Here is a 70,365-nt window from a genome sequence, read left to right as displayed (position 1 = left end):
ACAGTATTATTAGAATCCCCGCGGCATGTCGAAAAAAGAGAAAGGGATTCCCAGTCACCTAGCTTAACAATTTTCAAACTGGGGTCCTAGGAACCCCCCAGGTCCTGGGGAGGGGATGTGTGGTGAAGGAAGGGGCCAAAGAGAACAGAATGGCTTCTCAGCCTCGCTTCTTTACCAGAGCAGTTCTCTCTCATCTGTTTGACAAACGGGCTTCTAATCGGGGATTTATTTGAAGAAAGGGGTTCTGGTCCCAACAACTGAAGTGGGATCACCTCTCATTTTTCTTTGGTGAGGCAAGGGAGCATCATGGTTAAGAGTCCAAGGCCTGGGGTCAGGCCACTGGGGTTGGGTCTTGGCTCTGTAACTTGTGACTTCTGGAACTCTCTGGCTTTCAGTTTCTTCTTCTGTAAAATGGGGCAGGAGCAACTCCTCCTTCAGTAAGGCTTTTGTGAGGACCAAAGAGCAGTTATCTGTAGTCAAGCTCTCAGCAGGCACGCACTCTTATCTTAAATTTCTAAATTCAAAAAAATGGCAAACGCTACCCATGTGCCTAAAAAGATTCAAAGAAATGCTACAAAGGAATCCAAGAACTATCTAAAAGATTGCCAGCCTTATTCCCTAGAGGAACTAGAGTTAAAACAGGTTCATATATATTCCTCCAGATCGTGTTCTGTGCATTTGCTAACTTATAATATTTATGTTTAGAAGTACTTTTTACAAACATGGAATGGCATTCTCTATCCTCCTTTGCAATTGGCTTTTTCCACTTGCTTGTATGTCGTGGTTGAGTTTCATCCACCAGGACCCAGAGCCCGGCCACAATCTTCCTGATGGCAGTCTAGTGTCCCACCTTAGGAATGTTCTGCCATTTTTATTTTTTTATTTATTTTTAACTATTATTTTATTGAGAGAAAGAGAGAGTGTGAGAAAGCAAGGTGGTGGGAGGGACGGATGGAGAGGGAGAGAGAGAATCTTAAGAAGGCTCCGTGCCCAGTGCAGAGTCCGACGCGGGGCTCGATCTCACAACCCTGAGATCATGATCTGAGCCGAAATCAAGAGTTGGCCGCTCAACGGACTGAGCCACCTAGGAGCCCCTATTCTGCCATTTTCAACCAACCCCCCAACGGAAGGACATTTAGGTTGTATCACAAACAGGGCTGAATTTACATACTTGTACACATGTCTTTGCATTCTTGTGCAGATATTGCCGGCGTCATAAATCCATAGGAGTGGAACTGCTAGGTCAAAGGTTTTTCCCATTTAGCTTTTTTTCTTTCTTTCCCCCGTTTTTTTTGTTTTTTGGTTTTAATTATACTTTTTTTTTAATTTTTAATTTTTTATAAACATATATTTTTATCCCCAGGGGTACAGGTCTGTGAATCACCAGGTTTACACACTTCACAGCACTCACCTTTTTTTTTTTTTTTTTTTTTTTTTTTTTAAGTAAGCACCACACTCAGGTGGAGCTGGACCCGGAGCTCGAACTTGCAACCACCAGATCAAGACCGGACCTGAGATAAGGAATCAGATGCTTAACTGACTATGCCTCCCAGGTGCCCCGCCTTCCCCCCTCAGCATTTTTATAGATACTATGCAACGACCCTCCCCCAGAATGACACCAGTTTATATTTCCATCAGTAAAGCAGGACAGGGCCCTCCTCCACACACCTTGCCTAAACTGGGGAGAACGTTCCCTCTGAACACTGCCTTCTGACGGATGAGAAAGGTTTCAGTTTCTCTGATTGCGACGCTGGATGTCCATGTTTCCTGGCCACTGCCAGAAGTTTCTTCTGTAAGCTGCCTGGCTGTGTCTTTCGGGTTTGTTTTTTTTTTGTTTTTTTTTTTTTAAGATTTTGTTTACTTATTTGACACAGAGAGAGAGATCCCAAGTAGGCAGAGAGGCAGGCAGAGAGAGGGGGGAAGCAGGCTCCCCACGGAGCAGAGAGCCCGACATGGGGCTTGATCCCAGGACCCTGGGATCATGACCTGAGCTGAAGGCAGAGGCTTTAACCCACTGAGCCACCCAGGTGCCCCGTCTTTCGGTTTTAAATGATGGCAGCTGAAGCCCAGAGAGGCTGGCGGAGCCTCCATGTTTACAGACTCATGTTCGCGCCGCTATTCCTCCTGCCATCTGTCGCGTTGGTAGCTCAGTCTCTGATCACTTCTCTTCTGATAAAACAGCACCTGGACGCCCAAGACACAGAGACTGAGGCAAAGAATCAAAGGCTCCTCCTGGGAGAAACCTGGCCAGGGAGTGAAGGAAGGGAGGAAACCAAAGGTGAGACTTTGGGGGAGTCCCTGCCTCAGCCTGACCCTGTGGCAGCTCTCAGGTGCAAATCACACTCCCCTCCCCATTTGTCCTGCCCCAAAGCAAGGGAACTGGGCTTCCCCTCCCCTCACTGGTTGGTCACTGGCCACAGGCTGCCCTGGGAAGAGGAGCAGGGACAGCTCTCCCCTGGGAGGGAAAGTGCTCCAGGAGCCCCAGTGGGAGATCTAGAGCACACAGCAGCTGCGACCGTGGGTGGGGAGCACAGAGGGACCCTAACAGTATGCGGAGGGTGCTGGGAGGGCACCTATAGTGGCCTCTACAATACCCGCCCTCCTGCCTTCCTGCGGGGACCCATTACCCACCCCCCCACCAACCTCAGCCCAGCCATTCTGTTTGGATGCAGCCGCAGAAGGGAGTCCTGCCTGCCGTAAGCAATTAGCCGGCCCCCTCCATCAAAAGGATTGACTTCGGGTTGGGCCCAAGCACACCCAGGATCTGTTTGGGGAGAGAAGTCCAGGCTCATTTCCTTGCTGTCTCGGATTCCAGGTGTGACCATCCCTCCCGCCAATGAACACGTGTGGCGTTTCTAGTCTCAACTGTGGCAATCAGAGCTGCCAAGAACATCCTCAAGGGCGCTGCCCAAAGCACATGAACACCCAGGAGAGGAATCGCTGGGTTACCGGGAATGGCAACATTCCCCCTCCTGACAGCACAATGCTACGTTGTTCTCCAATGTGCCCCTAACAATTTACACCCACTGACTGTGGGTGAGCATTCCTATTGTCCCGAATCTTTGCCAAACCGTGGTAGATTTTTGTGTTCGCCAGTTTAGTGGGAGTAAGAAGTTAGCTTCCTCTGGTCTTCATTTGCATCTCCCCGATTAGTGTGTTTCTTCACCACTCGTGTTTTCCAAGCAGTTATTTTTCCCGATTTCTCTCCCACTGCCATTTCTTGAGCGGAAGTTAGCCACTTGCTCTGGTTTAAGCTCTTGCTTCTGTCTGGAGTGGCACCTGTGGAAATCTTCCTCACACCCTTCCAGACTACACCAGACTCCACCAGGATACCACCTCCTCCAGGAAGCTTTCCCTCATTTCCCCGGAAGAGACAATGCTGCGTCCTGGGCCACCCTTCACACTCTGGTCCTCCCAGGGAGCCTATTTCCCAGCATTGGCATTGCAAGATCACTGGGGGACCAAGTTCCAACCATCTTTATTCTCTGCTTTCCACCCTGCCTTGTGGACCGGGAACAGGCATCTCACAGAACAGGCTCAAAATGGATTCTTTTTTCCTGTCTCCCACTTGGGGTTTGTGTCAGGCCACTGGCAGAAGAAAGAGAACAATTATGGATTAAGCTCTCAGTTGGAATCCATGGCCCCTTGCCATCCTGACAGTGACCAGCCAGGAAAATCCTCAGCCGGAGCTTTTCAGCACTTCCAAGAGAAAGGCCAAAGAGGAATTTGGGCTGCTTGTAAGGAAGGATGGAAACACACATCCCATTGGTTTGTCCCAGAACGACCCCAATAGGAGGACTAGCTCAGAGCTCGTGCCTGCTTCTCTCTACCCCAACCCTGGCCCACCAAGGGCCGTAGGAGTGGGCGATCATTTAACTCTGACTCAGCGCTGGTGTTTTTCAGCCTGTGAAACACCAGGAATTAGGACAAGGCAGAGAAGGCTGTCCCTCTGCCAGTGAAAGCCAGTTGCACCATGAGGCACAGCAGTCCCTGGGGACCTGCAGGGTTACCCACTTCCATGCTCCAGAGGTTTCAATGGAACCCAGTGCCCTGGAATAATGCATCCCGATTTGCAAGTCTCAGACAGAATCAAGGGTTTCGCTTTTATTTCCCCCATGAGCCACAAAGCAAGACCGAGTTCTCGGTACGTCTCCCGAATGGACCAGCGTGACCCACGACATGGGGTGCTACCTCCAGGATTCCTGTGTCAGCACTCACCTCCCTTGGCCGTGACTGCGTCCCCATCATGGGACAGTGGAGGGCAGGGCAGTGCTCAGCTGCCTTGGCAGTAACAGAAGACAAAGATGAAGTCTCCTGATTTGTCACTTCGTCACTGGTCTACAAGTCCCCAGACCTCGAAGATGTTGGTGAAATGGTTATCTACAATGATACTGTGGAATGGTAGACACTCTCCTCCGTGTGGCACGGTTTTCTTCTGAGGATCAAAATGAGACAGGCTTGAAGCACTCTGTGGTAGGGGGTGACTCCCAGTTTGGGGGTTTCTGGGATCACAAAAATGAAGAAACAAAGCAAACATTTTGGGGACTGCCTAAGGCTGTCACTTTTTTTGCATCATTAATTAAGGTGGTTAAAAATCAGATTACTGCCTATCATGGCTATCAGTATAGGGCAGGAGAAGAAGCTATTTTTAAATAACCCAACTCCCGAAGAAACCCCAACTGTAGGATATAGTCTCAAACTATAAATACATAGGTAAACAGCCACGTACACCGCAGATCATGTGGCCCTTAATTGGGAGCGCCAGTGAGCCCTCATCAGGGACGGGTCTTTGGGAGCCCATGGGATTGGAAACCCAAGCAGGAAGAACTGGGACTGGAGTCCTAGCCCACTATGCCCCCGTCCATGAAAGGGATTCTCTGTTCCAAACGTGGGGGTTGCCTGTAAGAATCGAGTGGAGTTCTGGGCACATGCTCCATCCAGAGTGGGGGTCTGGGTCCTTCTCACTCCCAGCCAATAGAGAGGGAAGGGAAGCCCCAAGACAGTGGCCCCATTGCCTCCTTCCTGGGAAGAGCTTGGAATGTGTCCTCTTCTCCCATGGGCACGGGCCCCTCAACCTGCCACCATCTCCTTCCCTGACTGCCTTCCCTCCCTCCTCCTCTTTAAAAGGAACACCAGCCAGCTAGGGAGTACTCAGAGAGGGAACCAGACATGCCTCTGCCCATGTCTTTGTCTTTTTCTTAAGACTTATTTTCTTTTATTTGAGAAAGAGGGAAACAAAGGGGGGGAGGAGCAGTTGGAGTGGGAGAGAGAAACCCAAGTCGACTCCATCCTGAGAGCCGATCCTCATGCTGGGCTCGATCTCTCAACCCTGAGATCATGACTTAAGCCAAAACCACGAGATGGACGCCTAACCAACTGCGTCACCCAGGCGCCCCTAATGTCATTTTTTAAATGATGAGCTTAACCAGAGCAGGAACCACAATTCCATATGCCCAGAGGGTCCAGGTGGGAACTTATGGGCGCAGCTGGCTGCACGGAAGAGAAGAAGTACATGACTGTCTCTGTTGACCTTTTCTTCTGCTTTTATTAGAGACCTGGAAACCGAGAAATACTCTTCCATAAGAAAACGCATGTGTGAGAGCAATGATAAACGCCAACCCACAGCCTCGGTGAGGGGAGACAGCTGGAAGGACTTGGAAGCTGCACCCTATCCGGGGGGAGAGCCCTGACTCAGCTCCTGCTCTGACTCAAACTGGGGAAGGGGACGGTGAGCAGCTGTCAGGAGTGTGCGTCCCTTGAATGGATCAACAAAGTGTGATGTTCCTATCGCCGGACCCCCAAAACCGGGTTCTTGAGTCTCAATGCCATCAGAAAGAGCTCTGAACTTGAGAGAAAGCAAGCAGAGTTTATTGGAGAGATAACTTGTAGACAAGAGAATCGGCAAGAAAACGGAGCGTCGCTCTCCAGAGGGGTAACATGCAAGGCTTCTAAAGGCACTTTTCTAAGGAGTGAGGGGCTGGGAGTGGGGGAAGTGTCCCGCAGTCCCATGGTCATGACCATGTGGTCATTAATTTTTAGTGGACACAAGACAATCATAGGATGCCCTTCTTCCTGATCAACACTTTTAGGGCTGTGGAAAAATAGAAATGCTTATGCAAGCGTGCTTTCAATTATTCTGATTTTTCTCAGACAACCATAACTCCCCTACAACTGTTCTCTCTTACGTGTTTGCTTTCCCAGAAAGAGGTATTTGTCTCTAAGCTTCTGGAAATCTTCAACCCCTGCCTCCAACCAGTGGCTTTCTAGGACGTTAAGTCCCTCCTGCTTCTGCCTACACTTTCTCAGATCCATGAGGCTGAATATCATCCAACCGTTAAAAGAAATGAAGTTTTGGTGCATGCTACAACACCAACAAGCCTTGAATACAACATGCTCAGTGAAAGAAGTCCTACAGACCACATACTGTAGGACTCCATTTATATGAAATGTCCAGATAGATCCACAGTGGCTGGTGTGGGACTGGGGTGGGGGAATGAGGCATGACTGCTAGGGCATCTAGATTTCGTGTTGGGGTGATGAAAATGTTTTGTTGGGTGATGGAAAGTAAATGGTGGTGATGGGCTTGTAATTCTGTGACTATCCCACAGACCAGTGAATCATACACTATAAATGGATGAATTGTTTGGTGTGTTAATTACATCTTAGTGATGCCGTTATAAAAAAAGAGTATATATCCAGATTACCAGATATTTCAATTTTTCAAGAGAAGCACTGTCCCAGGATTAAGTTACTATCCAGAACGGAAGACCCACAAGTACAGTGGCTTACATAAGAAAGGTTCTATTTTGCTTGGCTTTTTGTTTCTATTCATGAAAAGAAGTCAGGAGGCAGGTGGTTTAGGGCTATTTTCCCAGCTTCTGAGAGCCACCAAGAAGCCTCAGGCCCTTTCTCTCTCCCTCCTGCACCATTCCAGCATGTGGTATCCAAGGTCAACTCATAGCTCAAGATGGCTGCTGGAGCCCCAGCCACTCATCCTTCTTCCAGACAGCAGGAAGAAAGGAGGGAAGTGCCAAAGGGGCCCACCACTCCCATCTTATTGGTTAGAACTGAGTCAAGCGTGGGTGGGTGGGTGGGCGGGGAACAGAGTTGCATGATCTTACTTTGCCACAAGGAAATCTGGAAAATGTAATCTTTGATCTGGGTACATTGTTGCCCTGAAAGCAGGGTTCATAACCGAAGAAGCAGGGTAAACAGATCCTGAGTGGGTAACCATTATTAATGTCTGCCACCATTTTTAAATGACATCTTAATTTCTCAATGGTGACTCATTAAAAAAAAAAAAAAAAAAAGCCCCCGACAGAATACACGGAACACGGAACATACTTGTGGGTTAGACCTAGGGCCAGTAGCCGCACCTTCATGGGGGATTCTCATGGGAAGTCTTGTCCAAGACAGCTTTTCAGGTTTGAAAACAGCATTAGCTGAAGTAAGGACAGTGCGGAGTCATGCGGAGGCAGGGAAGAGGGAAATCACACACATGCTTGTAAACCTGGGGCGTGCCAACAACACAGAGGGGGTGACTGCATGGTTCTGCCACCTCAGAGCCTTAGACAAAAGCTCTGGGTCCCATACACATCTGGCTGTGGGGCAGATACACAGGTCAAGCAGGCAAATGGAGTCGCAGAATACCTCCTACCGTGTTCCGTGCTTTCATTTTCTTTGAATATAAAGCAAATGAGCTCTAAACTGTGGGTACAATTTGGATACAAAGGAACAAGGACAAAAGCCAGTAATTAGTCACTGCGGTCATGACCGTCATGACCGTGTTGCCTTCTCACCTTTGCTTCGGCTCAGGAGGAGCTATGCACGCTACTAATGACATCTCCAGGGAAGGCTTGAATAATAAGCCTTGGGCAGAGAACTGCATTTTTCGGTAGGCATGCAACCCACAGAGTTTACTGCACTCTGCTCTGCAGACAGATCTGAGCTGGGTGAAGGAAACAGGCCATCGTGCAAGGTGGTGGTGGGTGTCCCTACGGCTGCACTCTGCAATGCTGGGTGTCAGATGCATGGACCAGAAACCCAGGTGCATGCCCAGAGGAGTGGGGAGCAGGGAGGGTGGGGGCGCTGGGCCCTGTGACAGGCTATCAAGGTCAGTGCCAGCACTGTCGTGGACGTTCTCATTTCTAAAAGAAGCGGCCGTGGCTTTAAAGCTTCCTTCAAAGAGCCATCGTCCTTCCCAACAGCTCAGAGCTCCAAGAGACGAAATGGACCCCAGAAACCGGCTCTTAGTCATGGCATTTATCTATGTTTTTATTTACTTATTATTGGTTCCCTCTGCCTAATCCTCAATTTAAATGGTAGATTGGAAACAGTGCAAAAGATTGACACCAAAAATTGCCCATAATTCTCCACCCTCCCTGTATCCACATCCTTGGACCGTGACTTTGCAATCCCTCCCATCAAAGGATGGAATCCACCCACCTTCAGACCCCATCTATCTTGTAGACACAGGGTATTAATTCCCAGCTTGTCCTCTAGAGGCCTCGCAGTGTCCCTTGGCTCTGGGATCCCTGAGGCATTCAGGAGGACATCTCCGGGCTAGGGGATGGGGGAGGACTCTCATGGAGGAGTCAGGGGCGACGCAATGTGTGTGAGCCCAGCACTCCCGGAAGCACCATTAGCCAACCCCAAAACTCTTAAACAATGGTAAATGGCTCTTTTGAAGCCTCAGGGTTCAGGATGGTTTGCTATGTCTGATTGGAGCAGCCTTCAGAGACTGGAATGCTGGCATTGGAATATTTCCACTTGGAGGAAGCACAGAGAAAGAGTTAAATCCCAAAGAAAGGGAGCTTCGGTGGAATTGGAAGCCTCGTGACAACCGAATAAGGAGATATTTTGGCGGCAAGGGGCTCCTCTCAGCCTCCTACCCCAAATGTCCCATTACCGTGCTGGCTCGTCTCTGCTCTGTTCCACAGACCCAAGGCTGTCTGGGTGCTGCCAGAGGTCTCCCATCCAGAAACACTTAATAACTGGTATGGCAAGAGGCTTGAGCGATTAGAATGGATTCCCACCAGGCCCTCCTTGAGCACCTACTGTATGCCAAGCCCTATTCCACATGCTGGGCATGTGCCAGTGAACAAAAGTCCAAATCCTTGCCACATTCTAGTGAGAACAAAAAGCAGCTAAGTAAATACAGTAGCTGCTATGGCTGATGGCGGTGAGAGCTAGGGAGGAAGGCAAAGCTGGGGAAGGGGACAGTGAGCACCAGGATGGATGGTGGTTGTACCTTGAGAAGTTCACAGAGAAGGTGATGTTTAAGCTAACAGACGGAGAGAGCAGAGCCACCAAATAGCTAGAGGAACAATGTTGTGAGCAGAAGGAACCGTAAGTGCAAAGGCCCTGAGATAGGCTTGTTCAAAAAAGCCCTTGTGCCAGGCTTGTTCAAAAAAGTAGCGAGGAGGCCAGTGTGGCTAAGGTGGAGCGAGGGAGAGGGACAGTGGGAGGAGGTGGAGAGGTGGCAGGAAACTGGTCCAGGCAGGTCTTTTGGAGACTTCAGGGACTTTGGCTTTGCTCCAGAGGACCCCAGATGTCAGGGCTCTGGGGGACGATCTGATCCCCCTGGCTGCCATGAGCAGTGTGGCCTGTGGAGGCAAAGGAGGAAGCAGGGAGACCAGTGATGGTCCAGGAAGCGATGGTAGTGCTTGCGCCAGGGTGGGGAATGTGAGACGTGCCCAGATTCTGGATCTGTGGCACAGACAGCACCAAGGATATTTGGGTGACGTGTTTGAAGTCCTGTGATTCTTCCCAACAGCCACACAGGAAGGCATATTTATCAGATGGGGAAACAGGCTCAGAGAGGTGACGTGGCTTGCCCCAGGCTTGCCAACGAGAGAGTGGCAGAGCAGAACCTGAGCCCAGCCCCCGGCACCCTGCTCGTCACAGTGGAGCCAAATAGCGTGTTCTAGTGAGTCCTCTGAGAAGGTGACGTTCACCCTGAGAGCTGAAGGACCCAGAGGCATGGGCCAGGCTGCTGGCTGTCCCTGACCCTCTAGAGATCACAATCTTTTAGAAATTCCCAGGCCCCACCTCTTTCCACACGGTTTGGCCTGCCATGGGGCCAAAGAATGACAAACATTTCCACAGCGAACACGGAAGCAGGTGTCTCAGCTCAAGGGCTGACGTGGGGGGTAGGGGTAGGGGACAGAGGAGGCGGAGGGATGAGGAGGGGTTTGTCTTTATCCTCACAGTCCCTGAAAGTAGAGTCAGCTGAGAGAGAAGTCTGGACCTTCCTCCCCTGTGGGTAAGGCTGGGAGGGCTCTGCAGGATGAATAGGAGCCTGCCCATCAGTGAGTTCTGTGTCCTAGACACACATTACCCCGCAGTCCATCCTGCCAGTTTTCCGAGGGGTTGTACCAATCCTGTGGGAGGGTTCTAATCAGATGTGCAGTTTGGCAAACACATCAGATGCTTTTGCTTTATTTTTCAGCCCCCGGCACCTGCCTTTTCTGCTCTGCCCCTGCTCTGCCCCCACCTGAAGGTCACCCCACCCAGACTGCAATCAGTCTTTAGTGGGTGGACTCCTCTGCACGTGGCTCGGGCCTCAAAAACATGGCCCTTCTCCTTTCGGTTCTGTTTCAGTCGGAAGCTGGTGTTGATGCCTCCTGATCTGCCCCTCCACCTGCAGCCCTCCCTTGGCCGCTCAGCCCATCACTGGCCCATGATGTGACCTCTGTCTTTAATGCCCTCGCGAAGACTTCCTCTTCTCTCTGCCCCACGGCCACTAGCTCAGGCCAGACCCAGAAGCCTCTTCCCCCAAATCTTAAAGTCGAGGTCAAGCGAGAGTTCTCCAGAGCACAGCCATAGGGGACCTTCAAAGTCCAGATCTGCCCGTGGTTCTCCTCTGCCAAGAACCCTGCTGTTGGCATCCTGGGGAAGTGCTGACCGGTATCAGCAACTGTGAAGAGACAGCCGCAAGCCCCACACCCCAGCTGGGACCTGAGGCTGTGCCCAGGAGCATCTTGGAAGTAATCTTGCAAAAGTAAAAGGTGGGAAGGAAAAAAAAAAAAAAAAGCACATCTGGATTTAGTCAGACTCTGGAGCTCCCAGTGTAGAGAGAACACAGGGACAGACAGGAGGACATGTGAAATGGTACTGTGGCCACCTGCTTGGCCAGACACAGGTCAAACCACGTGGCTTCTCCAGCATAATAAGACAGGCAGAGAGGAGAGACAATAGACAACCACAAAGGGCTTCCGTTGGGCTAAGTGAACACAACGGGTGAATCTGTTTGGATCCTGAATTGGCACGAATGGGAAAAAATCAGCTGGAAAACATTCATTTACGAGGCGATCACAGAAATTTAAATGCTGGTTGCAAGCGTGGCAATATTAAGGGATCGTTTTAGATGTGATGATGGCTTGGGGTACTAACCACTTGCAGGTAACTTTTGAAACTCAGTAAAAGCGACATGGAAGTTGTGCATGTAAAATTTTCCTTAATAAAAAGCGGTGGGGGGAAAGGGCATCCTGACCACACCCCCCATACTCTCCATCTCAGCATTGGGGTCTCTGAGGCACATCCCACATCATCCTGGCTTATGTTCACTGCCCCCCCCCAACTTCCTTCTTCCCAGTTTCACTGACCAACTTCAGGGCAGGTCCCCCGACTGCCTGTGCTTTCTCTCCCCCCACCTTTTTAAAAATGTTTTTCTGATTCTGATGGATGACATTCCCATGGTTCAAGAACACGGGGCCACACCGCAATGGCTTGCCCTCCCTTGCCTGGCCCCATGCACATAGGCAATCACAGTTTCAGTTTCCTATCTCTCCTTCCAGAACTTTTATGCATCTACAGTAAGCAGAAACAGACACTCATTCCCCATCTGCTTTTTTTACACAAAAAGTAGCAACAGTAATGTGCTGCCCTGTGCTTTGGTCTTTTCACTCACCCCATTCTGGAGAGGATTTCTGACCAGTGCACTGTAACATCATCAACACAGCCCCGTGACATCCTATTGTACGACCCAGCCTACTTCACCTGCCTGCTGTTAAGGGACTGGTGGATTACGGCCAATCTCTTGCTCTTGCGAATAGCGCCATGGTGAGGAAGCAAACGCATACATCAGTTCCAGAGCTTTCTCCTGTCCCCTCCCCCTTTCTCTTGCCCCACCTGCTGCCCCATGCCCACTCCGTCCCAAATAACATCTCCCACCGTGCCTCCTTTCCTGCAGACTTTTGCCTCTCCAACTCCTGCTCATCCTTCAACTCTGGGATTAGATACGACCTTATCTGAGCGATGTTCTCAGAAAAGAGATAAGTATGGGCGTATGAAGAGCAAAGGGTCCAGATTCAGACCAGTAGGGAGTTTGAATCTCCCCTCCTTCACTTACGAGGAGAGTTACTGAACTTGTCTGGAGCTGTTACCTCTCTGCAAAGTGCACACGGTAATAATCTCTCTCTCACCGGCTTGCTGGGAGGATTGCATGAGATGATACGAGTACAGCAGCCTTAGAACACCACCTGGAGCATTGTAGCTACTAAAGAAATGACGTCATTATTAGACAGCTTTTTCCTCTGGCATGCCCTTTCTCCTGGCTCCCGATACAGATCATATTGTGAAGGCTCAATTTACATGCCTTTCAACGTTTTTCCCTAATCCATTCAACTGGGAATTGATTTCTCTTTCTTCCCATACTCCTCAGGTATCCATATGTACCAGTCAGAAATGCCGGCAGCTGCCAAGACCAAGAAACCCTTCCAACAATAGCCTTATAAAATCCCTGGAGGTTGTTTTCCCCACACCTTGAGAAGCTGGGAGGTGGGCAGCTACTCCAAGGAGTCATTAGAGATCCAGGCAAATCTTTCCTTCTTTCTCATTCATCATCCCCATTGTGTTGTCTATCAGTCTTCAAGTTATCTCTTGGTTGTAAGAAAGCTGCTGTGGTGTTAGCCATCATGCCACCTTCAAAGCCGGGAGGCTATGATGACCACAGTAAGTCTTTCCCAAAAGCCCTCGGGCACATTTCCATCATGCAGAATCGGGCCACGTGTCCACCTCCAGACAAAGACCACCTTCTCTGAAATCTAGCAATCTCTGCTCCAACCCTGCATAAGATCAGGATTCTATCAGTAGGAAGGGAAGAATGCTGGGAAGGTAACCATAGACTCTGCCATACTTAGTAGGCACCGCTCTTCAGACAAGATCATTTTCCTCCTTTTGTTTGGTTTTGTCTCTCTTACTAGACCGTGGGCTTGCTGGAGAAAAATTCCTTGCCAAGCCCGTTCATATCCTGTGCACAGCACCTGTGTGCAGTAAGGGCTCAGCCATCGTCCACGGCTGGGGGATGGACGGACACCCTCGAAGTCACTGTCCGTTGAGAGCAGACAAAAATTCTGATGCGAGACCCTCCCTGACTCATGACATCCCACTTTCTTTTTTTTTTCTTTTTTTTTTTTAACAATTTTTTAAAAAAGATTTTATTTATTTATTTGACAGAGAGAGATCACAAGCAGGCAGAGAGGCAGGCAGAGAGAGAGGAGGAAGCAGGCTCCCGGCTGAGCAGAGAGCCCAAGATCATGACCTGAGCCGAAGGCAGCGGCTTAACCACTGAGCCACCCAGGCGCCCCCATCCCACTTTCTGAGGCTGTCCCCTCCCGCTCTGCTCAAGAACCCTAGGATTTTATCACTTGGCTCTTGCGTGGGTTTGGGTTAACCTAGGTCACGAAGAATGAGTCACCCTGTCTGACACACTTGGAGAAAAGGAAATTTTGCCTGCAAAGGGCTGAGAGTATAAGAATTCTGCCTGCGGAGGGGAGAGGCCAGGCTCTTTATTGCTTCTGGGAGGAATAGAGTCTCCAATCTGCGTGTGAATGAGTCACTTCTTACGGGTTGATCCAGCCTGATGATGAGCCCATCCCTGGTCCCCAAAAGTGTGCTGTGAGCTGGTGGCCAAGTTATGGCCTGAGCCTCTAAAGCCAAACTGGTTACCAAGTCTTTGCCACATCAAATAGCATTTCTCTGCTTTGAGCTGGGAAATGAGGCGGCCCGGGCTCTGTGACTGTGTCGGAGCTGCAAATGACACGGTCCGTAGAACCATGAAAGGAAGAGATGGATGGGTCCCACACTTGGCTGTGGCTCATTTCCTCTCCGGCTGCAGTTCTCTTAACCCCTTAGGTTCTGTCCCACATGCTACCCTCCTCTATTCACAAGAACCAGGAGGTGGGGGCATTTTGGTGAAGACACCCCTGGGGGAGGGAAGTATCCACTTACATGCCACGTAATAGGGTGACAAAATTAAAAAATTAAACATAAAATACAGTAAATACCGAAACCCAGTTGGAGGTGATGTTATTTTTTCTTGCTACTGCAGAGGGCACATCTTGGGTTTCTGAGGGATCCTGAGGCTCTTTGTGATGACTCCCCAGCAGCCAGGGAGGCACAAGGCTCCAGGAGCCCTGGTTTTTGGAGATCGGTGATCTGAAGTCCGGATAACCAGGAGTTAGGTTAAGTAGTCAGTCTCTCTTTTTAAAGTTAGCCAGGTATTTCTAAATACTATGCTGGTTTGATGTAGCTTTATGCAGAGCGTCCAATGTACATAAAACATGACAGGAAAAGAAAATATATCTTGCCAACATTCAATCACTCTTGAGGTAGAAGCCTTGCCGTTTTTGTTGGTCTTGTCCCAAGTGCCTCCAGCCTCCTGCTGGCCAGACGCCCTAATTGCAAGCAAAGTGCTAGCATTTCTTGTCAAGCCATAGGCAGCCCTGGGTGGGAATTTGGTGGTTGCGAAAGAATGCATAAGTCTCCCATGGCAGGTGCATGACCAAGGGCTGCCACTTGTCGGTCCCTGGGAAGTGAGGGGATTCTTTGCTTTGGCTCAGCTCAATCCTGCGCCCCACTCCCCTGAGAAAAGGACTAGCCCAGCTTCCTCTACTTCTACAAGGACCAGAAAAATCAGCTCCCCACACCGACTGAGAGCGATATATTCTCATTCTCTTTCTCTCTGTCTGCAGCAGCAAAATAAACAGAAGCTTGGAGAAAATAAACACGAAAAGCGGGAAGGACATGGAAGCTGACTTGAACACTGATTTGCTTCTCGGCAAGAGGCCCATTTGGAGACAAAATCGTCACCCTGCACTTTCCTCACCGACCCTGAAATCACAAACAGCCTTTGGCTGGGGTCCTAACGAGCTTCTGACGAGCACAGCCCGCCCTTTTGACACAGAAAGTACAATTAGACATGCACAAGTGGCCTCTGAAATACCAGGCCGGGCACTGGGCACTTGAGCTCTCCGAAAATTCCACCCCGGGCTTTCTCAGGAAAACATTGCTTGGGCTCGTTAGGGGTGATAATGGCTAATAACACAGAGAGAACATTGTGTTTTGGTTTCAAGTCCTTGGCTAGTGCCAGATCACCACAGCAGCAAGAGAAGAATGAGCCTGTGAGTGTGTGTATTGATGTGTTAAGGGGAAGAAACTGGAGTAAAACACACAAGTGTTAAGATCAATGTCCCACCACCCACAGCCTGTGATGCTGGGAAAGTTACCAATGCCTGGGACCTCAGTCTTGGCGACTGTAAAATGAGGATAATAATAGAAACTTCCCTCCCTCTGACGTGGTGATTAAATGAGATATTGCAGGTAAAGCACTTGGCCTGATGCCTAGAGCCTAGTTAGAACTCATTCAACATTGACTATTATTAAAAGAACACGTTTTATGTGTTTTAGTGCATTTAAGAAAACATTTTCAAGTGTTTGTTTGTAAATGCCCATGCAGGAGCTGGCTGTGAACCTGGAAAGCAGGTTTGCCCTCAAAAAGCTTGAGAACAGCTAGGATGCTGAGTGAACCATTCTGGGCCTGGTCAGTTTGATGCTGGAGTGTTTGGAACAAACCAGGTGGCAGGTGTGTTTCACTTGCAAGTTTTATGCTCCTTCTAATCTTTGCTCGCTTCTTTCCTTAGGTGGGGGAGGATGGCTGGCTGTTTCTGTGGACCAGAGACAGCAGGGAGTGGGTCATTGTTTCATTTAATGCTGTAATAAAGAACTGAGATCTGCTGCATTTGCTTTTCATCTCTTCAAAACCCACTATTTTTTAGTTGTGATGATGGAATTCCACGTTACATGAACTTCAGCAAATCTACTGGGTCATGTAATTGGAGAGGACAAAGAAGGGTCTCACTAGCTTCGGTCATAGCTGGATCCAGGTGCTTAAAAAAAAGTCCCCTCCCTCCTTTTCTACTTCCTTCTCTGGTAAGCCATTAGCTCATGACTCAGATTAAGAAAGCTTCTCTCTCTCCCAGCATCTGCATACTGAATTTGAGGGTGGGGTGGCGATTCTGGTGGACTTGCTTGGTGATTTGCTCTGCTGTTGGACCAATAACGCTGGGCAGAGAAATGGGGCACCACAGGTAGGCAGACCAAGACCCATACTCCCTCTTGCAGCTGGAGGATGGTGGTGTGGCCAGCAGCCCCACAGGATGCACATGGGAGAGAGAGGTAAGGATGTGTGGCAGACACAACTGCCTATATGGGCGACCTGCTTTACTGGTATGAAGTGTGAATAGACTCCAAGCGCTTGGGTTGAGCCTCTGATGTAGACTTTAAAATTGGCCTTTCACCCAGATGTGTTTAAAATAGTGGGTCTGGCATGCTTCTGAAGAGTCAGCCTTCTTTGCATTCCGAAGTTGAGAAGTTTCTAACTATTCTTAAATCAAACCAGGTGAGTGAAAACTAGGTATTCCTAAGTGGGGCCAAACATAGAACATGGTGGTAAGTTTTCCAAGACAGTGCCCACTGAGCCTTATCCCCGACTGCTTTTATATCCTGGTGGAGTCCCCTCCCTATCTACTAGAACTGACCTGGGAACCAACAAGATATTGCAGAAATGAGTCCAAGGCTAGATCATAAAAGGCATTGTGGCTGTGGCCGTGCTTCCCTTGGATCATTCTCTGTAGAAGTCAGCTGTATGGAGCACTCCACATGGCAAGAAACTGAGGACTGCCATCAACAGCCAGTACCAACTAGCCAGACATGCGGGTGAGACACCTTGGAAGTAGGTCCTCCAGCCCCACTCAAGCCTTCAGATGATGTAGCCTTGGCTGACACCCTGGTTGCAGCCTCGCGAGAGACCCCAAGCCAGGACCACCCAGATCAACCCCTCCTGAATTCCTGACCCACAGAAACTGTATGAGATGATAACTATTCTTTGTTGCTTTGAAAGACTAAGTTTTGGGGTGATTTGTTACACAGCAGAGGGTAACTGATACAGCCATGTCAAGATAGCCTCACTTCACAGGGACAGAGTCATTGAGACAGTTTCCTTGTGTCATTTTCTTTTTTGTTTTGTTTTGGTGTGGTTTTTTTTTTTTAAGATTTTATTTATTTACTTGACAGACAGAGCTCACAAGTAGGCAGAGAGGCAGGCAGAGAGAGAGAGAGGTGGAAGCAGGCTCCCTGCTGAGCAGAGAGCCCGATGCAGGGCTCAATCCCGGGACCCTGAGACCATGACCTGAGCTGAAAGCAGAGGCTTTAACCCACTGAGCCCCCCAGGCACCCCTCCTTGTGTCATTTTCAAAACACTTCTCAATGACCCTATTAGTAATTGCTACAAAATCGAAATGTCAGGACTGGAATTGTACTGATATTACAGGGCTTCTCTGTCTCAACACTGTGGGTTTGTGGATTTAAAAAATCAGATTTACACTGGTACTTCCCCCTCCTGTAACTAGATAGGGAAGGAGTCGAGATTTGAATGGAAAGGATGCCTTCAAGATTTGTCGGTTGCCTTCTGCGTTGTAAGAGCATTCATGGCATGTGCCCTGACAATCACAGAGCAATTGCACGATTCCACAAGAGTCCCTGGATTTGGAACCCCAACAGAGTCCTCCCAGTGGGCTTCTGGCTGCAGCATTGCCTGTCCTAGCAGGCAAACTAGAATTCATGGAAGCCTGATGGTGGGCCATTTGAATCAAGACAGTAGAATCAAGGGAGGGTGAATCAAAAGGTAGATCCTGAGCCGGTTCCTCAAATGCCCCACTCCACACTGACAACCTAAGGTAACCCCAGACCCCACGCCCGGTCCCTCAGTGTGACTCTCCAAGCCTGGTCACCTGCTCTGCTTTTCCAAATGAGCTTCCCCCACCGTTCTACAAACCCTCAATCGCTTGGGTTCCAACGCCCAGGAGCCTTGCATGGGGCTCATTTCAGATCCTGTCCAGTCCCTTGTGTGCCCATTTCCTTCCCCTATGATCCAGACATGACCATCCGTCATGGGTTCTGCTGGGAAACTTTCCAAAAGACTCCATTTCCCTCTCCCCCATTTCTGAACCCCAGTAATTGAGAGAAGTGCCACACAATTTAGTGTTTCACCAGAGTACAAAGCAGGACTCTACAAGTCAAAGGAACACCAACTCGCACAGCCTCTCGCGACCCCCTGGTTCTGGGCTCAAGACACTCCTTTGGCTCTGGTTTCCTCAGAGTGTCCCCCAGCAGCCCTGTGAGGCAGGGCTGTCCCCTAGGGCCGCATAGGTGATGAGAGGCACTTTCCTCTCATTGGGCTGAGGGCTGCTGGGAACTCATCTGAAAACCAGCAAGTCCACTTGTTCAGCACGCCTTTGGTACTCACCCCCATGTTGGGTCTCATTCTGCCTGTCCAGGGGGTGCTTAGGTGCCTCAAGGTCAGGCTCCATTTCTTATGCTTCTCATAGCAGAGAGTAATGGAAGAGGATCCCTTCTTCTTGTCTCTCCTTGCATACTTTCTGTGACAGGGAGCTTATCACTTCCAGAAGCAATTCCTTTTATGGGATTGGTTTCCTCTCTGTGACTGTCACCCACTGGGCCAGTGTGCCTAATATCAAAGAACCCTAACCACCCATCACCATGTTTCCTCCTCCCTCCCTTCCTTGCCTTTGCCCATAAGTCACCAACGGATGGACTGGATACAGGGGCACTGTCTGGGGGAGATGTTGTGTTCTGTCCTGCTCTCCTGGTGCAGAGCTTCCTCGCCCTGAAGCCGGCACAGCTGCCTTGGGGGGAAATCCTGTCATCTCATTTTCCCTTAGCCTAAAATAGCCACTTCCTTATTGGGAGATGCAGGGTGGTGGGGGAGCGGAGAAAGGGACGTGGTAAGCCATCCAGACATGCCTGGTTTGCACACATTCCTGGAAAGGTCAATGTCGACATCAACCAAACATAGCAGACAAGGCATTTCCGGCTGGCCCTTCACGCAGTGTAAACAGAATGGTGAGGAAAGCCAAAACAGGGGCCCTGGACCACACACACGTAGGTGTCCTGAACGGACATACCCTCTGTGGAGCAGGACCGCCTACCAAAGGAGTTTGTCACTGTTGGCAGATTCCACTTTTGAATTTCACATCAGGTTAAGGTGATGGTCAGCTGGTCACTGGCGGGGTCATATTAAGTGAGGCGCATGGCTCTTTTGAGGTAAGTCAGTCAGTCTCCCTCTTCCGGTGGCACCACAGTTTTCCACCCACCAGGAAGGAGAGCTCACGTTGACCACACTGTGGAGCGCTCTCTGCTCCCTTCCTCAGCTAACGAAATGGCATGACTTTCTGGGAGCTTCTTAAAATACCCAGTGATCTCTTCCCAGTCCTCCTGCTGCTCTTGCTGTCCCTGTGCTTGTCCCCAGACTACACCCCCAGCTTCCCGGAGGGAGAAAGGCCAGATGTGCTGTCCCCTGGGTGTCCCTTCTGTGTGGGTGAGGAGGCAGAGGGCGGGGCCACGGGCTTGTCTGAGCGCCCTTACTCACAGGGGAGAAAGGAGAGAGGTTGGAGGAGGGACGGGCTAGAGAGTGCACGTTTTTTCTGAAAGGTCACTGGCTCCGTTGGAATCCCTAACCAAGGCAGGAGACCCCCTCCAGGATTCCGAAGGCCTCTTGGGAACAGCAGAAGGGTGGCTGGGCTCTGTCTGGGCTAAACACGTACCATCGAGCACCACCCCAGGACCACTCAATTGCAATCTGCATTTTCAATGCCTTTAAATAACACTTCCCCCTTCCTTTTATTTTAACCTTCCAGAATCAGAGCACTGACCCTGGTCAGTGGAGGCCATCTCTAAGCATGGCCATTCAGAAGCAGATATTTTGCCCAGATCTGGAATCCAGATCTGGAATCCACTCTCGGAGTCAGAACCCTGATCCAATCTAGGTTCTACGTAGGAATGAACTTTGAACAAAGGTGGTATAGCACCCCTGACCCAACCCTGCCAAGATATGTCACAACCCAGACCTATGAAGGCGACCATATTTGGAAACAGGGTCTTTGCAGGTGTAATGAGGGATCTTGGGGCATCACAGATTATCCAAGTGAGCCCCAAATTCAATGGCGGTATCCTTATGAGAGAAGAGGGGAGGCACAGAGAAGCCACGAAGATAAAAGGCAGAGACTAGAGCGGTTCAGCCACGTGCCAGGCATGTCCCGAGCCACCTACAGCTGGAAGAGGCAAGGAAGGACCCTTTCCTGAAGCTTGCAGAGTGGGTGCAGTCCTGCCAACACCTTGGTTTCAGACTTCTGGCCTCCAGAACGGCAAGAGAATAATTTTGTGTCATTGTGAGCCAATGGGTTTATGTCATTGATTATGGCAGCCTTGGGAAACTAATACGGGTGGCATTTTCTGACTGTGGAAAGGAGAAAATGGCCAAAAATGGCTCAAGAATGTAGAAATGACCTGGCCAGTCCCCAGTTACAGCAATCTTAGCTTTGTTCCCAGAATTAGCTTACTTTCCTCCTCATTTCCTTATTTCTTTTTAACGCTCCATGAAACCCAAACATAGTCGAGACGCAGGGCACCTGGCCTTGCGCGGTTGGCTGATCACCCAACCATCAGAATCACCGGAACAGCACCTTCGTGCTCCCAAACACAGAGGTTCTATTTGTAGCTAACTCCGCCCCGTTTGGAAATGATCTGAAACAGTTATGACACAACAAAACAGGGTCATAGTTTAACTACCTAAACCCCACTTAGAAAACAGACTTCATCTAACAAGCCCTTCTGCAAATAATCTCCCAGGGCTGAGTTTGCTAAGTTTCCATGACCACATGTGAAGCAAATTTAAAGCAAGGTATACTGGTACATGATTTGAGTGGAAAGAAAATCTGAAGGTTCTGGGGCTATTAGATAATTTCATCATTTCCCTCTAAAAAGTTTTTTTTTTTTTTGTGGCGGGCACCTGGGTGGCTCAGTTGGTTAAGCGGCTGCCTTTGGCTCAGGTTATGATCCCAGAGTTCTGGGATCGAGCCCCGTATCAGGCTCCTTGCTCAGTGGGGAGCCTGCTTCTCTCACTGTCTCTGCCTGCTGCTCTGCCTATGTGTGATCTCTCTCTAATAAATAAATAAATGTCTGATAAATAAAATATTTTTTTAAAAAGTTTTTGGGGGCTCCTGGGTGGCTCGGTTGGTTAAGCTTAAGCATCCAACTTGATTTTGGCTCGGGTCATGATCGAGGCCCATGTGGGGCTCGGTGCTCAGTACAGAGTCTGCCTGTCCCTCTCCCTTCCTCTCTTCCCCTTCCTCCACTCGTGCTCTCTCTCTCTCTCCCTCTTTCAAATCAACAATTGAAATTTTTATAAAAAGAACAAACTTTTGAGAATTCAGGGTCGCCTGCGTGGCTCAGTCAGTGACTCTTGATTTGGGTCCAGGTCATGATCTCAGGGTTTGTGAGATCGAGCCCCATGGCCGGCTCCGTGCTCAGTGGGGAATCTGTTCAAAGTCCCCTTTCCCTCTTCCTCTCCCTCTGCTCCTCCCCCCCACCCCCACTCTCAAGCCCTTTCTCTCTCCTCTCTTAAAAAAAAAAAAAATGTTTTCGAGATTCAAAGATAAAGATTCAGGACAGTCATTCTCAACTCTGACTCACGCTGGAATCATTGGGGGAGCTTAAAAATAACAATGTTGTGTTTCAGCCTCCCCCCCAGATCCGTTAATCAGAATCTCGGGGGGGCATCTGGGGAATCACCCACCTTGTTGGCTAGAGCTCAGCTTCCGGGGCTCTGCAGAAGTCCCCTGTGCCAGGCCCTGCTCCTAGCCTCTCCGTGCAGCCTGGGGATGGACCTGGGGATGGGCTGGCCAAGCAGACACGTGACGCTGGCCTTGAGTTGGGGGTTGTGATGCCAAGGAGTGGGACCCCCCTGGTGGCTCCATTCGGCAGCGATTGGCCCAGCCTCCCGGGGCGCTGACCAGCGTTGACAGCGGTGACGGTGCAGACTGAAGATGTGGGCTCAGAGAGGTCCAGGGACTTATCCAGGGTCCCAGAACGAAGGACTAGCAGCCAGGATTTGAACCTGGCCAGCCTGGCCCCAGAAGTTCACACACCCTAAGTACTCAACTCGATGAATTCACACAAAGTGAACCCCCCCTGAGAACCAGAACCCAAATTAAGAAACAGAACATGGCCAGTGCCCTGGAGGATCCCCAGGACCCCTCCTCCCAAATGCAGTCACCGTGGGAATTCCAGAAACGCACAGGTTATGCTTTCTTCATGTCTGACTTCTTCCACTTGCCATCATGTTGGTGAGAGTCCTTCATGCTCTTGCATGTCGCTGGGGTTTCTTCCTCCTCCTCGCTCTGTGGCATGAGCGGACTGCAACGGGTTTGCCCATCCTACTGGGCGCGGGCCCTTGGTGTCTCTAGTTTGGGACCGTGACAAACAATGCTGCTATATTCCCGTGCCTGGCAGACATCACTCTCCTCTTAGGGATTACCATAAACAATGCTGCTATATTCCCGTGCCTGGCAGACATCACTCTCCTCTTAGGGATTACCATAAACAATGCTGCTATATTCCCGTGCCTGGCAGACATCACTCTCCTCTTAGGGATTACCATAAACAATGCTGCTATATTCCCGTGCCTGGCAGACATCACTCTCCTCTTAGGGATTACCATTCCTGCCTGTATTAGCAGAGCTGGTTTATGTTGCTTACGGCAAGCGCCTTGGCTGACGCAGTGTGCAGACGCTGTTATTATTATCCCCTTTTACAGAAGAGGACACTGAGGCTCAGTGAGGTCACATGACTAACTAGTCGGGATTTGGACCAGAGCCTGACCTCCAAGCCACAAGTACCGGGATGCGTGTGCATCTCCAGTCCTCTCGGTCTGTTTTCCTGCCAAGCAGCAATTTAATAGTTAATACGCACTCCTCTGATGAAGCTGGCGGAGCATGGAGGGAGTGGGCAGACAGCTGCAGAGTCCCACTGTCCCAGGCACGGTTGTGATATCAGCTGGTGTCCCGGCTTCCTTGGACAAGTGCGTGTGGGAGGACGGGGCTTGCCCTCAGACGAGAGGGTGGGCGCCTCCGCTGTGCAGAGCAGCGTTAGAGTGGCCTGGGGAGAGAGGGCATCCCAGCCTCGAGACTCACCCTCTACCTCTCGCGTGGCTCCTAAGTATGGGAATGACATCTCCGTGCCAGGTGCACATGTCTGGAGCCTGTCCCAGTCCTGCTCACCATCTGGCAGCTCTGGGCCAGGGAGCCGTCCCCACCTACTTGCCACTGCAAATAGCAGGACAACATATGGTGGCAGAAGAGAGGGCCCAGAAGGTAGTACTTGCTGCCCAGTGGCCCAAGGGATGAGCCACCCTATGACTCACTGGAGCGGGGGTCACTTCCTTACAGGTGGAGGAGTGTGCCAGAGGCCAGGCCCTCTCAGAGCTCCCTCCTAGGGACAGGGCACAGGCCTTCCAGGGCAGCCCTCTATAAATAGCATTTGAATCAGGTTCACCCCTCCAGGAATTGGGGGTCAGAGACCCAGAGACTCAAAAGCAGGCACAGAGGTGAGAAGTCACCGGTGGCATGTCTGACAAAATGCTAAGACCCTAGGATGTATACAGTCTAGACCTCCCTTGTGTCCCTTCCTGGGGGCGGGGGGAGTGCACAGCACAAGGTGGGGATGCACATAGGGGGTTGCAATTATCAAGTGTGGTGTCTGGCCAGCAGCAGCAGCATCTGAACATATGCTAGAAATGCAAAATTTTGAGTTCCTACTGAATCACAAGCTTTGCAAGTAAGGCACAGCACTGTTTCAATAACCTCCAGGTAATTTTGATGCACGCTCTAATTTGAAGGCCACTGACATGCAACTATATGAAATAGGGAGACTCAGAAGGTTTAAGCCAACTGTCCCAAGTTACACAGTTAGCAAGAGGGACTATGTTCATTAAGATTCCATCCAGCTGTCACAAGTAGGCAGAGAGGCCAAGGGAGAGAAAGGGGGAGGCGGGATCCCTGCTGAATGGGGGGGCCCGATGCGGGGCTTGGTCCCGGAACCCCAGGACCATGAACCGAGCTGAAGGCAGAGGCTTTAACCCACTGAGCCACCCAGGCGCCCCTTTCTTGAGTTTCTTAATTGTTATAGGAAAGAGAGAATTTGTATGGGGAAGGCGCTGATAAATCCATGCATGCATAAAGAATGACCAGACATATAAATTACAATGGAAAAAGAGAGTCAAGGTTTAGAAAAGATTTGGCAATTCTTTTGATGTTTCTATCAGTAGCCCTAGAGATTTATTTTCATTATCAGAAAGTGTTCATGAATGTTCATTGAATTTATGGTCTTATTAAAATTTGCTTCAACATGTAATGGGCCTTTGAATCATGTTTGTTTATTGTACATATTTTATGAGCTTGATTAAAAAACACACATACAAAAATAAAAAAATCAATCACACACACAAAAAAGATTTGATCCAGCTGTGAATAACAGAAATAAAATTCCTAAAGTACCAAGGCTAAGCAAAATAGTTTAATTTTCCTTCATGGTCCAAGATAGCTGCTGGAGCTCCAGCCATAGTATCCACCTTCCAGGCAGCATAAAGTAGGGAAGGGAGGAAGATCATGTCCTGTGCCTTTAAGGATACTTCCTAAAATTTTATACAGGACTTCTGCTGACATCATATTGGCCCCAACTTAGTCAATTGCTTCACCTAGCAGAAAGAGGGGCTGAGAGAATAAAATCACTGTCCTGAGTGACCACACAGGCAAGTGAAATGTGGGGCTCTACTGCTATGGAAAAACGTAGACACTGGGGCAAACTAGGTAGTGTCTACCCCAAAGGACAACTGGGAATCAAACCTAGAGCTGATAGTTTCACCACCTGAAGTTATACTACATTTTTGTTTCTGTGTTGTTTTTGTCTCCCCTTTTTAGAAGTCCCATAAAGACCAAGACTTCTTGAAAGTCTTCCTGCTCCCTGCTGCTCCCCACCCCCTTGCGCCTAGAACAGTGTGTGGCATTTAGTGGAGGAGATAAATATTTGTCATCTAATGTAAAGTTTAAATAGATTAAATTAGAAGCCATATGGAAATAAACCCATTAGCAATCTGGCACACAGTGTCCTCAGAATGTGGCTGCTGCCACTTCAGACCGGGCTCAGCTGGTTGGCATCAGGGTTTCTCTCTCACACTTTAATTACCCCTGCCATCCCCTGTCTGCTTGAAGCAAGTGCCACTTCCTGACCCGGGCCCATCCTTGGGCTTTCAAGGTCAGTGGGCTTTCAAGGTCATCGGTGCTGTTTGATAGGGTCTGGAGAGCTCTTTGGCCAGTCACACCCTGGGTGAGCAGTTGGATGGGTAAAGAAAGAAAATTCACATCACAATTCCGTGTCCAACCCTGAAACCCTGAGAACCAAGCCAGTTCCAAGTCCCAGTTGGTGGGATGTGTGTCCCCACCTGGGTCTCCAGCATGCTTCAGCCTCTCCTCTTTCTCCTTCAAGCTTTCTCTTTGTCAGTGCGGGTCCCAGGAACTCTGGCGACCCTGCTTTCCGCACACTGGGCACCTGTCCTCCGGTCCCATGTTCAGTTTTGCGATATCCTGATTTTGCCTAAGTGGGTCAGACCGGATGCAGAGCGGGAGGGCTGTGTGCGCAGGCTGCTTTCCCCTGCTAAGTGGCGCACACTAACGCAGCCTCAAAAATCCAATTTAACATACATCTTGACCTCTGCACCAAAGCAAATGGGCCTTATTCAGATGTGAACAGCCTGGTGCTGAGTTTTGCAGCAGACAATAGCCCCCGTTGTGTTGTTTGGATGTAACTGTCCTAATTACCAAAACCCCTAATTTCATGGAATATTTCAGAGTGAAGCAAATCTTTACAAAGAACTGGCCTCATTTTTTTTTCTTGCAAAGATAGGGAAGGCGAGGAGGGCTCATTTAATTTATTGATAATGCAAACCTCAATTCTTGAATCTCATTTGCCCGACCTACTTGCCTCCTGGAGCTATTGTGAGAAGCCAGTGGAGACGAGGTGTTTGTGGGAACCCTTTGTGAAAGGAAGAACAACCCGCCAGCACACCGAGTCCCTGTACATTCCATACTGTGCACCTTGCAGCCTTGCCCATGGGGGGCACCCCGAGAACCCACAGAGCTCCCCCTCTGCTCCCCCCGCAACTGCCCCCCAGCTCCCTGGCCCCTGTTGCCTTCTCAACATTCAGGTGGAAACTCCGACTTCACCTCCTTGGGGAAGAGGATCCAATGAATGGGTCCCAGTGCTGACCTCACCATTCTTCTTGGCTTCCACGCCTCGCTGAAAGCGTCCCATGCGTTTGTTTCCTTGTTGTTTCTCTTCCCCACAAGGAGAGTCAGCTCCGGGAGAGGATGGAACCTGTCTGTCCTGTACCTAGTGCATCCTTTGCGTCTAGAACAGTGGCAGAGACAAATATACGCCAGTTGAGTGACTGCTGGGGAGTTTGGTTCTGGAGCGAGGGGGTAGAAATCGATTGGTTAACAAGCTGGTTAGTGTCTCTGCACCTGGGGCAGGTGTTATGGAAGGACCAGGAGCATCCTAGTACCCGGAGGAGAGTTGTGTGTGTCTTTGGTGCTTAGGGACCCTATAGGTTCATGTGAGGAAGACTAACTTGGCAGCAAAATTACTGCCTCCAAGGGGTGGGGGGTGGAGACAGCAGTCCTTCTCCTTGGGGGCGAGGCACAGGGTGGACCGCCCCTGTTCAGCAGCCTCCTCAGTCACCTCCGGGTGCCTACAGCCCTGATCCATCATTCCAGGTCCAACAAGTCCACTCCCACACCGCTCAGGGCGCCTGCATGCCTAGCAACAGCTGTCAGACACAGCCTGGCGCCTGGCTCCTGAGCTCCTTGGCCCTGCCTCCAGCCTCCATCCCCAGCCAGCAGATGCAAGGCCAAGTGCTCAGCCAAGTGCTCGGCAAGGTCTGGCTGGGGTGGGAGCGCTCAGGGCACTCGCTCAGGAGGTGGCACTTGGCCTGTGTCTTCCTGTTAGGAGTTTTAAAGCCCTCTTGCTACTTGTTTCTTTGTGTTTTCTCATCTCCTTGTCATCAATAGAATCCTCATTGCAGCCCTCCAGGAGACTGGCTCCGGGGATGACAGTCTGGCTAATAAAACCTTGAGCATTCTGCCTTCAAGGGATGCCTTGACCCACACATTCAAAGAAAGCTCCGAGCAATACATGGGGAGGATCTGCGAGGTCATGCCCAATGAGGAGCTCATTAAAATGTATTTAGAGTTGAGACCTATTTTTTTTTTTTCAAACCTCCATTATTAGGGGGAAAAATGGATTTGGAGGATGAGGAAGACTTCTTGCACAGAGAAGGTGTCAAGTGCATTTAGTTTTATAATCATTCTGCCTGGAAAGGCTGCTTATACCCAGCAGGACACGATTGTACTCAGTCTGAGGAGGGGCTAAACACGAATCAGGATGCTTTGGGGTAGTTCTTTCCTTTTTTTTTCTTTTAAACTCCATCCAAAAGCAGACACTATGCTCTTCTCATAGAATCACCTTGGCTTAATCCCTGGGCACATCCATCTCTGAGGTTCCTGTGTGAGGAATAGACAAGAAAGGAAAAGAACTTTCTAAAAGACGGCAAATAGTAATCACCCCTTAATGAAATGAGGATGTCAGAGCATGAGGAAGGAGCCTCCTGAGAATCAGGGGTCAGAGACTCACGGGTTTGCCTCAGATTTTCACCCCAAAGATGATCTCCCGATCTCAGCCCTTGGCTACTCCATCAGCTGAACCCATACCCCTTTCCGCAAGGCTCTGCTGGTGGGAACCAGGCCAGGGTATCTGAAGCTAGAAGAACAGTTTCCGGGGGCCTTCCCTTCGCAGTGCCACCGTGATGTATGTGTCCATGAGTGTGGGAGGCTCAGCCTTGCTGTGCCTCTCTTCCGCCTTCAGGGACACGCAGTCATCAACATGGCCAGAAATAAAAAGTGAAGACAGAGCAGTGCTATTCCCATCCCTCTCCCACAACTGGGCTGGCCGAGGGCGGTGCTCCACCAACGTTAGCCATCATGGTGGGTCGTTGCCGCACAGGTAATAAAACCATCCCCAGATTTGCAGCATCACCATGAAATCACGGGGATAAACTTAGAGACTAGTACCGGTGTTAGCATGCAAGTGATTCCAGGGTTTGTTGGTGAGGAGCGAAGAAGGAGAAGTTCTGCCATGTGATGGCAAACTTGTAAAATCCGCTAACTCCAAGACAGACAGGGTTCAGGCCTTCTGGGACTCAACCTACTGATAAAGCAGGTGCACATAGGGAGGCAGCGTTTCCTCCACGAAGGTACAGGGAATATCTATTCTTTCTTCTAGAGAGACAGAAGGGTTCATGGGTCACGGTGTCCTAAATCCCTAGCCCAGGAGTGTACGTGGATATGCCAGATTATACAAAGCAACGCAGTTCATCCTCTGCAGGACTGCACATCATTGTAGAAATCAGGCCTGGGTTGCTTGTTCTATGGTCTAAGTGAGCCACAAAAGCTAAACTCGGGCTGAAGAGGGGACCCCAGTGCCCTGCTGACATGGGGTCTGGCTGCTAATACCTCTGGGTTGGTTCTATGGAGAATAAAATGTTCTGTAGAAGACCACCAGGAATGGGCCTTAGAGAGTGATTAGTCAACCCCCTCCCTCCAGCCAACAGGCCGACAGGTGTTACTAGTAATCATCACCATCACTGTGGCATGAGTGCCTGAGAAGACCCTGTTTGGGTTATAATGTAAGTGCCTGACACTAAGCTTTTGATGCCTGAGGCATCTCTTTCATATACACCCACATCAGAGCAACACATTGCCAGCTGCGTGGCGTGGTCACCAGCTACACAATGAGATAAAGAGCCAGGCTGCCCTACCCAGGAAGTTCCTCTTTTAGAAAGCCCTGGGTGACCTAGATCACCAACCACTTAAGTCATTCTGTTTTTCCCTTCTGGCAGCCTAATCCCTGCTCCCTTATTTTAAATCTGTCAATAAACAGTTATCTGAAAAATCCTAGGTTTCCCACCCTCGACCCCCTAAAAAAGCAGAGCTCTAGGTCTGCTCTCAGTCCTCTCTCTCTCTCTCTGACCTTGCTGTGTGGGCCTGGGTGTGGAGCGTACCTTACAGGACTTGTGAGAAATAAACCTTGTGTTTCCAAGTTCCCCAGATTATTATTGTTGAGGTGTGTCTTGCAATCATAAGAACCACAGGGCTACAATCATCAGAACCACCCACCATGTTGGCTATGGTGAGGAAAATATCTCATCACAAGTAATACAGGCCCAGGTGAACACCCCAGACTGTCCTAACTGGTAGCACCACCACTGATAGGCTGAGACCAACACAGAACAACCACTATTACTGTCATCATTATCAATCACCATCACCCTCATCAACACTAACACCATCACCACCATCATCAAAAACAGCATCTTCACCACCATCATCGCTAACACCATTATCACCATCACCACCATCATCATCACCATCATGATCATTACCACCACCACCATCACCATCAATGTGACCATCACCACTACCATCACCATTACTAACTCCATCATCACTAACTCCATCATCACATCATCATCACTTATCACTAACACTATCACCACCATCATTGCTACCATCACCATCATCACTAACTCCACCATCATCAACCCCATCATCACATCATCACCACTTATCACTAATACCACCACCACCATCATCATCACCATCACCACTAACACCATTATCACCATGATGATCATCAACACCATCATCACCATCAATGTCATTATCATCATCTCCACGATCATCACCAACATCCCCATCCCCAAAGGCCATCACTACCCTCATCATCCTCTTCATCACCATCACCACTGCTAACGCTTACTGAGCACTTGCTGTGCACCAGACACAGGGCTAAGCACTTTCCATGGCTTAATCCAGCTAATCTTCACAAGCCTAGACATGTTTATTATTATTCCAGATTTACTCATGAGGAAATGGAGGTTACATACATTCCAAGGGCGCATAGCTAGCAAGTGGTGCAGCTGGAATTTGAACACAGTTTGTCCAGCTTCAGGAACTGTGACCACTTGGCCAAGACCTTGCAGTAGAGGCAGCTGAAGGGTTGAAGGAAATATGTCTTGACTGAGTTTTCAGAATGAGTTTCTGAAAACTGCTGCCCTGCACTTGGTCTCACGTAGCATTGCTTCAAGAAGTCAGGGCAGGGAGGGAGGGAGGCTGCCATCTGGCAGCTGCTGGGTCGGGATGAAAGACTTTGGTAAATCAGACAGGAGCAGACTTTTTCATTCAGTTTGGTCCAGTTCTGCAACGGCTCCATGCACATGGCTTCTGTTCTGTCAAAGAGCAGCTTGCTTACGCCCCAGAAACATGATGGAAAAACAACCTGAGCTGGGCCACCACGGAAGGTCAGTCATGGATGCTTACCCCTCAGTAATCCTCAGACTCAGACTGTTAAATTCAGTTTTCTCAATTCTCCTTTCTGCAGCCAAAACCCAGGATGCTGTATTGTACCTTTTGTCCTGCAAACACAGCACCCCCCTGACAGCCTTCTTCATGAAAAAGACCATACGACAACACTAAAGAGCTTTGGAAAATAAAGACTACCTTTAATCCCACACTGAATGATTACTTTGGGGTTTAAATATTTATTACCTTCCAGCTTACTGTCCCTTCTGAAGCCTCAGAGACTCCCAACCATAGGATCTTAGGGCCAGAAATTTAACCTAGCTCTCTCCATTTACTGAGGAAGGGAGTGATGTTCCTGGAGTTTTGTGATGGGATTTTACACAGGGGAATAGGTGTGATTCCCTGATGGGCCGTCTAGCCACTGCTCACACTCTCTAGGCACTCCCCAGTCTCAGGGAGAATGTGTTGCCCGGGCAAAGCATTCTTTCTTTACCCACTCACCAACAGATAGAGTTTTGGTCATTTTAGTCTTAAAGTCTGTCGGTTGGACTGAAGTTAAACTTAACAACAAATGACATTTATTAGGAAAATCATGAACAAGGAAATCACTAGAATTGGAAATGTCTTTCACTGAGAGTTGTTACCCAAAACCTACAGCAAATATCATATTTAACAGCAAAACACTTGCTATGTTCCCAATGAGTCAAGAATAGGGCAAGAGCTAAGGAATTACCCACCATTGTGCAGGGGGTCCCAGCCAACCCCACAACAAGAAAAGGAAGTAAGCATTAAAAAGATTATAAAACAAGGGGTGCCTGGGTGGCTCAGTGGGTTAAAGCCTCTGCCTTTGGCTCGGGTCATGATCCCGGGATCCTGGGATCAAGCCCTGCATCAGTCTCTCTGCTTAGCGGGGAGCCTGCTTCCCTCTCTCTCTCTCCGCCTGCCTCTCTGCCTACCAAATAAATAAATAAAATCTTAAAGAAAAAAAAAAAAAAAACATTAGAAAACAAGAGTCCAAACCATCATCAGTTTTCGGTAGTAGGGTTGACTATCTAGAAAATTCAAATGAATCAACTAAAGATTCATAGAAAATCAGACTTAAAAGGAAACGTTTACAAAGACTACTGACAATAACCAATTTTAAAAGGGGAAGGGGAAAGATCAGTGATTAAGTGGACGGCACAGACGTCTGAGTACTTGGTTCTTATTGGTGGGTGTGACTGTCTTAGAGACTAAGCCTTGCAGGGCTGCAGAAGTGGTGAACATTCAAGCATTTGCTGAATGAATGAGCTGGTACTGGGCCTCCTTCCCTCCCAGTCCCTATGATGTTTGAGATCTGGCTATCACCTGTGTTACCTCCTTTAGCAGCTACCCCTGGCCTCTCTCCCCTCCTGTTCCTGCTCCCTCCAGACAAGGAAACCCAGAGAGCTCCTCCGTCCTTGGAAGGGCTGAAAGGGAATGCTAAGATCCACCAGATGCACTCAGGGTCACCATAGCACAAACAGGCTATTTTGCTGGTGAGTGCCTCCTGACCTAAAAAACTTGAAATACCTTGGGGCAAAATCAATGTTGCCAGCGGGAAAAACCTCAGAGGGCTGTCTGGACTGGGAGGAACAAAGCTGAGGAACTTGACCCAGGACTTGTCCTCAGAAAGTGACTATAAAGAACCAGAAGGGAATGAGGCTTTAAAGTCTTCCATAACCTACAAGGGCTCCCCTTCAATTTCACTTTCAGAAAACCCTGCAAAGAATTAGGGAAGGACCTCCTAGGAAGAAGGGATTTCTAAGACACCTGTTTCAGCTACTATTGCCGGAAACAAACCACCACCAAGTTTCATGGCACGGAATAATCCTTTTGTTGTGCTCGTGGATTCTGTGGGTCAGGTGCTGAATTAGGATATGTACAGAGGATTGGCTCATTTCTGCTCCATCCTGTTGGGGACTCAGCTGGGGAGCCCAGATGTCAGGACTGACTTCCTGTTGCCTTGACTCACAGTCTGGTGGTTGACACTGGTCAGTGGCTGGTACCTCAGCAGGAGCCTACATCTGGAGGCCAGCACTACTCTGGGCTTCTTCACAACAGGACTGCAGGATTTTGAGAGTTAGGGTCCCTAGAGAATGAGGCAGAAGCTGTATCACTTTTTAAAATCGTGGCGGGGGGGGGGGATGCCCCACATAACATAAAATTGCCTATTGTCACCATTTTTAAATATACCATTCACTGGTATTCAGGATCTTTACATCCATGTGGAATAGATCTGTATCTCACAAATCTGAAACTCTCTGCCCATTGAATAACAGCTTCCCTGTCCCCCCTCCCTGCAGCCCCCGGTGACCGCCATTCTATTTTCTGTTGCTGTGAATTTGACTTCTCTGGATACTACTGCATATAAGTGGAATCATATAGTATTGCCTTCAAGTTCATATGTGTTGTAGCATGTGACAGGGTTTATTTCTTTCTTTCTTTCTTTCTTTTTTTTTTTTTTTTTTGCACAGAGAGAGATCATAAGTAGGCAGAGAGGCTGAGAGAGAGAGAGAGAGAAGCAGGCTCCCCACTGAGCAGAGAGCCCAATTCGGGGCTCGATCCCAGGACCCCAAGATCATGACCTGAACTGAAGGCAGAGGCTTTAACCCACTGAGCCACCGAGGCGCCCCTATTTCTTTTTTTTTTTTTTTTAATTAAGATTTGGGGGGGAGTGATTTTAGGCTCGCAGCAAAGTTAAGTGGAAGGTACAGAGATTTCCCAAATACCTCCACTCTCTCACACGTGCACAGCCCCCCCAACAATTAACATCCTCCAGGAGAGTGCTACACTTGTTACAGTTGACCCCTGCACTGACACACCATGATCTCCCCGAATACAGAGTTGATATTACAACTCACTCTTGGTGTTGTATATTTTTTGTGTTTGGACAAATGTATAGCAACATGTAGCTATCATTACGGTATCATACAGAGTATTTCCACTGCCCTGAAGATTTCCATGCTCCGCTGACACATCCCTCCTCCTCTCCCCTCCCACTCCCGGCAAACACTGGTCTTATTACTGTCTCCTTAGTGAATGTCCCATAGCTGGAATCATACACTATGTAGTGGGTTTTCAGATTGGTTTCTTTCACTTGGTAACATTCATTTGAAGTTCCTCCATGTGATTTCTTCCCTCTTTAAGGCTGAATAATATTCCATTGTTTGCATAGTTTTGTTTAAGTACTCATCCATGAATGGACCTTTGGGCTGCTTCTGTCTCTTGACTATTTTGAATAATGCAGCTATAATAATGATGATAATAATAATAAACAGAGGTGGACAAATATTTCTTCAAGACTCTGTTTTCAATTATTTTGGATATATACCCGTAAGTGGAATTGCTGCATCATATGGTAGTTCAATTTCTAATTTTTTTTTTCCAAGTAGGCTCGCATGGTACTGTTTTCCATAACTTTAACCCAGCTGCTTTAACCCTTTGGCTGCCCAATTTTACAATCCCACCCACAGCACACAGGGGTTCTAATTTCTCTACATCCTTGCCAACTCTTACTTTCAAGTTTTTTTAAAGACTTTATTTATTCATTTTTTAAAGATTTTATTCATCTATTTGACAGAGAGAGGGAAATCACAAGTAGGCAGAGCAGCAGGCAGAGACAGAGAATGGAAAGCAGGCTCCACACTGAGCAGAGAGCCCAATGTGGGGTTCGATCCCAGGACCCCGAGATCATGACCTGAGCCAAAGGCAGAGGCTTAACCTAATGAGCCACTCAGGCACCACTAAAGACTTTATTTTTTCATTTGAGAGAGACCACAAGTGGCAGGGTAGGGGGAGTGGACAGAGGTAGAGCGAGAAGCAGGCTCCCCACTGAGCAGGGAGCCCAACATGGGGCTTGATCCTGGGACCCCAAGATAATCACCTGAGCCAAAGGCAGATGCTTAACCAACTGAGCCACCCACACGCCCTCCAAGTTTTTAAAAAAGCAATACCCGTCCTAGTGGGTGTTTTATTTTGCATTCCTCTGATGACTGGCGATGCTGAATATTATCTCATATGCTTGTTGGCTGTTTGCATATCGTCTTTGGAGAAATGTGTATTTGAGCCCTTTGTCTATTTGTTAATCGACTTATTTGTTGTTGATTTATACAAACTCTTTATGTATTCTAGATATTAAACCCAAATCTGACATAGATATGCAACTATTTTTTCCGTTTTTATGGATGTTTCATTCTGTTGATTGTGTCCTTTGCGCAAAAATCAATGCACAAAAATATAAGTTTGGCATAGTCCTATTTGTCTTTTTGTGTTTGCTGCCTGTGCATCTGGTGTCCTATTCAAGAAGTCATGCTAAATCCAAGGTCAGGAAGTTTTCCTATATGTTTTCTTCCAAATTCCTTCCATAGTCGTAGGTCTTATGTGTAGGTCTTTGCTCCTTTTGGAGGTATTTTTTGTAGATGCTGTAAGAAGAGGGTTCAACTTCATACTTTGCATGTGGATATCCAATTTTCCTAATACCAAATGCTGAAGAGACCCTCTTTTTCCATTTTAATGGTCTTGTCACCCTATCCAAGACCACGTGACAACATACATGAGGGCTGTCTCACATTTACAACAGTCTGAGAGGCTACACAGTGTCATGTAAGCCAGAACCCTGAGCCCACCCAGGCTTACGGGAGGGAGCACAGATCTCATCTCTTGATGGGAGGAGGGTCAAAGTCACGATAACAACTTTGGGACAAGAGATTGTGGCAACTATGTTCGGAAATCACCAACTATAGTAACACCTTTCTCTTCGTACCCAATTTATCTTGTAAAAGGTTGTGGAAGGCAACGCAAAATATATACCCCCAAAACGGCTAGCATGAGAAACACAGGCCATGTCGAGTGCTGGCGAGGATGTGGAGTAGTTGGAACTCTCATACACGGCTGACATGTTAAGTTGGAATAGCCCAACTGGGAAGTTGTTTGGCTGTATCTACAAATACTGAGCACGTGCAAACTGGGGGCCCCGGGGACCACATTTCCAGGCCTACAAATGGGCACCCAAAGCCATCTGTAAGAAGGTTCACAGTAGCATTCCCTATCCCCAAACCATAAAACTTCCTAAACGTCCATCCCAGTAGAATGACTAGATATTCACGTAATAGGTTACTTTATATCAATGAAACTTATAACCACTTGTCCCAGTAGGGTGTACTTCTCACAAACAAAATGTAGCCAAAGAAGCTAGAAAAAAGTGCCTGCTGTAAGAGTCCGTTTATTTAAAGTTCAGAAGCAGACAAAACTGATCTAGAATGGTTTCAGAGGTCAGGAGGATGGAGACAAGAGTGATTGGATGGAGACGTGAGAGGCTTCTCAGATGTTTGCCAAGTTCTGCTTCTTGATCAAGGTGTCAGGTACATGGCTGTGCTTGCCAAGTGAAAACTGATGGAGCTGTACACCTCAGGTCTTATCACCTTTCCGTGTATATGATACTTGAAGAGGGAAAAAATAAAAATTTTTGTGGGAGAGCATGGCTGTCTACAAAGAGACAGTGTCATGTGTGAAGATGAAAACACATCATGTGTGAAGATGAAAACACATCATTTGTTCAGTGAAAGTTACTCAGGCGCCCCACCCACCCTGTGTGCAAACCTGCACTCAGACCACAGTACGGAAGAGAGTGTAGAGGCTGGACAGAAATCATTGTCAGGGAGAGAAAGGGAGGAATCATGAGATAAGTACACATGGGCCATTACGGGTTCATAGAAGCTTGCCGCGAACTCTAAAATAATACAAATATATTGTTAAGATGATTTCCAAGCGAGTCTTTCCAACTTAGACTCACCAAGTTCAAAGATTTACTCTAAACATTCTATGTTCTCTTACCGCATGGAACAACCAAAGAGAAATTTATGTAAATTGCTTTGGAATTAGAAATAACTTTTCCTTCTGTGCGGCCTCCTGGCATAAATTAGCTCAAGGAATTTCCTGTCCTCTCATTTAAATCACATCTGTTTGGGGTTCTATTAAGTTATTTTATCTCGATTTCAGTTAGCATGAGTGTTTACTAACGAAATCCTTTCTACATATGAACTCACTGCTTTAATGTTTTTGATAATTGAAAAAAAAACACTTGCTGCTTTAAAGTTGCCCCCCAATCCCTCACAGCCATTATCCTTCCTTTTAAAGAAATCTCTAAATATTTTATTTATTTGAGAGAGAGTAAAATAGAGCTAGAGCACAAGCAGGGGATGGAGGGGCAGGAGAGAGGGAGAAGCAGACTCCCTGCTGAGCAGGGAGCCCAACTTGGGGCTCCACCCAAGTCTCCCAGGATCATAACCTGAGCCGAAGGCAGAGACTTAACCAGCTGAGCCCCCCAGGCGCTCCTCTTTCTTCTTGTTTTAATTATTCATTTATTTTTTAATTATACAAGTCAAGTAACCCCTGTGCAGCTTCTCTCAACCTTGTCCTTGGAGAACCCCACTCAAGAGGCCTCCATCATATATCCTGCCATCGCCATTCCAGCCTTGTCACTGACTGTAGAATGACATTCTCCTTGCCTGACAGGGAAGGGCTGCCTCCTGGTCTCTGTGATCCCCATCGATACCGGGAAGCCCAAGTTCACAGCAGCAGCTTACCACATCAGCCCCAGCTTATAGAGGACAGCTGCCACGAGCTTCTCAAAAATGCAGGTGCCCGGGCACCTGGAGGACTCAGTCGGTTAAGCGTCTGCCTTCGGCTCAGGTCATGATCCCAGGATTCTGGAATCCACGGCTGGCTTCCTGCTCAGCAGGGAGTCTGCTTCTCCTTCTCCCTCTGCCTGCGGATCTGCCTGTCTGTGCTTGCTCTCTCTCTCTCTCTCTCCCTGTCAAATAAATAAACAAATAAAATCTTTGAAAAATCACCCTTTTGATTTGCAGGTGGTGTCCCTTGGGTCCTCCTGAGGACCATAGCAGGGGATGGGAGCCCTGGTCTCACCGAATATATCCATATTCATAAACCCATGACCCTGACCTTCAAAGGCCCTTCCTCAATCCTGGACCAAAGTGGCTCTGGCATCTGGCCTTTATTTCCTGTAGAATATGACTAAGGATATCCCGGCAGAGTAGAAGGGGCCCCAAAGGACTTTCTCATAACAGGGATCCCCAGTCACAGATATGTATCTCTGTGTTGCTCAACCTCTCCTCTCCAGCTGCCCCAACCCCACCTCTGTTCCCCAAGTCCCTGCTGGTCACGCTGCTCAGTCCCCGATCCCATCAGTGTGGGGGCTCTTTCCTCCCAGACCAGGGTCTGCATCCCCTCACACCGCACTGGCACCTAGCCCCAGTTGTGAGCAGGGACCCAATAAAGAGTGGCAGGACTGAGTGTCGAGGAGGATGTGTCTGTCTTGTGAGACACCTGCCTCAGGCACTCTGCACAGGGCCTCCGAACTGTGGGAAGCTGGCTGTTCCCTTCCAAAAAGACAGAGAGGCTGCTGCCATGGGAGGGTTCAGAGAGATATGGGAGAGTTCCAAGATTCCCAGGCTTGCCCGAGACATCTCCTTCCCAGGATTCAGGGGTGCGCCTGTTCCCACCAGAACCCTGCTCCCCTCCCCCCCACCCTGCCGCAGGAGGCCCCTCTGAGGGGCATTGACATTCTGTCTCCTCTGCAGCTTCTGTCACTGTGCCATCAAGCCCTGGTCCCGACTGTGGGAAACCTCCTCATGCCCTGCCCTGGACGCTCACGGCTTCCGGATGGCACAGCTTCCTTCATGAGCGGCTGACCTGGGCCTGCCATGCTTCTTGAGGGTCTCCAAAGCAGGTAACAGCATCCATTCATGGTGATAATCATGGCCATTATCACTGCCTCCAGACCATTCCAGCACCGCGGCTGCGGCTTCCTCAAGTCTTTTCCTGGACTCTGCTCCTACCAGCCACAGGTGGGGTCTTCAGGACTGTTCTGTCACTGCCTGTGTCACAGCTGTCACCGCTCTGTGGACAGTCAGTCATGGGGGCCCATCCTGAGGACTCACTTCCCACAGCCATGCTTGGGGTCCTCATTCTTAGCCTACGTTCCCCAAAAAGGAGAGCCTGAGGACTCATTTGGGCATGTAAGCCCAGGAAGAAGGGGTGAGGGATGGGGAGGGGGAGGACCAGGAAGGAGACAGGGGAGGGAGGCACAGCAGGATCCAAGGACTTGTGATGAAGTTGGCCATCCTACCGGGGACTAGTGGCTCTTATGGCCTGCACTTCGAGACTCTTCCTCTAAGACAAGTGGGTGGCCAGATGCATCCTCACTGATGTTAACTGCTTTGCACCTTCGGTTGCACGCGTGAGTGCCTGATGGATGCCAGCACGCCGTGCACCGAGAGATTGGCGAGACCCCAGTGGCTGGCACAATGCTGTACAGGCCCAAGGGGAGGACTAGACAGATGGGGCGAGCTGGCAACAGCTGGGCACTGCAGTGGGTGAGGCTGAGAGGAGAAGGGGCGTGCCCATGTGGAGCCTGACACAGACACGTGGACTTTGCCCTTCCTCCGAAGCTGCTTCCCATCTGGCAGCCAGGATGAGATGTGCAACTTCAGAGGGCTCTGATGGGCTGGTGCAGGGGGCATCAGCTCCCATGTCCTCAGGGTCCCGGAAGGCAGAAGCAGGCCAAGTGAACACCACAGTGCATGCACCAGGGGCCTGAGATGTGGGCAGCCCTCGCCCCTCTAGACAAGGCTCCACTTCCCCTCCCAGTCTGCTGTGGCCACGTGCAATGTGGGGCTCGCGGTGACACCTTGGGATTTTTCAAGAGAAGCTGCAAATATGGAATTTTTTCCGTAAAACCTATTGGTTTTTAAATGGTGACTTTTTTTTAAAATTGTGGGAGCCAAATAGAATGGGTCTTCAGCAGAGCACAAACGCTGTGTGAGAGCGTGGGCTTTGCCCTATTTACTGCTGCGTCCTTGCATGTAGGGGCACTCAGGAGCTGTCTGTCAAACTCACCGAGTGGATACACCAGTGAGCATCCTTTGTCTGGGCTAAGCCTCCCAGCCCTCCCCCTCGCCCCCTCCCTCTCCTTCCCTCTCTGCTTCTCTCCCTCTCTCTCTCCCTCTCTCCCTCCTCCTTTCTTCCCTCCCTCTTGCTCTGCTGGACCTCATTTTCACATTTCAAAACGTGGAGTTTTATCTGGTAACCCTGGTAACTGACCTCTTGGAAGCCTATTTGGGAATTCTAATAGCTTGTTTTTAAATTCCAGGAAAACAAAACAAAACAAAACATAAATCCTGCCCTTGACTGTAATTTCTAATCTCCCCCTTGTCGTCTGTGGGTGTGTGTTTAGACCACAAGCTCACCTGGTAGAAGCTGTGTTTACAGTTCTGTATTGTGAGGCGGATGGAGTTGTGATGAAGATGCCCTTCAAAGTCCCCCTCCCCACAAGAAAAACTTGTGTTTTGCTGCTTGCGTGGGGGCACTTGCCCATGGCAGTGAAGCAAACGGACAGGTATTGTAACCAGGCAGAGGGAGGGGCCACATCCCTTTCCAATGTCTTTTCAAGGTAAGACTCCACTGCCTACTGTTTGAACTTGGATGAAGCCATGGTAGAGGAAGGGGTGAAAGCAAGGTCTGGCCAGGTCCATACTCGATGGAAACACCAGTGTCAGAAGGAGGCCATGAGACCAGGCTGCCAAAGCATGGTACATGCTCAGAGCCTGCTCAAGGTCTGTAAGGCAGCCACGTCTCTGAGAGAGAACTGTGTGCGACACCTCGGTTTGCATGCACGCATGTGTATATAAACATACTTAATTTTGAAGATCTAATACGTTTTCCCTTTGGCAGAAAGAGACAGTAAGGAACCAATAATAAACGATTTCCTTTCTTAAAACTTTTAAGAGACTAAAATGAGATTTCAGGACAACTCAAAAAATAGGACTCTCAGGGGAACTAGAAATGGATTCATTTCAATAAAAATGGTACCCAAGGTGACCAGCATCGCTATGATTCCCAAAAACCCTGCAAGTCTGCTCCAGGTGCCTGGTCTCACAAACAATTCTGAGTAGTATTGGCTTTTTGTAGGAATTTGTTGGTTTTTTCTCTTTGGTTTAGTTTTTTTCTTTTTTTTTTTTTTTCCCATGAATCCTTTTATTGAAAACCATGTTGTAAATAAATATTAGCTGACAGGGGAAGCCATTCATGGCAAATTATTAAGAGGAAAAAAACCGATTATAAAACAATATGATCCCAAATTTATATTAAAAGCACACATATACATCTATGCTGTAGGAAAAGAGAGACAACAAGATATTCATTGTCGATATCCTTAGGTGTTTGAAGAAATTTTTGCTTTCTTTTGTGTACTTTTGCACTTTCAAAAGTTCCTCCGCTGAATATACTTTTTGTTAATAGATTTTAAAATAATAGATATTTTTATAAGTTAAAAAACTACCTAAGGAAATTATCAGTAAGGATGAATTTAGAGGCTAGTAACAGAATGGCCTCTTTTTCACACCTAAGAAGCCTGGACGTTGGCCTTTGCAACTCCACAATGATGCTGTCAGAGACTCAAACTCTTTCTTTATATGCTTTCTGCCACTCTCGCATGTTGTGGCCTCATGATCTCAAAACGGCTACACATCGCCAGGCATTTCATCCACATTCCATCCAGAAAGAAGGAAGAAACTAGTAGCCTCGGTCACGTTTCTTTTTCCCTTTTTCATACAAGAATGCAGGTTTTTCTGGAAACCCCACTCAGCAGATTTCTGTTGATATACTTATGATCAAAACAACGTCACATGACCACCTCCAGACCAGTCACCGTCCAAGGGGAATGAGATGACCATTCCCCTAGACTAGTTCAGTTCCATCATGCTTTATCTCCCAGAGCTGGAGTAGAGGCCCTGTAGAGCACATGTAGGCAATGGATAATATTTGACCAAAAAGAGAAAAAAATGTTTTTTGCAAGAAATGTTCACCTTGCACTGTAGATTATTTTAAAATCTCTCTTCTCCACCTGCTCATGCCCCCATCCCTACCCCGGGCCCCCTGCCCACTGTCAGATCTCCCGGAGCTGCAAGCCTGGTCTCATTCATGAACACTGCACGCAGCAGGTTCTTTGGGAATCATAGTTGGGTGCATGAAGGACGGGCAGATGTGTTAGCAGCTGGTTGAAATGCCAAATACAGTTTCAGACAAATGGCGAGTTTTGAAAAGGGAGAGAGCCCTCGTGTGCCCAGCATCCAGCAAGGATTTGGGGGAGGGAAGGAGCGCCATCCTGAAGGATGTGCTTTTCTCTCTGGTTTTACTAGTTTTTCCGAGATTTCTCCACCACTATGAGATAACTTCCTTCACTTATAAGCTTTCTCCTTCGATTTGATCTGCTTTTTAGAAGTTTAGCTGTCGGGTGGGAGGAGGGCAGGCTGAACCCATGGGATTTCAACTTCAGCTTTTGGAAAACTTCCTTTTGTCATCTGTGTGCTTTTAGCTTCTTAAAATGAGCTGTGCCAATCCCCAGATCTGCTTCAGCTGTATCCTGCCATCTGGTGTGGCCTCCCATTTCCTTAGCAAACAATCTGCAGTTGTCTTCCTGTCTATCTTCCCACAAAGGCCATTTTAAAATTGCTTTCTGGGTGCATTTGTCTTCCCCAGCCCTGGAACAGGAGGCCGAGCTCCTTGGCAGGACCCACACCATTCAGACCAGGCTCGGTGGCACCCGCCCGGCAGAGGAGCTGACAGGATATAAGCAAGCATCTCTTTCCAGAAATGCATTTTCTTGGCTAAGGCCAGAGGGCCTTGACGCTTGTGCAATATTGCTTCTCCCACGTGATTCAAAGCTTCCCAAGGCCCACACCGCTTCATACAGCCCTCACCTCCTCAGAGCCCCTGGCCTGGTTCCGGGCAGGCATCCTTCAATGTCGGCAAACACCTAACCTTCCTCATCAGAGCAGCGTTAGAGCCACGGCGATGCCGTGAGCCTGCGGGTCATCAAAACAATGGCTGAAATACAAAGGCGTGGAGGGAAAAAAGACGTGCAACATGACTTCCACCAGCTCTGATTTCCAATTTTCTTTTCCTGTACTCCTGGCTGATTCGGAGCCACATGTGGACAACTCTAGAGATACGGAAACTCAGACGTGAGAGGCAAGAACAGGGAGCTACCTGAAGAAATGGGGAGGAATCATACTTTGACTCAGTTTCCTGGAGCCCTCTGAGCTCCAGGCACAGTGCCTGGCACCAGCCAAGGGTGTTCTCTCAACCCTGGATGCCCAGGTGGGGAGAGGTTACCATGGAGATGCCCAAGTACAAGGTGAGTGAATTACTCGCCTGCGGTCCCAGAGCTAGAACTTGGCAGAGGTGGGTTTTGGCCTCTTCTCCAGATCTGTCCTTGCAGGCAGCCTGACACTATTAGATGAGGGGCTGCCCGGTTACTAAGGATGGCTTCTTGGCTCCTGGCCTCCTCTCACTGCTCCATAAATTCATTTTGTACCTTTATGCCTTCTGCACTGAATGACACTACAAGAAAACCGAGCTTTGAGTCAGGAAACGAGCATGGCTCCAGCACGCAGTCCTGGGGCTGACCTGGAGGATGCTCCTGCCTCCTGGGAGCACTCAGACCCCTGCTGGCTTTTGCACAGGCTTGGCGGCCAAGCTTTCCTAAGCCAGCAGTGAACTTCACCTACAGGAGGCTCCTTGGCTCCCCAGCTGGGGCTGGCTCTTCCCACACTTGCCTGTTTCCCTGCTGTTGCTGCAATCCCTAGTCAAGCGGTTACATAAGCAGTCCCCCTTGCCAACTGTCACCAAGGCCACCTGGAAAATCAAGACATACGCAAACCAGCAATGGCTTGCCAGAGGCGCGACACCCTTGTACGCCTGTTCCCGGCAACTTGGGAGCTATGTTCAAGCTGTCTCCTTACTACCAGCCCTGGATTTTTCCAAAGCTGGAACAACAACATGTATTTTCTGCAGACTTAAAGCCTGTTAAGGTGCTGGGGAGTTCTAGCATAAATAGGCTGGAAATTCCAACGTTACATCTGTCCTCGGCTTTCTGGTTTCTTCCTAATGTCAGCATGACATACTTAATCCCGTGTCTGTGTCCTGGTTCCTCTACCAATGGGCCTCAAGGCCTGAAGTGAGTCATCCTTTCTCCCCAGGGCCCTGCTTCCTCATTTGCAAAACGGGGGGATCACGGGAGACAAGCACCAGGACCCTTCTAACTCTGAACCGACACATCCGTTCTCCTGCGGTTTAGCCTGGAGCCTTCTCTTTCCTCCTGCCTGTCTCATGCATCCTGGCACAGTCCTCAGCACAAGCTGGTGCCCAAAACATAATACATGGACAGGCCACGGCTGTTTCCTGACGGCTCCCAGGATCGCACAGTTTGTTCGAGCCAAAGACCTGGCAGGAATGTTCACAGCTCATAAAGCCACATTTCAAAGGCATGTTGTAAGGAGAGGATGAAGGACAGGGGACAAATGCTGCTCCCTCTCCATGCTTCTTCCATTTTCCAGCTTGGAACTTGTTAGAATCTTTAGTTTGAGCATGTTCCAAATGTCTGTAGTTACAGAATATCTCCGCCCATGCCAGGAGGTCTGGAAGCCCAGCCAGGAGCAAACTATGAACACCAGCCACACATGCTATCCGCCTCAGCATTCCAGTTACAGAATAATTTTTTTAAGATTTTATTTATTTATTTGAAAAAGAGAGAGTGAGAGAGAGCATGAGAGGGGAGAAGGTCAGAAGGAGAATCAGACTTCCCGTAGAGCTAGGAGCCCGATACGGGACTCGATCCCAGGACTCCGGGATCATGACCTGAGCCCTAGGCAGCAGCTCAACCAACTGAGCCACCCAGGCGCCCCACAGAGTAATTTTTAACTATACTTTTGTAACTGGGGTTAGTAACCAAGGGGCAAAAGACTTACAGAAAATCCAATGAAAGAAACAAAGTAACTTCCAGAGAAAGAAAAAAAAAAGAAGAGTGAGAAAAACTGGAAAGGCCATCATGAGAAAAAGGACATTTTTTTTTTTTAAAAAAAGGATTAACAGAAGGTGTTAAAGTTGAGGCTATGTGGAAGTAGGTGGCAGGGAAAAAACAAACAAACAAACAAACAAGCAAAAACCGTGGCTAACAAATAATTAGAGAATGACTTAGTAAAGACATTGGAAAGAATATGGAATCAGAACGGTAGTGACCATTTTAAACAAAAACAGTTTCTGGGAATGGATTGCCTCTCATTTTTATTCTGTCTAAAGCTGGAGGGGGCACCTGGGTGGCTCAGTGGGTTAAAGCCTCTGCCTTTGGCTTAGGTCAGGATCCCAGGGTCCTGGGATCGAGCCCCGCATCGGGCTCTCTGCTCAGCGGAGAGGTTGCCTCCTCCTCTCTCTTTCTCTGCCTGCTTGTGATCTCTGTCTGTCAAATAAATAAATAAAATCTTAAAAAAAAAAAAAAGAAAGAAAGCTGGCGGAAGTCTGACGAAAAGCAAGAAGGAATAAGGACTAAAAGAAAAGTCTTACAGAGAAAATTTAGAGTCTGAATGAAACTCAGTCAGGTTTGCGTGCTGAAATGTCCCCAAATGAGTGCTTCCGAGAAATGAAACCTAACGTAAGAGATTTGAGAAACTGGGCATCACGGAGTGTCTCAGGGTAAGGAGAGGATGGGTTGAAAGGAATACAAAGAAGAGAATCAAATCCCGTTCAGAGAGAAGAAAGACCATCTGCAGGACAGAGGCACGCGAGGAAAAGGCTTTTGTCCTGCCGGTGAAGCAGGGAACTGTGGCTAAAGGGGCCCTCTTCCCGCTAGAGGCTGAACTACGTTTGGCCTGAGCAATGATGGCTGCCCGGTTTTTGTTGTTGTTGTTGTTGTTTTAACTCACAAAATCAAAGTATCATGTAGCTTTTCCGGCCTACCCGAGGCTCCAAGCAATGAGAGAAAAGGATGAATCATATGTAAGAATATAGCTTTGATGAAAAAGCCCCCAATCATTCAATGGCATGATGGGTTTAACAATCCCCATGATGTCTGTCTGACAGAGGAATGACTATTTTTGGACTTCACGTAGAAGGAATGTATCACAAGCATATTCACAGGTATTTGTGGCGTAGATCCACTTAGAGCAGCCCAAAGTGCCCTTCTTGGATGCAGCCTGTTTTATTTGTTTGTTTGTTTCTTCTTGTAGTAACAGTTTGTAGAGACTATTATAAGAAATAATGATAAGGCTTTTTTGGGAAAAATTTTAAAAAGCAGCGGTTCTAGCTAAAACTTCATAGTTCTTACCAGGGGCCACTTCAAATAGCTCTTTACACACATTCGTTCCTGTAACCCTTACATTAGCCCCATTAAGTAGGTGTTGTTGTGATTCCATTTTGCAGATAAGGAAACTGAGGCACAGGAGGTGAAATGACTTGTCCAAGTTCCCACAACTAGAAAGAAACAGAAGCCAGGATTCTAATGTATCAAACTCCCATATTTGCCTGCTCCTACATTTGGCAATTGTTCATACTTCTATTTGCTTTAAGTCCTCTTATAAAAGAAATCTAACACTACACAGAAAGTTGCTGTTGGGGCGCCTGGGTGGCTCAGTGGGTTAAAGCCTCTGCCTTCAGCTTAGGTCATGGTCTCAGGGTCCTGGGATTGAGCCCCGAATCGGGCTCTCTGCTCAGCAGGAAGCCTGCTTCCTCCTCTCTGTCTCTCTGCCTGCCTCTCTGCCTACTTGTGATCTCTGTCTATCAAATAAATAAATAAAATCTTAAAAAAAAAAAAAAGAAAGAAAGTTGCTGTTACATGCTAATCCCCTGTCCTGTCCCCTTTTAAAACACTTATAAGGGTGCCTGGGTGGCTCAGTAGGTTAAGCATATGCCTTCAGCTCAGATCATGATTCCAGAGCCCTGGGATGGAGCCCCAGGTCAAGCAATGAGCCTGCTTCTCCCTCTGCCTCTGCATCTCCCCCTACTTGTGCTCTCTCTCTCTCTCAAGTAAATAAATAAAATCCTTTTTTTTTTAATAAAAAGAAACACTTTTATATAAGAATCTTGAAGCTATGGACAATACATAGTGTTCATTTTCACATTTCAGACATTTATAAAGAATAATACGCTCTGTTTCCTTTGGGAAACTTGCTGTTTTCCTTTCACCATTATGGTTACGAGTCTTCTGTTTTGATACATATTTATCTCTTGATCTGTACCATTCAGCTATGCAGTCGCTAGCCACACATGGCGATGAGCTCTTGAATGGTGGCCATTCTCAGAGTAAAATGTATAGTGGATTTCACAGACAGGATGAAAACTAGTCAACTACCTCTTTAATAGTTGCTAAAATTGATCACATGTTGAAATGATCATATTCAGGAGATACCAAAAGAAATAAAATATATTACTGAAATTCATTTCCCCTGCTTCTTCTTCTTCTTCTTATTTTTTTTTTTAATGTGGCTAGTAGAAAATTGAAAATAGCATAACCATTCAGTCCTTCTAGGAAGTTGCATGGCTGCACAAGGTGAGGTCAAGCTGAGCCTGGAGGCAGGCGGGCTGGCTGAACTTGTAAACTACCAACTTGACTAGAAAGACTCTTCGAGAAATAGTATAAATCTGCCCAAGAAGCGATGACTTGGTGGCTTAGCTTGGTGAGGTCTCCCACTTCAGCTTTCATGAAGCCAGCATGGGCAGATTCCTCTGATATCTGCCTGCAATGTTATGAAGTCAGCTTTACTCTGTGCCACTAAGCGTATTAACTATTTTTAGGGCCAACTGTCAATGCACCTCCTTGTTCACACTTCCTCTGCTTTCAATTTGTTTTCTTAGGCCACAGCTATTTATACCTGCAGTGCTTTTTCATTTTCCAAAAAGAGATGTCCCCTTTATTCTGCCAGTGATAAAGCTGAGACTTGTAATTAGGTTATAAAACACACCGGAGGGGGTTGGGGGGAACGATGGACAATTGCTATGGGGATATTATTGATGAATATCAGATTGCTTTTCGAATTCTGAATAAAAACCTCACTTTAAGATTTTTTTTTTTTTTATTTGACAGACAGAGATCACAAGTAGGCAGAGAGGCAGGCAGAGATAGAGGGGGAAGCAGGCTCCCTGCTGAGCAGAGAGCCTGATGCGGGACTCGATCCCAGGATGCGGGGATCATAACCTGAGCCGAAGGCAGAGGCTTTAACCCACTGAGCCACCCAGATGCCCCATCACTTTAAGATTTTGAATCATAAAGTTACAGAACCAGCAGAGACCCGAGGTGTTGGTCAAGACCATAGATCTGGTGTCAGGCAAGCTGTGTGGCCCTGGGCCAATACCTCAACCATCATAAGCCTCAGTTTCCTTGCCCAAGAAATAAGATGCTAGCATCTGCCTTCTAGAGCTCTTTTGTGAATTAAGTATGATAACAATTGTGACTCTTCCTTGTATCTACTTTTATTCCACGGCAGTTGTGGTAATTACTATTAATTCTTGCACCATCGATATTTCCCCAAACGGCTGCAAGGGGATAGCCTTTTCAAGCACACCTGGTCTGATTCCAGCAGGCCTTTCCCCTCTGCTCTCTACCATGACTCTTAAAACTCTTCCCTGAAGTGGGGAGCTCTGTGGCTAGCAAGAAGAAAACCTTCAGAATCTCCCTCCCCTTGCTCTCCCCACCCCCTCCCCAGCCCCATGAGGGTACTCTATGCAGTTCTTGCTGAAGAAAGCCGTGCTAAGGCCCATCACTAAAGAGCCTCTACCAGCACAGTCTCCAACTTCCTACTTCCTTCTGCAGTCTGGCTTCCCTAGGGTCTGCCTCCATAATCCTCTCCTAATGCATCCGAATAGTAGCATCAGCATCGATGCTTTCCTTGGGATCAGCGACCTTGCTCTTAAGTACTCCGGCTCATCTTGCTCTCTGAATATGGGCTTCCTTGCCTCTCTTTAAGACCCTTGATGGTTGACTTTGAAAGGCTGGGGCTTTCCTACCTCATGTCCTCTCCCCCTCACTAACTAAGCTTAGGATGGGTGTCACATTGCCCAGAAATTTATTATGCAGCTCCCATATCACACTTGTTTTGAGAAATATAATTACAAAACCACCAGGTTTTTGGCCTAGGATCCTAGGGGCAAACCAGACTTTTGGAGCTCAGCCATGTATCTGAAGTTAGAAAGCAGTTTAGGATCTGCTGTGAATCTGAATAAAAGATTTTACAGTTAAGGAAACTGAGATCTAGGGATTGAAGAAACTGGCCAGAGGTTTGGAGAGTACCTACCTGAGAGTTGCCTTTCCTGTAGGATACATTTATTCTTCCCACCAGTCAATCCCCTTTTGCCTCCCACTGAAGTCGGGAGAGCCCTCCCACCACCTACCCCCACATTTAACACTGCATCTGCCATCCAGATGATGCATATTACATGTCGAATTATTAGTTCCTCCCCATCTAGCCATGCGGGGCTTTTAATTTCTTTGTCTCTGCACCGTTTGGGCTAGCAGAGTGTCACACTAAGGCTGGGTAGGGCTTTGCCGCCTGTCCTCCTGGAGGCCTCTGCACGGTGGGGGAGCTGTGGGTCCTCCCTCTCCGGGTTCTTGATGCCCGTGGAGCCCAGTGCTTTGCCTGTAACAGACCCTGGGTGGGTTTTTACTCTGCCTGTGGGTCAAGGTGGTTCTTTGGGAAGCCTTCTCCGAGGGCAAGGGTGGGCTATGCGGAGGCTTATGTATCTCAGCATTCCTGTATTAGTTACTTTTGGACCCTCTTCGTCGTGTTAATAATAATCAAATATTTCTGAAATAAATCTATTGCTGACTAATAAACTAGCTGCCTCGATTTACAACAAAATACGTCAATAGCCCGTTGCCTAGCAACAGAAACCACGCCCCCGGCCGTTGCTCCGCCCCACTCCCCGCCCATATCCTAGTACGCACGCGCACAACCTTTCTCCAGAGCCCGCCCCCGCGGGCGCACGGTGGTGACGTCTGGAGTCCGCGACGCTTTTGAGAAGCTGATCGCTGGGGTCCTGCTGACTGACCTGCGGGTCCCGGGCGCCATGGCCTCCGCCGGAGTGGCCGCCGGGCGACAGGCCGAGGATGCGTTACCGCCGCCGGCCGAGCCGCCGCTGCCCGAGACGAAGCCGCTGCCGCCTTCGCAGCCGCCGCCTCCGGTCGCCGCGCCTCAGCCGCAGCAGTCGCCGGCGCCGAGGCCTCAGTCACCCGCCGGCGTGAAGGAGGAGGAGAATTACTCCTTTTTACCTTTGGTTCACAACATCATCAAATGGTAAGAGCCCAAGAGAAGACCAGCCACGACACGCCCTCCCGCTTCTCGTCTCCTGTTTCCGAGCTGCAAAAGCCTAGGTGCTGTTGGCTACACCCCCATTTTACCGATGGGGAAACAGACCCCGGGGGAGGAGGCATTTCCAAAACCACACCCAGTCGCACATGCATTCAGCAGACGTTTGAACCCTGAGAGAGTTGCCAGACCTCCTGAGGGCCAGGCGGTATTCTTGAAAATGAAGGCAGACTAGAGACCGAACGCACAGGCTCTGCAGTCAGAACTGCTCAAGTTTTCACCTTAGTGATTTGGAGCAAGTCAAGCGTCTCTGAGCCCTAGTTTTCTCACCTGTAATAGAGGAGTAACCCTTGGATTCTCTGTTTTCAACATATCCCACATATATGGAGCATCTTCGCTGTGTGGCACACTGCTAAGTGCTGTGGGACGTACACAGTAAAAAGGACCAACTTTCACCCCCACATTGCACACCAGTTTGAAGGGGGAAAAGGCAGGTTTGGGAATTACCCATAATTCAAAGAGTTTGGAGGGCTGATGATAGAAAACATTAAAAGAAACAAAGATACAAGTTGCCCTGTGGTTGCATGTTCTTGGACAATGCCAAAGAGGGTGATTTGTCATTCTTTTTAAAAGATTTACTTATTCATTTGAGAGAGCACATGGAAGCAGAAGCGGGGCAGAGGGAGAGAGAATCTCACGCAGACTCCCTGCTGAGCACATAGCCCGTGGCCGCTGGATCCCATGACTCTGAGATCGACTGAGGTCGACTGGAAGTCAAGAGTCCCACCCACGCAGCACACTGAGCCACCCAGGCTCCCGGGTTTGTCATTATTTTGGCCAATCTTCTGATTAGCCTGAGTTTTCAGCTGACCCTGTAAAAGGAAAAAAAAAAAAAAACAGTACAACCAAAAGTCTCCTTGATCCCCATGTTTGCCTCAATTATTTTTACTGTTATTTATATCCAAATTAATGGGGTAGACTAGGCTCATAACTATTAAACCATTAAAAACCAAAACAAAGTAAATTAAACTCACTCTTACAGTAACATTCAAGTGGGCATTAATGCACTCTTGGGTGTTTTGCTGAAATGAACTTGCTACCCAACACGTGAAAGTCTTGTTTGTTAATGGCCTGGCTTCTTTTGAGTTCAGCCAGGCTGGATTAACTTGCTGTGGGATGACCTCATGCTTCTACCACTTTTTAAACAACTGTGAAGCCTTTGTTCTCATATTAGACCCTGCCTTCATTTGGCTTCACTTGGTGTGAACATACTGTTTATAGGGTAAGGCAGACTCTGTTCTGTTCTCATTAGCCTGTGAAGTTGAAGTAGAACTAGAAGTAGAAGTTCAAGTAGAACTGCTAGGCAGCAGTGAGATAGCAAACAAACACAAGTGCAGACCACAAAATCCCAGGGCAGTGCTGGATTATAAATGGATTATCCAAATTAACCCAAATACACTGGTTTTAAGAAAAATAGAGGAAAATGAAAACATAAAATGTACACAGTCTCGAGGACAGTTCCCGGACCCTTGAGAGTATATTGCACCCCAGTAGAGCATTTGGGTTGGACTGGCCTTAAACATGGAGCGGTAAGCTACGCTAGAAAGAACATGGGCTTTGAAGTCAGGTAGTCCTGGATTCAAATCCACATACTGATAGCCACTTGCCTTGTAATCTTAGTAAATTATGTAGCCTTTCTAGGCCTTAATTTCTTATCTCTAATACGTGAATAATAACAGTGGACCTCAAAGAGCGGGTTCAAATTACAGCTTTATGGTGTATGGGCTAAGAGATCTTGGTCAAATGACTTAGCTTCTCTGTCTTTTCTCTTGTGAAATGGAATAACAGTACTTTAAATCCTAAGATTGCTGTAAAGTGTACTCAAGAGCAGCCTTCTGTGAAAGATGGAGGGTTGATCACATGTGTTTATTTCTGTACCCTCTGAAAGGACAGTGAAGAGGTTTTTTGTTGTTGTTGTTGTTTTGTTTTTTTGTTTTTTTTAGCATAAAAGCAAAAAGAACAGGAGAGGAGATAATTGTCACAGATGGCTAACGGCTAATCCATCTCTCAGCCGGAGGAAGCATCCAGAAGCAGCTGCCTTAGACCATAGCTTCTCCCTACATCTTGGGAATTGACAGTGCCAGGGACTTCTGAAGTCTGTTTAAGAATCAGAGCTCATAGTCGTCTTCCTCACTCCAGTGGGCGACAGTGGGCGACTATCCTTCTTCCATCTTGGCAGAAAACTAAAGCATTACTCTCTCCCAAGATTTATTTTTAAAGATAAGCCAGAGAGTCTCTGGACTGGGGAACACCAGGCACATGGCAGGAGTTGGAGAAAGGGAGCCATACTGAAAAGACAGATTAAGAGAAACTTCACAAACTGAAGTACTTCACAACCCTAGCCTTCTTTCCCAATCTGGCTTCTAGATGGGCAGCCAGAGAGACAGAGATCCCTTCTCTGGGGTGTCTGGTGAGCCCAAAAGGGAAGACATTGGGGGCTCCCCAAGAAAGAACTTAGTTCATTCTAAGAAAATAAAGAAGCATCATTAAGAGTTTCCCTAAGTGGGGCAGGGGCACCTGGGTGACTCAGTCAGTTAAGCATACAACTCTTGGTTTCAGCTCATGTCATGATCTCAGGGTCATGAGGTCGAGCTCTGCACTGAGAACAGGGTCTGCTTGGGGTTCTCCCCCTCTGCCCCTCCTCCTGCACTCTCTCTCTCTCAAATAATAAAATCTTCCCCCAAAAAGAGAGTTTCCACTAAGCCTTTTAATGTTTTATACTTTTTTTTCCAATATTCTCCATTATTTATTAATACCCTGCTTTTTACTAATAGAATATAAAGTATTTACATTTTCTATTGGCATTCGGCTTCTTCCTCCACATCTGGTGGAAGTCAAAATAATGAACATCCTCTTTATCATAGGATCACATCTTTTTCTTCTTTCATCTAGAATGCTGAACGCAGTAAATTATGCACATAAATCAAGCAGTATTTTACTCTTAACTATATGACCGGCAGCCAGGGTCACTAAGCATGTGAAGAAAAACCGTAGCAGAGGATAAAACAAAACAGAAGAGCAAAACTCCACTTGGAGGAAACTCACTGAGAGAAGGAAAGATCCTATTACCATGAAAAGGAGCTAGGATGTGATTTTCAAATATGTGTGTAGGTATGTATTTGTGATAATAGGCTAATAAGGGAAGGAGACAGACTGTGGTCGGAATGGCGACAAGAGAGGGGCCCTGGGGCAGCCTGGAGGAGTCAGAAGGTTTGTTAAGGGCTGGTGCCAGTGTGGAGTCTTAAATTATGGGAGGTAGGAGGAGTGGTGTAGGAAGAACACGGATAAGGACGTGATGCCCAGAAACAGTACTGAACTCATGCAGCCAGCTCGCAGTGTGATGGGGCTGGGGCGTAAATGTAAGGTAGTAAGGGAGAACTGGCGAGAGGGAGAGAGTCAACATACAGAGGACAGCGCATCCCCCACAGGGAGGGAGATTTTGTCCTCTGAGGAGTGGGGAGCCAGTGAGAACTTCCAACCACTGGGCCTCAGTCAGATTCGTGCTCGAGATAGAGATGGTATCCCTGCCCCCAGGCAGGGAAGCCAGTGAGGACGCTGTCCCGGCAGGCCGGCCTGGCCGGACGGAATGAGGGCCAAGACCTGCTGGCTCCTGCAGGCCCTTGATCTCTCCCTCTCCTGTAGCTTCTGCATGCACCCCTTTATTATCTGTTTACTCCTTGCCCAGGGGATGAATGAGAAAGGAGCTGAAGTGAGTTCAGCCTTTCTTGTTCTCATAAAGAATGTGGACTCCTGCATCATTAGGTTTCTAGAAAATTTTTATTTAAAAATAAGTAACAGTTGCAAATTCAGAATCCTGTAAAGTGAAGTTCCGTCACCAATCCTAATTGCTGTTACTATTTTAAGTATCCTTCCAAGACCTATATATGCATGTCTTTTAAAAAATGTATAGAATTTGAGATCATACTGTACTTTGTTTTTTTTTTTTTCCCCTCATGAGTCTGTTTTGGACCCCTTTTCATTCTCACCCATGAAGGCCTTCGTCAGTAAGGTGGCAGCACCATCACTTACGTAACCAGTCTTGTTTGTGGACGTTTACATGTTGTTCTAATTTTTGCTGTTGCCAGCCTTGCTGGGGGGGAGCATCCTCGTACGTTTATGATTAGGTAAATCCCCAGCAGTGGAATTGCTGGAGTGGAGGGTACAGGCATTTCTCATTTTCATAGCTGTTGCTGAATGTAGAGTGCTACATCGTTTTAGCTTTGTCTGGAACACAATCTCCTGTGGCCTGGGCTGCTTTGATTAACCCACCGTGGCCAGAAATCTGCCATTCTGAAAGTATTTTTTAAAAACTGTACGGGCACTTGGGTGGTTCAGTTAGGCATCTGCCTTCGGTTCAGATCATCCTCCCAGGGTCCTAGGATCTAGCCCCTTGGGGCACCCTGCTCAGCGGGGAGCCTGCTTCTCCTCCTCTGCCTGCACCACCCTCCCCCCGGTTGTACTTTCTCAGATAAATAAAAATCTTAAAAATAAAAGTTGCAGTTGTAAAAAAAAAAAAAAAGAAAGAAATGAGAAATTTCAATTGTAGATGTATTCAAAGAACCCCCAAAGGTACAAAATGGCAAGTGAGCCTCCCCCTCCACTCCTCCCAGCTCCCTCCCTTGTCCCCAAACTGCGTCATACTCCGTTTCATGATTATGCCACCATTTCTTTCAACACTTCCCAGCTCAAGGACACTTCCAGTGTTTCTGGCATTTTGCCACTGCAGTGAGTGCTGCAGCCACCCTGTTTGTAAACTCTGAGTAAATTTCTAGCAAAGAGATATGTGAATTTAACATTTCAATCACTGTTAGCAAATAAGTAAGAATGCACCAGTGTATGTTTTACCAGCAGTGTATTTGTGTCCTTTTTTTTTTTTTTTAAGATTTTATTTATTTGACAGAGATCACAAGTAGGCAGAGAGGCAGGTAGAGAGGAAGGGAAGCAGGCTCCCCGCTGAGCAGAGAGCTCGATCCCAGGACCCTGAGATCATGACCTGAGCAGAAGGCAGAGGCTTAACCCTCTGAGCCACCCAGGTGCCCCATGTATTTGTGTCTTTTTCCCCATACCCCTGCCATCACCTTTAAACTTTTTAACTCAGGCTAATCTGATAGGTCAGAAATGATGTGTTGTATTGGTCTGTGTCTCATTTGATCAGATAAATCATCTTTTCATATGCATCTTCTTAAGTCATTTGTATTTTTCCCCTGTAAACTGCCCATTTTCTATAAGGTCATCCCTCTTTTAATGAACTCCTTGTATGTAAGGAAAATATGCCTTTGCTGGGCTAGTGTATTATAAATATTTCCCCCGAGCTATGACTTCTTTTGACTTTGTTCCTGGGTTCTTTTGTTTGTTTTTGTTATCTGGAAGCATACTGTTTTATTCAGGCAGATTTGTTACGCTTTTCCTTAATGGCTTCTGGATTTTGGTCCTAGTTAGCAAGGCCTTCCCCCTCTAATAAAGTGACAAATATCAATCTTTTTCCTCTAGGACTTTTATGGTTTCGTTTTTCACTTCTTTTTTTTTTTTTTTTTTTTAGATTTATGTATTTATTTGAGTGAGAGCAAGTGAAGGGGGAGGGACAAAGGGAGAGACAGAATCCTAAGCAGGCTCCACGCTGAGTGTGGAGCCTGACTCAGGGTTAGATCCCAGGCCCCTGAGATACAACCTGAGCCCAAATCAGGAGACCGATGCTTAATTGACTGAGCCACCTAGGTGCTCCTTTCACTTTTAGTTCTGTGTTGCTTCTGGAATGTATTTTAATAGAAGAAGGAAGGAGACACCCCCACTTTCCCTCCTTGAGCTGTATCATCCCACTGCTCTTATCAAATATTCATTTTTTTCTCTGCTGGAGCCATCACCTTGACCATATACATAGAGTCCCCATATGTTTGCTCATCTGCTTCTGGACATTCTGTTCTTCTCCAGCACTGTGAAATCTTCCTGGCACAATTCATGATCTGTGCAGGCTGGCCTTCCTTCTTCCTTCTCTCTTGGCAGCATATACCCTTAGTACCTTGACCTTTCCCGGCCTGTTTTCTGTAGCCTGGCTGAGATGCTAGAAGGTGCAGAGATGCTGAGATTAGGTTAGTGGAACATTCAGGCTTTAATCTGCCCCTTTACTGCCAAGCCTGTTGGTAAAACTCCTCATGGTCCAGGTCTTCTAACCTCCTTTTGGGATCTTACAGTCATTTCTTAAATAGTTTCTTTGCCTTTATCCTCTCGTCTCTCTAATTCATCCTGTGCATGTTAGCAGTTGAATTTTTCTCTGCTGAAAAATCTCTAGGGCTCCCTATTCTTTCCGTTCCGTCCTTCCCCACTGGTAGCCCTCCATTCAGGAGTCTGTGCAGACCATCTTCAAAGGCCTGTCTGGACCACAGAAAACCCAGAGTGAGTCATTCTGTTGCCATTGCCCTTTGGGTGCATGGAGTCCTCCAGGGCGCATGCGTCATCTTTGCCCAGGGAAATGCCACCTGCCCTTGTAGAACTGCTCAGAGGCCACCTCCCACACCAGGAGAGCGCCCAGTTCTTGTCGTGTGGCTGGGATGCACCCTGCCTGGCGCTGGAGAGAAGCTCCACTGCTCTTCCCTCCTGCTGTCCGTCCCTTAGTTGAAGGAATGATCCAAATGATGTATTTGTGTTAACTTAGAGAATGAGGAAAAAGAGAAAGAAAAATGTCATTTTCATGTGTGTAAGAAATGTTAGGGTTCCCAACTCTTTAAGGCCTCTCTATTACGTGTAGAAATCACATTAGAGACGTATGTGTAGAACAAAGAAGGAAAGAAATGAGGACCAAAAAGAATTCAGTGTTTTCCCCCCTCAAAGTTGCCAAATCTACAGAGTCTGGGAACTAGTGTCCCAGCCTAGGAATTCTGAGCTGCGGTTGTCACTGCCTTGCCTGCTGGTTGTGACTCGTTCAGTAAAAGTATTCTGTCAACATGGGTACTTAAATGTTTTTTGGTTCGGTTTGGTAATTTTTTAGTTCCTTAAAAGGTTCTATGTTACTGGGTAGGAAAAGGGGAGCCATCTGGGACACTGCAGAGCTAGTTTAAGTGAGGAGTACACGGTGTCGCCCTTCACCTCTCAGGCTGGGGCCATGTCACTGACAGCAGGTCTCTTTATTGTCCAGGCAGGTCAGCAAGACCTGAGAGCCCAGGCAGCACCACTTTCACAGAAATGGTATTACTGACCTGCCTCTTCTACACAAGATCTATTTTAATCTGACCAGCCCTCCGCCAGCTGAGGCCTGTCCTCAGATGGAGAAGGCCGCGGCCCCCACATCAGTGGAGAAGTCTGAGAGAGAAGCCCCCTGGCTCCGTGGGGCTTGTCTGCCCTCATCTGACTGTAGTCCTCTCTGCCCTTGGCTTCTCCTTCAACCGAATCCCAGTGAAAAGAATGAGGGCCCAGATAGGGAATATTTATAGCCTGTTCGGAAGCATTATTTCTGGGCCAGCTTACAAGCCTGTTCCCTCCTCTGCCACTTCATCTCTGTGCATTTGGCCTAACTTACCAAGCACCCACTGGAACCCAGACACCATGAAACAGGCACACGGGGCCACAGTCACTTAGTACAGTGGGAGAAGAGCCACAGTGCCGCATTTAGGCAGAGTCTGGAGCAAAGTGGGAAAGTGCGCCTGGAAGGGGCACAGGCTGCTGGTGGCTGGCCCTAAGGGGCCCCCTGCAAGTGCGAACTGGCCTGGCAGGTGTCTGGGAGCTTGGGAGCTCAAACTTGGGTTTTGTAAAGGTAGGTAGGGCAGAGGGGGTCAGAAGGAGGAGAGGACCCAGCTCTGGAAATCGGGCCAGTGGGAGGAGGAGGCAGGGGCAGGGAGGAGGAGCGGGCGGACCGGCGACTGGGTGCACATTAGGCACCAGGAAGCGCGGCACAGGGACGCATCTGTAAGGGTGCAGCATTCCAGCTGCGCTCAGTCCTGGGAGTGCCCTGCCTCTGATATGTGGCGTGCTACAGGGGCATTCGGTGCACTTGGGATGTCAGCAGGACTCCCCAGAATCTAAGGAACTGGGAACAGTGGGAACTGTTGGCATGAGGGTCCTGAAATTGAGGAAGGAGGACAGGCTAGGGGCTGTTGGCCACTGAAGAGATAGAAGTGGACAAACCCATTCTGGCCTGTCCTATAGAGCAGTATTTTTTTAGAACTTCCTTTAGCAGAACCTTTTGTGGCCCCTCCCTAAAAGGAATCTTTTCCACTTTACTGTAACCCTGTGAGCAGATGAAAGCAAGGGTCTGAGGCCCAGAGTCCCTCTCAGAGGACATCTCAGGTGCTGGCTGAAGTGGAACAGAGAAGTGCACACAGCCACTGGCTCTCTAACAGCCGGTGGGTCGGCTGGTGCTGTCGAGTCCGTGAGGGATAAGCGTGTCTGCGGCCACTATACAGGTTTCTTGAAGGGCATTTTGTCAGCCTGTCAAAAATTTGAATGTGCTCCCTGCTCCGCAGGAAGCCTGCTTCCCTCTCTCTCTCTCTCTGCCTGCCTCTCTGCCTACTTGTGATCTCTGTCTGTCAAATAAATAAATAAAATCTTAAAAAAAAAAAAAAAATTTGAATGTACATAACCTTTAACCTAGATATTCACTTGGGAGAAATCATCTTACCAAGATACTTGCACAAGTACTTGGGGATGTAGGTACAAAACGTTCATTGCCATTGCAATTACAAATGGTAAGTTGCAAGCATCCAAACGGCCAGCAGTAGCCAAAGAATTTTAGCTGATTCACCGTATGTGCGTTCACATGGAAAGACATCCAAGGTGCAACTTAAGTGAAAAAAGCAAGAATGGTCACATTGTTGTCAAAGCAAATAACAAAGAAGTGCATGTGTGTTTGTAACCATATATTGTATATTTCGAAGCCGTCTGAAATGTATATGCCACATGTTAACGGGTTTCTCTGGGATGTGCCTTAGAGGGATCTTCCTTTCTTCCTTTTCTAAGCCTCGGTGTCTGCTGTTTTTAAGTTTTTCCCTCAAGCACCTATTATGGTCACAGGAAAAGCAACACCACCCCCCCCCCACACACACACACACACTGTTTTAGAAAGATGCCGGCCACTGAATTTAGCGAGTTAGTGTGGAAAGAGGGAGGGATGGAGGGCAGGACTGGTCCCAGCGTGGGTCAGCCAGGACAGTGGGGGCGCCAGACTGAAGGTCACAGAAACTCTCAGGAGGAAGAAGTGGGAAACAGAGGCCTGCTACTGCGTGGTCTCTGGTTTGGGAGGAGGTTGGCTTCAGGAACCAGGTGGGTTCCTTTTGCTTCTAAGTTCCTGGTGGACACACTTGCCCAGTTGAGGCGAGCTGGCATCTTCAAGTCCCGAGGCACCCGTAGTAAAAATTGGAGCTGCGGCTGTATTTAGCACCCGAACAAGGCATTGTCTTAAACCCATCTGCCTAATAGGCCTGTGAAGTTTGCCCTGGGTCTGGTGCCAGGAACACCGAATGTGTGTGTCCACGGGATGCTGAGTATCACCTAGGATGTGCACAGGAGTCGGAGAAGAAGTGGCCTGTCAAGCAAGCCAGAGCAGCAGTATTTTTGTCCATCTTTCAGAAACTCCTATAAGCAGAACCAAAGTGCCCTAACCTGGCCCTTGTTTGTATGATTTTCGTGCCTGTCGACCTTGGCCTAGTCTCATTTTTTTTTTCTTCTAAAGTTGGCTGATGACTAACATTGAACACAAAGCAGGCCCGTTTGGAGCTTTCTGCTTTTATTCACACACTATTTGGGCCTGGCTCATTTCTTTTGGCTTGAGCATTTCACAGTCATCCTGGTCTAGCAGGTTCCCGCTTGGTTCGAGCTGGTTCCTGAATAGAGAGTTCTCGCTCCAGGAGTTCCACATTATTTACCTTCACCAACTAGGGCAGGCCGAGAAGCTTGCTGAGAGGGCCTTGCTGGGGGCCACATGGCCCCCTTTCCCTGTAGCTTCCCTCCAGGCAAGCCTTTATGTGGCTCCTTCGCTGAGAGTTCACTGAGCAAAGAATGGACAATCTTGAGATGCGGGGGATTTTCAAAAGCAAACACCCTAAGCATGGCCCACTTTTTCCTTCAGAACTCAGTCTTCTTCGGGGCCGGATCATGCTTGCTCCCATAACTGGATGATCATAACGTCCTTCCAATTTCTTATTTTATGTATTTTCGTTTGTTTGCTTTTACTTTGTCCTTTCAGATTGGTGTGGATCAGGGTTCTTAAAACTATAGTTCACTTTCAGAGCTCTCTTGGGACTTGTGTTCATACGTCGTGTTAACGCATATGCCGTGCAAGTATAACAATTTCAGAAACCCAGATGGTTTCCCTCCAAAGTTGTAGATTCGAGCCCGACATCTAAAATCGTTAAAATAAAAGATGCCCCCTGTCTGCCACCTTCTAAAGAATTCACAGTTCTCATAAATACCAATTACTCCTCTCTAGAAACTGGGGTAAGGGATCTCATTCATTGGATATTTAAAGTGAGGGTATCAAATGACAACAAGAAATGTTTGGCTGGTTAACATTCCCTAGAATGAGTGATTCTCCAGATCTTGCCTCTGAGCACAGGGAGCAGGGCCCATCACATTTGCCAAGTGATTGCCAGGGAAGATGGATATTCTGTCTGCGTAAGCAGAGAAATGATGAATAAAGGACATGAATTAGCACCATCTGGGCTGATACTCCTCATCAGGAATGGACATTTATTTCAAAAAATAAGTGATCGTTGACAGTTCTCCCCTCGCCCCCACCCCAGGCCTCAATGGGTGACTTTTAGAAAACCCCACTGAATTGGCTTTTAGTTTTAGTCCCAGCTGTTAGTTTGCAAAAGCTCCCCCACTTGCTAACTTGTAAAAAATGTATAGGAGCAACTGACAAGCTGTTTCTTTGATCTTAGGTGAAGGTTTTGTTCTTGTTGTTTTTATTTTAGCAGTGCCTGGGAGTACAGATCTCTCCGGGCAGCTACTGATAGCGAGCAGTGGGATGGAGGGAATGATCCTGCCTGACCTGAAGGCAAGGAATTTACAGGACTGGTAGGGGAGACTTCGTACCTGCTGGAAACATTTCCAATAGCTTGTAACTATTGTAAAATTTATGACCAGCCCTGTGGAAACTAGTGCTTACGTTAACAGGCTCAGGCAGCAAAACATCAGCTAAACTTAGCTCTGGCTAGCTGATAAAGTTTCTTGATTGGCCTGGAAATGTCTCCAGTTAGAAGAAATGTAGGATTTCGGCCAGTTTTGCCGGCCATTTGTCACCTCACAATGGTAGTGGTATGTTCAGTCATTCAACAAACATTATGAACTTACTTGCCAAGCATTCATTCTGGCAACAAAGGCGAATTTGGGCCCAGGGATATGTGTCCCAACAAGGCAGACACAGTCCCTGTCCTCTGAGCTAATGGGGTTTTGGCCTCAAATGGTGCCAGCAGGCTGAGGGGGGCTGTAGTGGCAGTGCTGGGCGCAGGTGCTTCTACTGGCCAGCTGTCCCCTGGGGGGTGCACGACCTCAGAAGGAGACATGCAAACAAGGCAGGCTGAAAGGTAAGGTCAGAAGAGAGCAGATTCTGTGGGGGTGAGTCTGAGCCATGAATGCTAACGACTGCCCTCTGCCCCCTGTAGCATGGACAAGGACAGCCCGGACATCCACCAGGACCTGAACGCCCTCAAAACCAAGTTCCAGGAGATGCGGAAAGTCATCAGCGCCATGCCCGGCATCCACCTGAGCCCTGAGCAGCAGCAGCAGCAGCTGCACAGCCTCCGGGAGCAGGTCAGGACCAAGAACGAGCTTCTACAGAAGTATAAGAGCCTCTGCATGTTTGAGATCCCCAAGGAGTAGACGAGGCCGGCTTCCAGGAAGGCCCGGGAAAGAAGCGGAAGAACACACAGCCTCCCTGACTCCCCCAACCAGCGCCTCGAACTCCGGCTGTGAACTCTGTAATCCTGTAATCCGGGGCTGCTGTAGCTGCTTCCGGAGCCAAACTTGGCATTGACTGTGTGGGGAGCCAGCGCTCAGGCTTGGATTGTTGGGGCCTCCTTGTAGAGGATGTGTCCATATGTCTAGATGCATAATAACCGGACTGCCTGCTGGTGGAAGGAAGACTGTTCCTGGAGGCTGGGGAGGGGGCCGGGGATGCCGCCCCTCTTCTGGGGAGGGGGCCATCTGCTGTGCATTCAGGCTCCGCAGAGCGGCTGAGCACAGGAGGAAAGGAGGCGGCTCCCCTCTGCTTCCTGCCCTCCCCCCACCCTCGCTCCCACCCCTAGGTATGCTGCGCCCTGGGTGCTCACTGTTCTGCGACAGCAGTGTCATGAAATGGGCATAGGAGTCCCTTGACCAACTGGGTCTGCACCCCCATGGCACGCATTTCAAATGCTAAAAGAAACCTGGCAGAGGAAGAATATTGTTTTGAAAGGCAGCAGGATGGCTTCCTCCCTCATCAGCCCACCCCCGCCCTCCCCCCGAAATACTTTTCTTTTTTTTATGTTTGAGCCAGTGAATGAATGAAACTGTGTGGTGGGGGTGTCGACCAAGAGTGGGGCAGGACCAAGAGCGGGGCCCGGTCTCCAGCTTCTCTGCCGCCTACATGTTCTTGTTACTTTTAGCTCCTGCTCCCTTTGTCTCCTGCCCCCTTCCGTCCGCTCATCCAGCCACTTCATGCTGAAGGCTGACCCGACTCCTTCCCCCTGCTTTCCACAAGCCAGAGGGCACCATTGTCTCTATGCAGGCTTATGGCTGGTTCCCAGGGGACCGGGCCTTGCCTCTTAGCAGTTCAGATTCCTGTTGTCCTGGTTTAAATAATGAGTCACCCCTCTGGCCTTCTCACTAAAGAGCCAGCCACGAACCCTCACTGCACCCCAGATAGAGGGAATCCTGATTTGCCCTCGGTGACGGCTCCGCTCACCCATCACCCGACTGCAACAGTGCTGTTCGGGGTCCGTTCTGACACCGCGTGACAAACCACGCCTGCAGGTTCGACGGCCCAGTTCTGCTTTGTGATGCCCCTCTTTTTTCCTCCAGATTTGCATGCCCCTCCCTGGCCTGTCAGACCGAGCCCTTCCCCTCGCCTGTTCTGTGAGGCGAGAAGTAACTGCGTATTGTTTAGATCTCGAAATGGGCTCGTAACCTGCCCAGACCAAGTCAGGGGCTTAACAGATGCCCGCCAATTGACCTCGTTGGCAGCAAGACTGGTCGAAGGTGTTCTTCACAGGGGTTCCGTGTGTGCTGACCCGCAGCCACCTGTCAGAGCGGGGCTGGCACAGGGGGAGTGCAGGACGTGGTGGGGGGCGGATCTGGTTTCAGTGGCTTTGGACAGAAGAGCGCGCTCTGAACTGAAGTGGGCGGCCGCCTGCTAGGCCAGCCCACCCTGGGACTGTTATTTAACTGAACCAGTTATGTCCTTGACATTTCAGAGTCGCATGGGGCCGGTTTTAAGGCTCTGACCAAACGGGAACCACGAAGCACATAGAGATAACAAGACCACCGTCCCTTCTGCAAGGCTGAAGACCTCTTCCCGGGGCCGAGGGAGACAGAGCCTTCCCTGTACTCCACGCTTTGGACTGGTGACATTCTCTGAGAGTATAATTAAAAGAACTTGTGCTCTGCTCTCAGGACATCTTGGGTTTTGTACGGAGAAATCCATCATAAGATGTCCCTCTTGCATAGTTGAAAGGAAGATGTTCATTTTGCTCAGGGGAGAGAGAACAAATTGTGGGAGGCCCCACCGTGCACCTCCTTCCCTCAGCCCACACAGCAAAGCCAGCATGAGAAACAGGGTAATTGTCCTCGGGAGTGACATCTGTCCCCAAGGACCCAGTGGGCCTGGTAGTGGGTCATCCTGCGCACCTGTGACTGGCCCCCCAGGCCCAGGGGTGAGTTCAGCACCCAGGGAGCAGCCCTCACAGCACAGGATGGAAATCCCTCCCTGAGACAACACGGAACCCCTCCAGGGGCCAAGCACCCTCTCGAAGCCACTGAAGCCACCTATTAGGGGGTTACTAGGCGGTGGACACTCGCACTAAGTGCTTTGCAGACACCTCACTTAGTCCTCACAGCACCCCCACGCAGAAGGCTATTCCACGGGTGAAGAATTAGAGGCTTGGCGGGTGTCACTTGGCCTGAGCTTGCAGTTACAAGTGGCAGAGAGCTGGTTCCGGAGTCAGGAATGGGTACCCTCGATGAGGCAGAGGAGGTGCTGGACCTACCCCCGGGGTGGCAAGTGCTTCCTGAGGCTGGAGGGCACAGGTGGCTGGGGGCAGGGGTGCGTTGAGCTATCTGCTGAGAGCCATGTGGCAGACCCTGGACCAGAGTCAGGGGGCGAGGGTCCTGCACAGGCCTGACCAGATTCTCAAGGCTCCGTTTCCCTTGTGAGAGCAGGACCCTAGTGACCCCTTGAGCCGACTGTGAGTTGCAGGTTTGGGGCCCTCGCTTCACCCTCTGCCTGGAGTGAATCTGGGCACAGCCCGGAAGCCCTTGGTGGCTGGAGAGATGCAGCTCTAGGAATAACCTGGACCCCTTTCTTATCTTGGCTTTCTGAGGAGCCGTTTCCAAATCAGAGAGGGCTTTGGTCCAATCATCTGCAGGTTTTTGGGAGCATTTTCTCCCAGCCCATGGGGGGCTGAGGCCATTTTCAGAATGCCAGGGTCATCTGCCAGTCTGGGGAGGGTGAGTCAAATGCCCCAGAAGTAAATCCCCGCCCCTCCCTCCTCACCCTTCGGCCTTCCAGCCATTTCTAAAAGCAAAGCAAGCATGTGGCTTTCTGTTTTAAATTATTTTATTTGGTATTATATAAAAAAAAAACAATAGCAATAACTTTAAAGACTGTCACACACAGTACAAACAGCTGAGTAAGAGTTTGTTCATGTCCATGATGACCTCAGAACTATTAAAGTGCAAGTTGTGTGTTTTGTTTTCCTTTGTGCAATTTCACACACATGTAAACAAGTCACTTGGCTATGATCTGACCCACACCCCCTTATTCTCAGGAGGGCAGAAGCTTTCCTAAGCTGTCATGGCAACCCAGAATCACAGACAAGTTAATGCCCCATTTGTCCCGTCTAGACCCTCCAGGGGTCAGAACAGGTTTCCCAAAGCCTAACAGAGGCTGATTAACTTACACCCCCCCCCTTCCCCCATTCTTGTCTTTGTCACAAACAAGACAACTTCCCCCTCTGCCGGGCCTGTGCCCCCAACCCGTGGGGGTGGCAGGCGCCCATGGGGGATGGCGGGGGCGGGAGTCCCGGTCTAAGCCAGTTCTCTAACCCTTCCAGAGCAGAGGGCCATTCCTTCATCGTTTGCGGCCCCCTAGTGAGTACCGGGCGCGGGGAGGGAAGATGCCAGTTCACGCGCGCGACCCAGGGCTGGCCCGGACGTCAGACGTGACTTTTCAACAACAACGTCCTCCTTAGGTTCTGTCGCCGGCGCGGGGTGGGGGTGGGGGGCTGGAGTGGGGGAAGGCTCCTAACTGATGACGCAGCGCTCCTTGTCCTTAGCTTGGCTGCCACCGCTGGCCTTCTCGCGGATGTACATGAGGTCGCTGTGCACGCTGGGCCGGCGCGCGAAGGGCGCCACGATGCCAAAGGCGTCGCCGGGGTCCCCACAGCCGCTGCCGGCTCGCAGCAGCTTCTTGTTCCGAAGCGCCTTCTTGTGCAGCACGTCGCAGTACTGCACAGACACCTTGCGGTGCAGGTCCGGGCTCATCTCGCTGGGCAGCTTGGCCATGGCGAAGAGCGCCCGGAACATCTGGTCCAGGCTGCTGTTCTTCTTGGCCGAAATCTCGAAGTAGGCGCAGCGCTGGGGGTCGTCGCCCACCAGCTGCTCGATCTCGCGCTGCTCCACCTCGCGGTAGAAGTCCCGGTCCCCCTTGTTGCCGCAGATGACCAGCGGCACGTCCACGTTCTCCTTGGTTTTGTTCTTGAGGCAAGACTTGGTGTCGAGGATCTGCTGCTTGAGCCTCTGCACCTCCTCGAAGGAGTCGCGATTGTCCAGGCTGAACACCAGGATGAAAACGTCTCCTACGGGGGAACAGAAAGGGCGTTAAAGGAGCCAGGGAGGACAGCAGCCAAGGGGACAGCTAAAGTGGGACCGACCGGGGAGCGGACGCCCCGCCGCCAGGCGTCGGGGCTCTAGCCGCCGCGCGCGGGGCGCCTCGACTTCTCTCCGCGCACCGCGGCGCGCGGGGGCGGGACGTGGGGTCGCCGGGCGCCCTCGGACCGGGGGTCCCTGTCCCCCGCTCCAGTGGCGCAGCTCCCTCCACCCGCCCGCCGCCGGGCCCGGCCTCCGGCTCACCAGTGAGGATGGAGAGGCGCCGCATGGCGGGGAAAGGGTGGTTGCCGGACGTGTCGAGGATGTCGAGCTGGTACACCTCGCCGCGGATGGAGTAGAACTTGCGGTGGAAGTCCTCGATGGTGGGCGTGTAGGCGTCCTCGAAGCGGCCCGTGAGAAAGCGCGACACGATGGCCGTCTTGCCCACCTTGGACGAGCCGAGGATGACCATGCGGTAGCAGTTCTTGGCCGGGATACTCAGCTCCGAGTCGCTCGGGCACATCTTCTTGATCATCGCGGCCAGTTTCATTTGGCGGAGGGCCGCACTGGCGGGAGCGGGGCCGAGAGAAGCGCGGAGGGCGGCCGGGGGCGCGGAGCTGGCGCGGGGCTGCGCGGCTCGGGGGCTGTGCTCGAGGCTGGTGGGGCTGGGGCTGGGTTCCGGATCGAGCTCCGCTCCGCTCTACGGCTCTCGGACCAAGCCGCTCGCTCTGATTTTGCGCGCCCGGAGGCCGCCCTTATAAGCACCCTGAGCGACCGCCCCGCCCCCCGCCCTCCCAGCCTCCGTGCGTCACGGCCCGCGGGCCCGCGCGCCACCTCCCGCGACCTCCGCCGGCCGCCGCTGCTTCTGCCCGCCGCGCGCGAGGAGCGACTGAGTCCGGGTCCGGCTGGGGCAGGGGGCGCGCGGACCCCGTTCTCCACGGCACGGGGCTGGGCGGCCGCAGGGGCGTCAGGGTTGTAGTTCCTCCAGTGGCTCTGACTCTCCGCGCCTTGGGGCAAGGACCCCACCCGCAACACTCGCACACTCATACACGCACTTTCACGCTCACGCTCCTTTTCTTGGGGCCTCAGTTTACCCAGAAAGTAACAACTGTAATCTCGGCACAGCAGGAGCGTAATCGCAGGTGTTTACCAGCACCGCGCACGGGGCCTTGCGTACCTCCCTTCTCTCCTCGGTCCTGAGAGTGAGCCCCCGCGGCAGCGCCCTACCCGTCCGCAGGCGCTTGCCTGCTCCCCCGCGACCGTGTTAGCGCCGAGGTCGGCGCCGCGCACTCCGGCCACCAGAGGGCCGCAGAGGCCCCGCCGGCGGCGCCGGGAGGCCGCAGGCACCAATCTCCGGGGCTGGAGTGCGGGGAGAGCCTCCAGATTGGGGTCTGGTGAGGTCCGGCCTCGGACTCCAGGCCGAGACCCAGCAGGAGCCGTCCCCCGCCCCGCGCTTTACGGCAGGCCTCGGCGTCTCCTTTCGCCCAGCCAGAGATGCTCTGAAGCCGGCCAAGGCTTTCAGTCAGGGTCTGACCCCATCCTTTTCCTGGGCGGCATTCCAAGGACCAGAGACTTGCTCTTGCTTGCTTGCTCCAGGCCGGACCAACGTGCCATCCTCCCTGCCTCACAGCATTTTGTCCCTCAGGAGTCTTCTGGGCCAACAGTCCCATTTTGCAACTGGTGAGGGCTGGGTCTCAAAGCCGGTGTGTGAGGGATGAAGCCCGTGGCTTGGGGTGCCTGGGTGGCTCAGTCCTTAAGCCTTCAGCTCAGGTCATGATTTCAGGATCCTAGGATCAATCCCTGAGTTGAGTCCCCGCTCAGCGGGAAGCCTGCTTCTCCCTCTCCCCCTCTCTGTTAAATAAATAAATAAAATTTTAAGAAGGAAAGAAAAAACAAAACAAACCAACCCACAGGCTCGACGACCCATGGGCTTACAGCACTGTGGGTGGGGGTGCAGGGCGGCGGGAGCCAAGACCAGAGGCAGCAGGTCTGGCTGGGGTTGGTGGGCTCAAAGGTCTGGAGCACAGTGAGAAGCCACAGATCCTCACAGCAAAAAGCGAGGCTGTGCTCGATTTGGGAGAAACCCGGGGAGCCATGAGCTGGTGCCAGCCACCCATCCGCACAGGCCTTGGTGTTCCAGCCAGTGTCAGGGCCCCCAGCCTGCCACCCCCGGTTTGGCACAGGACCTGTGGGCTCCCAGACTCCATCTTAGCCAGACTCTCTAGGACAGGCCCTCCCGCAGAATGTCACGCCTGCTGAAAGTGCCATTTGCGCCATTGCACTGTTCTAAGACCTTCCTTCCAGCAACCTTGAGGAGTGGAGTAGGAACTATTACTGTCTGTATTTTACAGGTGGAGAAACTGAGGCAGGGGGCATGACTGGCCAGGGTCCACAGGAGGTGGCAGCAGGGCTGGGGCCTGAACCCAGGGGGCTGGTGGTCCTGGCTTTTACCTACCCATAGTGCTCCTCCTATAGCTCTGTTCCCCACTGTGGGATATCCATGCCCCCTTTCTCAGAGCACACCCCTCAGATCTCCCTGCTCCTCTATACCTGTCCCCAAGCCTCATGTCTACTGTTGATGAGGTGTTTCAGAGGCATACCTCACATGGATGAGCCCCCAAGAGCTTACCACTAGGCTCTGATTCTTTGTGTCACTTATGCAGGAGTTGTGTGACAGGCCAGCTGTGATGGGTCTTCCCCACCCCTCTTGACCCTGCTGTGGCTGCTCTCCCCTGCATTCCCCATCTGAGATGAGAAGGAACTGAGCCGATGCCCAACACCCAGGGCTGCTGTGGACGGTAATGCGGGGTGTTCACTGCAGAAAGGAACCAGACAAGGACGCAAGCAGGGGCTGGTCATGGCCTGGGCCTGCCTTACCCCCAGATGAGGGGCCCTGCTTCTGCCTCTTGTGAAGGCACAGTATGGGCAGCTGGGCTCTCTGAAATAAAATGGCTTCTGGCTCCTTCCTGATGGCCCATGCTCGAGGGCCAGAGTGAATGCGGCCTCCAGTCCTGGAAGGGAGACCCAGTGGGCTGGGCCCCAGCCTGGATTCAGAGCCTCCCTCAAGATCAAGGTCGGCACTGACATCATGGCCCCTGGCCCAAAGCGCCCGGGGCAGGTACTGAGCCCAGTTTGGGTTCTCAACCGCAATTACCAGTCCCTTCTGGGAGTGTCACCCCCACCTCACAGATGCCAGGTTGTAAGATGTGTCCTCCCAGGCCCACCGAGTTAATCCCTGAGTGAGTGCGTGTGTCATTCATTCCCCAAACAGATGCCCCCACAAAACAGCCTGTGGGCGGCCTGTGGGGCCTCACTCCCACAGAAAGCCAGCCCTGGTGATGTGTGCTAGCTTGGGATGTCCCGTCTGGCTTTCTCTGAAGGCACCATTCCACACTCATGCCTTTGAAGCATCCAAACTTAAGAAAGGAACAGAGTGGAAGGAACCAGGTGCAGGACCCCCCCCCCGCCCCCGCTTTCTGCCCACTCCCCAGGACAGTGAGGCCCGCTCTGCGGGAGGCATCCACACCTCCTCTCCTCCCACACACACAGGCACACACTCCTTCCCTGCACTCCCATCGCCTACAGCCCCACCAGCCGGGAGCATTGTTTTCATGTTGTCCAGGTTAACAATAGTTACAAATGATTCTGTTTTCTGGATGTTTGGGCACAAAGCAACAAACAGCATCTGTGGGGCTAAGCCTCCTCCTACATGTTATTTACTTGCAGCACTTAGAGAGGAAAGGGAACTTTAAAAATATTTACCAAGTGTTGAGGGCCCCTTGGAGGGTGGACAGCTGGCCCCCAAGGCAGGATCTGGCTGCAGCAGCCGGATCTGGATCTGGTGGCAAATAGCGGTTTACAGTTCCTGAAAACCGTCTGGGGAGAGCACCGGGTAGGCCACCTCCGGGGGTGGACGTGAGTGGACACTTCCTGCAAGAATGCGCATGTCCAGGTGCCATGGCACCAGCCCGAGCCCCGTACCCACCACAGCCACCACCTGAATGGGAACACAGTGACAAAGAGCTCGTATTCCCCTGACAGGCTCCCCTCATCACACCCAGGTCACAGCCATCTTTCAGTTTCCTCTTCAGCACTGAGCTCTGCTCCCGTCACAACGGATCCTCACAGGGGAGCCCACTCAGCCCACCCTGGGCCCCTCCTCCCACCTCCATGTGGTCCCATGGGGCAAGCTTCCTGGTGCTCCTCGGTTCTGCCCTTACAAAGCCTTCAGGAGGCCAGCATATCCTCAAAGGCAATGTGCGCAGAGGTCCTTGTGGAGGAGTTAGCTCTCGTTCCAACGGGGGTGTAAGAAGACACAGAGAGTGAAGCACTGAGTATGATCAGACTAGATTCCTCTTGGGGCCTGTCAAGGCCTGAGATAGACTCTGGATTCCAGAAATCAAAGAAAAGGGCTCAAGGAGTTCCCTGGGTGATGAAGGAGCTGTCCAGCTTGCAAAGCCTAGACATCTGCTGCATACACAGACAGGCACGAATATCATGGCCCTGTTCCAGGGTTGGGGGGGGGGGGCGGGCGC

The 70,365-nt window shown here is 49.6% G+C and overlaps 2 protein-coding genes and 1 long non-coding RNA gene across 4 annotated transcripts; 2 read left to right on the top strand and 1 right to left on the bottom strand.

Annotated features, from left to right (window-relative positions):
- The first annotated feature begins 16,307 nt into the window (after positions 1-16,307).
- Positions 16,308-40,041, top strand: LOC131816522 (uncharacterized). The gene is made up of 3 exons (XR_009348091.1): positions 16,308-16,458; positions 38,228-38,376; positions 39,883-40,041. It is a non-coding gene; the product is annotated as an uncharacterized LOC131816522 (long non-coding RNA).
- Positions 40,042-49,450: 9,409 nt separating this feature from the next.
- Positions 49,451-63,413, top strand: MED9 (mediator complex subunit 9). 2 transcript variants are annotated; one of them, XR_009347949.1, is made up of 3 exons: positions 49,451-49,768; positions 61,432-62,073; positions 63,220-63,413. XR_009347949.1 is itself a non-coding variant. In XM_059148497.1 (2 exons), exons 1-2 carry the CDS (start codon positions 49,542-49,544, stop codon positions 61,646-61,648), a joined length of 444 nt encoding a protein of 147 aa, XP_059004480.1. In that variant the 5' UTR covers positions 49,451-49,541; the 3' UTR covers positions 61,649-62,298. The 2 variants fall into 2 exon arrangements, 1 of the variants encoding a protein (XP_059004480.1); XM_059148497.1 differs by lacking the exon at positions 63,220-63,413 and having other exon boundaries at positions 61,432-62,298.
- Positions 63,414-64,562: 1,149 nt separating this feature from the next.
- RASD1 (ras related dexamethasone induced 1) lies at positions 64,563-66,673 on the bottom strand. Its single transcript, XM_059148496.1, has 2 exons — positions 66,095-66,673; positions 64,563-65,820 (listed from the first exon to the last, which is right to left on the bottom strand). Exons 1-2 carry the CDS (start codon positions 66,378-66,380, stop codon positions 65,267-65,269), a joined length of 840 nt encoding a protein of 279 aa, XP_059004479.1. The 5' UTR covers positions 66,381-66,673; the 3' UTR covers positions 64,563-65,266.
- Positions 66,674-70,365: the final 3,692 nt, after the last annotated feature.

Source organism: Mustela lutreola, chromosome 15, assembly GCF_030435805.1.
Source record: "Mustela lutreola isolate mMusLut2 chromosome 15, mMusLut2.pri, whole genome shotgun sequence".
Classification (NCBI taxonomy): Eukaryota; Metazoa; Chordata; class Mammalia; order Carnivora; family Mustelidae; genus Mustela; species Mustela lutreola.
This window is presented reverse-complemented; position numbering and strand designations above follow the sequence as displayed.

What these genes read in the sequence shown, in the direction of transcription:
- MED9 (XM_059148497.1), top strand. Translation starts at nt 49,542, where the DNA reads ATGGCCTCCGCCGGAGTGGCCGCCGGGCGACAGGCCGAGGATGCGTTA. An exon ending in GTTCACAACATCATCAAATG is followed by an intron (nt 49,769 to 61,431) that starts GTAAGAGCCCAA and finishes TGCCCCCTGTAG; the next exon opens with CATGGACAAGGACAGCCCGG.
- RASD1 (XM_059148496.1), bottom strand. Translation starts at nt 66,380, where the DNA reads ATGAAACTGGCCGCGATGATCAAGAAGATGTGCCCGAGCGACTCGGAG. An exon ending in GCGCCTCTCCATCCTCACTG is followed by an intron (nt 65,821 to 66,094) that starts GTGAGCCGGAGG and finishes GTTCCCCCGTAG; the next exon opens with GAGACGTTTTCATCCTGGTG.